Genomic DNA, 72,089 nt, shown 5'->3' with positions numbered 1-72,089 from the left:
AGATGACATTGACCTTGATACTGGCGCAGGATAACTTCACCACTGACATGTGATCACAATATGTATGGGAGATAATATTGCTTCGGCAGAAGGGCAAACGCTTAACCAAGAATGGAAAAGGAATCATCAGCAATGCACCCCTCAGGAAGGTGACAAGTCCAGCTTTGGCAAAGATAGGGTTAGTGAGTATGGTAGCATAGCGCAGTGGGTAGCAAATGGCCACATAGCGGTCCAGAGCCATGAGCATGAGCACTCCAGACTCCACACCTGTGAACCCATGGACAAAGAACATCTGGACTAAACAAGCATTGAAGTTAATTTCCTTGAGATTGAACCAGAAGATGCAGAGTGCATTGGGTAGAGTAGTGGTACAGGTAAAGAGATCAACGAGGGAGAGCATTGCCAGGAAAAAATACATTGGATGATGTAAGGACTCCTCATGATGAATGAGATACACAAGGCCAAGGTTTCCCACAAGGGAGATGATATACATTGTGCAGAATGGGAGGGAGATCCATACATGTACTCTTTCCAGACCAGGAATTCCATTAAGAATAAAATATTTGGGGGGCACACATGAATTGTTGGAAACCACCATAACTAATTCAATAAAGAGACTCTATTTTTTCCATCTGTAAGTTTGTACCCTAGAAGAAGAAACAAAATATATATATATAAATTTAGTTTAGATCATCCTTGAGAATGTAGACTTCAGTTTGGCATAAAATTATGTTTATAACAGTACCAACAATTTTGAATAATAGTGATTATGAAAATGCACAGTTTATTGAATAAATAAATATTACAGAATATTTTTAAAGTTTTATAAACAATATAAATGTAATTTTAGAGCCACAATTGCAAAATTGTAGTTTTTGTTTTGTCAGCAAATAAAAGAAGATACTGAGGTAGAGAAAGATTGAATAATGTTGCTGCTGCTGCTGCTGCTAAGTTGCTTCAGTAGTGTCCAACTTTGTGCTACCCCATAGACAGCAGCCCACCAGGCTCCCCCGTCCCTGGGATTCTCCAGGCAAGAATACTGGAGTGGGTTGTTATTTCCTTTTCCAATGCATGAAAGTGAAAAGCGAAAGTGAAGTCACTCAGTCACTTCCGACTCTCACTGACTCCATGGGCTGCAGCCTACCAGGCTCCTCCATCCATGGGATTGTCCAGGCAAGAGTACTCGAGTGTGTTGACATTGCCTTCTCCAGAATAATGTTGAATATCAAGCAAAACTAGATTCATAACCTCAAGTGTAACTAACATAGTTTTCAGACAAGTAATATATAAGCAATCTATGTCACAATTCATGAGTATCCCTTCTAAATGCATACTAGATATTTCCATCTTAAATTCCCACAGACACTTAAAGTTCTTCATGTCCAAGACTAAATCATTTCAGCCTCTAACCCATGGCAAAATAAGCTCCATTACTGAGTTCTGATTTTTAGATAATGATGTCTAACACACGATCTACCAACGTCTTTATGACCTCCTCAGATGTGCCTCTAGCTTATCTTGGATATATATATTTCCTTATAACTCAAAGTATCTTACTTCTTACTTTGTCCAGGTCATCTCAGCACATATATTATTTGTATTCTATCCTTAGACAGGTGAAAAGTTGTATTTTTAATCCAGAAATAATTTTAATATCAGTCCTTCCTATTACCACTCTTAGCTGTCTTTTAAAGACCACCGGCTATATCCACTCATTTATTTGCATAACCTTTTGTATTTTTCAAAGCAAATACATTCTATAGATACTTTTGAAGACATTTTAATCCTACTTGGTAATCTTCAAAGTCTCCTTTTCAATTTGAATATAGAGCTATATGATTAAATAAAGTTAACTTTACTTTTTATCTTCTCTTTCCCATGTTATTTCTTTCCATTCCTTAAGCACCCAAGAGTATCCTCTTTTGGATGATGTATTATATGATCACAGTATCCCATAACTTAGCATTTCATGCTTAAACTTTAGTGATCACTTGAAAATTTAAACTACAGCATATACCTCTAGCCTACGTTGACTTTGTTCAATTTACTTCCCTTACTTGAAAACCTATCCACCATATAGCTTTCCTGATATATCTTCTTTGAATACTGAGACAGAATGTCACTTGCTTCAAAAAGAACCAGCCATCACAGAGTCCAGGGTAAGTTACTCTCATTAAATTCCCTGACCCAAGGACAGGATCAGGATGTTTAATTTGCTTGCCTCATGAGAAACGCTGGTCTGGATGAAGCATAAACTGGAATTAAGATTGCTGGGATAAATATCAATAACCTTAGATATGCAGATATCCTTATGACACAAAGCGAAGAAGAACTAAAGGGCCTGTTAATGAAAGCGAAAGAGGACAGTGAAAAGTTGGCTTAAAGCTCAACATTCAGAAAACTAAGATCATGACATCTGGTCCCATCACTTAATGGCAAATAGATGGGGAAATAGTGGAAACAGTGGCTGACTATATTTTGGGGGGCTCCAAAATCACTGCAGATGGTGATTGCAGCCATGAAATTAAAAGACTCTTGCTCCTTGGAAGGAAAGTTATGACCAACCTAGAGAGCATATTAAAAAGCAGAGACATTACTTTGCTGACAAAGGTCCGTCTAGTCAAGGCTATGGTTTTTCCAATAGTCAGTGAGAGCTGGACTGTGAAGAAGGCTGAGCGCCGAAGAATTGATGCTTTTGAACTGTGATGTTGGAGAAGACTCTTGAGAGTCCCTTGGACTGCAAGGAGATCCAACTAGTCCATCCTAAAGGAGATCGGTCCTGAGCGTTCATTGGAAAGACTGATGCTGAAGCTGAAACTCCAATACTTTGGCCACCTGATGCAAAGAACTGACTCATTTGAAAAGACCCTGATACTGGGAAAGATTGAAGGCAGGAGAAGAGGGGACAACAGAGGATGAGATGATTGGATGGCATCACTGACTCAATGGGCATGAGTTTGGGTGAACTCTGCGAGTTGGTGATAGACAGGGAGACCTGGCATGCTGCAGTCCATGGGGTCACAAAGAGTCAGACACGACTGAGCAACTGAACTGAACTGAAACATAAGTGATTAATTCAAAGTGAAATCTAGGTTTTTCTATCTCAGACTTCATGTCTGTTTCACTAAAACAAATCCTTTACAAAAGCTAACAAGTTGTGGATCAATGATTTATTTTCTCATTTATTTGTTTTTGTGTTTGTTTATTGGCTTGTTTTCTCTGGAGGAATATGAGCCTCTGTGTTTCAAACTAGGAAGCTCTACATATCCTGCTTCTTAAAATTTCTCCTTGCCCAGCATCCCAGTCATCTTCTATGCAAAGAACAAGAGGACTGTGTTGTGGGATGATTGTGGGATGATCCATACTTTCTCTTTCAAAGGTGAAGGTAAATTGGTTACAAATACTATTCAGACTTACCCGGAATCTCTCCCACTTCCTTATTTTTGCCTGTAATTCTAGGGAAGCATTAAGGAGACAGAATAGAGAAAAGTATTGGAAGTACAGTGACTAAATCACAGGAAGAGAGATCCACCTCAAAGTGTATTTTTGATCTTGCACTGAGCTTTTTTTCAGTGAAAGAGGCAATGCAGCACACGGCACTACAAAAAGCATTCCACATCGTGTTGTGCTATACAATACCACCTCACTTTCCCTTCTTGATGATAATACATGCCATTACATGATCCAGAAGTCTAAGCCTGCAGGACCTGATGGAAAGTACAGGGACTAATGTTATTGCTGCTTCTCCTGTTGCCTCATCCTGCACTAGGCAGCCATTTGTTGAAAATAGTATGCAGTACCCATTGCTGCCTCTGGCTGTTTATATGGAAAACAGGCATATTCAGATTATTGTTTGACCTCAGTGCCCATCCCCTGAAAATCAGAATGAATCATGTACTGCTTAGGACCTAAGAAGGCATGCTTTTCAATTTTTAAAAAACCTTTATGCTGTTTCTTTAGAGATGGCCCAGGACAGCGATTTTTAGGAATTTAGATTCTGAGACACAGACTAAAATTCTGGCAGGCATATGAAGAATCCTTTCCATGATCCTTTGCAGAGGAATGTCAAAAAAAAAAAAAAAGCTGAATCCAGAAAAGAAAGTTCTAGGTTCTCTGAGATAATTTCATTTTTTGTTATTCTTATTCTAAATGTTTTTCTTGAAGTATCAAATTTACTTTTTTAGTGATACACAATGCTATCATTGACAATGAATATTCAATATGGAATTTAAATTAAACACTTCCATTTGTTAAATTTTTTAGAAATTTCATTAAGCATCCACCAAGTGCTAGGCAATGCACCCTTCAGCATTTAGCATAAGGGTCTTCTGTGCCTCCTCTGGCTATTTTAGGTTTACCTTGTGCATAAGCAGCCAATTTGCATACCAACTCATATTCATCTATGTCTACAGAAACAAGAAGCAGCAGTACTATTTACCTATTTAAATATATTTGCTTATTTATTATTTAAATTCATCTTTGAATTTAATTAGATTCCTTAGGACTGGGAAAGGTCAGTTTTCATTCCAATCCCAAAGAAAGGCAACGCCAAAAAATGCTCAAACTACCACTCAATTGCACTCATCTCACACGCTAATAAAGTAATGCTCAAAATTCTCCAAGCCAGGCTTCAGCAATACGTGATCCGTGAAATTCCAGATGTTCAAACTGGTTTTAGGTGGGAGGGGGGTTCATGTTTGGGAACGCATGTACACCCGTGGTGGATTCATGTCAATGTATGGCAAAACCAATACAGTACTGTAAAGTAAAATAAAGTAAAAATAAAATTTTTTTTAAAAAAAGGCAGAGGAACCAGAGATCAAATTGCCAACATCTGCTGGATCATGGAAAAAGCAAGAGAGTTCCAGAAACACATCTATTTCTGCTTTATTGACTATGCCAAAGCTTTTGACACTGTGGATCACAATAAACTGTGGAAAATTCTGAAAGAGATGGGAATACCAGACCACCTGACCTGCCTCTTGAGAAATCTGTATGCAGGTCAGGAAGCAACAGTTAGAACTGGACATGGAACAACAGACTGGTTCCATATAGGAAAAGGAGTACGTCAAGGCTGTATACTGTCACCCTGTTTTTTTAACTTATATGCAGAGTATATCACAAGAAATGCTGCGCTGGAAGAAGCACAGCTGGAATCAAGATTGCCGGGAGAAATATCAAGAACCTCAGATATGCAGATGACACCACCCTTATGGCAGTGAGTGAAGAGGAACTAAAAAGCCTCTTGATGAAAGTGAAAGAGGAGAGTGAAAAAGTTGGCTTAAAGCTCAACATTCAGAAAACAAAGATCAATGCATCCGGTCCCATCACTTCATGGGAAATAGATGGGGAAACAGTGGAAGCAGTGTCAGACTTTATTTTTTGGGCTCCACAATCACTGCAGATGGTGCTTGCAGCCATGAAATTAAAAGACGCTTACTCCTTGGAAGAAAAGTTGTGACCAACTTAGATAGCAATTGAAAAGCAGAGACATTACTTTGCCAACAAAGGTCCATCTAGTTAAGGCTACGGTTTTTTCAGTGGTCATGTATGAATGTGAGAGTTGGACTGTGAAGAAGGCTGAGCGCCAAAGAATTGATACTTTTGAACTGTAATGTTGGAGAAGACTCTTGAGAGTCCCTTGGACTGCAAGGAGATCCAAGCAGTCCATTCTGAAGGAGATGAGCCCTGGGATTTCTTTGGAGGGAATGATGCTGAAGCTGAAACTCCAGTACCTTGGCCACCTCATGCGAAGAGTTGACTCATTGGAAAAGACTCTGATGCTGGGAGGGATTGGGGGCCGGAGGAAAAGGGGACGACAGAGGATGAGATGGTTGGATGGCATCACCGACTCAATGGACGTGAGTCTGAGTGAACTCCGGGAGTTGGTGATGGACAGGGAGGCCTGGGTACTGCAATTCATGGGGTCGCAAAGAGTCAGACACGACTGAGCAACTGAACTGAACTGAACTGAACTGAATGCAATGATAACCGCTCTATCTAGCCAAGCTCCAATATGTTTAAAATTTGCCAAAAGATACAGAATTTTGTGCTCTCTATACTAAATGCTGATGAAATACAACCCCTTTCTTTATTCAAAACAGATTCTTTACTTGAAAGTCACAGTGTACGCCTGTGACGGATTCATGCTGATGTATGGCAAAACCAATACAGTATTGTAAAGTAAAATAAAGTAAAAAGAAATAAATAAAGAAAGAAAGTCACCGTCTGCTACCCTCACATTTTACCCCCTTTTTCAAGATGATGATAACCTGCAGACCTGTACCAGAAGTTCTTTTATGTTTATCATATACCTTTACTGACCTGTGTGCTGTTTTAATACATGGGCCAAATCTACTCCCTCTTTTACCCGTGAATGAAGATAGCATCTGGATTTTAAAAAATAAGCAAATTGAAATCAGATTGGATGACTGCAAGTTGTATGACTGAACTAAAGAAAGGAAAGGTGATGGGGAAGCTTGAGCTAGTGACTTCAAGGGAAAGGTATGTACCTGTTTATCTTCCCTGATATAAGTCATCTTAGAGTTATTAGTGTCTAATTCTCTGTCTCTGCCATTATGCCATAGTTTATAGATGTGAATTTTTTTAAAAAGGATTCTCTCCACTCTAAAGGTTTTGAGAGAGTCAGTCTTTCTCCTACCCACAAAAGAGCACACATTCCTTGTAGTACTATCTCTCCTTTGAAGGTGGATTATGTTCTTCCTAAGTTTTCCCTGACCAAGGAATAACCAAATAACCTACTCTGTAGGGCAAAGCCCTCTATGCCTGTGATGACACAGTAGAATGAAACAAGACAATGTTTTGTCATAAGCCTAGAATCTGAAAGGCATTACCTTACCCACACGGTAGATCCAGACGAAAAGGAATGTGAAAGGTGCTCATGCCAAGGAGAGGGCTCAGGAGTGTACATGATGGTAGCACCCTGGTTTCACCTTATAGACCACAGATCTGAAATGCTTAGTCTAGCAGACTTCCCACGGGAAACAGGTGTAATCTCACATCCTTAGGACTCCCAAGTCTCAAAGTGAAACAGGGCTTAAATCCCCAAAGACCATAGAACCTAAGGGAGGGCATGATACAAAGTTTCAAATATTTGGAAAAAATAAACCCCAATGAGCTGGTTCCAGAATGAGAGAAGTCCAGAAAGTAATTCCTATGGTACAAATATCCAGCGTTTAGGATGACAAGTTGGAAATTCTTACCTAAGGCGATTAAACATAAATCAAAATATATATGTGTGTGATTTTATAATGTGCTTAGTTGTTTTTATTCTGAATTCTAAAACATTATTCTCAATTTAAAAAGAGAAAAATGCAGCAATAAAAACATTTTTAAATAGTACATACTATCAACAGCAAGAAAATGCATGCTATTAGGATTTTGTGTCTCTTTACTTTCATGTATATGTAATTTTAAAAATATATCAGGATCACAGGTATTTTTTATTGATCACTTCAATTTATATATACTCACAACAGAAGAAAGAAAGAAATCTGGTCACTTGCGACAAGATGGATGAATCTTGAAGGAATTATGCTAGATGAGATTAGTTAGATACAGAAAGATAATTACTGTTTTGTATCACTTGCATGTGACATCGGAAAAAGCCAGATTCATGAAAACTGATAGTAGAATGGTGGTTACCAGAGTTTGGGGTATGGGGGATTTGGGTTAATGTTGCTTAAGAGTATGAACGTGGAAAAAATAGATAAATAAATCCTGGAGTTTTAGTAATACATGTCATATATTTTCAACTTATACAATGCCTTATGCCACTTAGAGCTCAGAAAAACAATTTTTTAAAGGACAAGTAAATTCTCAGTGAATTACACACTAATTTAAATAAGTTAACTCAAGTCAATTTCTTTAATTATTTATATGAGATTATCCCAGTCAGTTCAGTTCAGTCTCTCAGTCATGTCCAACTTTTTGCGACCCCATGGACTGCATCATGCCAGACTTCCCTGTCCATCACCAGCTCCCCAAGCTTGCTCAAATTCATGTCCACCGAATCGGTAATGCCATCCAACTATCTTAACCTCTATTGTCCCCTTCTCCTCCTTCTTCTATCCCAGTCAAGAAAATGGAAATGAAGATGTGGTTATGAGTTAAAATAAAGGGTGTTCAAGACAAAAGTTTTAACTTTTGTTTCTTATGATTATCTTGATTATGTTGTTTGATATAATTTGTATAAAAGTACATATATTTGCACTAAATTTAACACACTTCTGAGAGAAAAAATAAGTAAGCCATAGACAGCATAGGAGGTAAGGAAGAAAACGTTTCACAGTTTAGGGAGATGGGTGAATACAATCAAGACATATTGTTTTAAAGATGTGTTTTATTAAAACATAAAAAGTGTGCAAAAAAAGAGCATACATCATAAGTGTACAGCTTCATGAAAATTCACCAAGTCCTTGTAATTACCATTTAGGTCAAGAGCTAAAGCCTTGACGGCACCTCAGAATCACCCTCTCATTTCCTATCCAATCATTACCTATACCCTTGTTCTCTAAGTTACATATCATCTTGATTTCTAACACCACAAATGAATTTTTCCTGCTGGTGAATTTTATATAAATAAAATCATAAATATGTATGATTTTGTTTCTTTCACTTGATATTTTGTTTGAACAGACCACAGTTATTTATTTATTCAGCTGGATGTTAATGGACATAGCTTCTAGGTATTGAATATGCACCTTATACCTTTTATAAGTTTTCTAGTGAATATACATATGCATTGCTGGATACACAGCTGACAAACTTAGTCAAGAAAACATCAGATAAGGATTGGAAAATAAGAATAAACTCCAAATGGTGTTGGAAGGAGAATGATGAGGTAAATAAAAGCATAGGCATTGATGAATACACCTTACATTTGCCAGGGACTTAAATTTTTTTAATGTTTAGGTCCAATTCTTATGATCCAACACAGTAACTCAAAGTTTTGTGGATTGTCATTCAGGAGCAAAATGTCAGTCTATGAAATTAGATAAATTGAACTTTGAAGTCTCCTGTGAATAAAAGAGGCTTTAGAGAACATGAAATTTTAGAATAAAGGGCCTTTGCTTACATGCACATAGTGGTATCCTTTTAAGAGAAGTTTAAAGATAAAAATCACAACAAATATTTCCCATGACCAGATATTTGCTTTCATTTTGAGAACTCCCCATTGATTAAAAAATGGCATCCCCATTGACCTCGGGCTGACTATGAGAACTTCTCAGAAGACTCTAATTAAATGTTATGAGAAGGATTGTCCTCTCCTTTAAGCAAGAACCTAGTGATACATGTTCGTATCTGCTTGGTTTTTATCCCATACACAATAGGATTCATTGTAGGAGGCATGAGTAGATAGAGATTAGCCATAATAATATGTATGTGTGGAGGAATGGAGCATCCCCCAAAACGATGTGTAAAGAAGGTGAAGAAGGCTGGGACATAGGTAATGACGATGGCAAAGATGTGTGCAGTGCAGGTGCTGAAGGCTTTCTGCCGAGCCTCTGCTGAGGACAGGCTGACCACTGCCCGGAGGATCATGGTGTAGGAGACTGTGATGCACAGGATGTCAAAGCCCCCAATCAGGAGGGCAACCATCAAACCATAGATGGCATTGACCTTAACATTGCCACAGGATATCTTGGCCACAGACATGTGGTCACAGTAGGTATGTAGTATGACATTGCCCCTGCAGTATGGCAGGCGTTTGGTGAGGAAAGTGAAAGGGATAACAAGCATTACACCTCTAAGAAAAGTAAGGAGCCCAGCCTTGGCAATGACCGAATTAGTGAGAATAGTAGCATAGCGCAGGGGTAGCAGATGGCCACGTAGCGGTCCAGGACCATGAGCATGAGCACCCCAGACTCCATCCCTGTGAAGGTGTGCACAAAGAACATCTGGGCCAGGCAGGCCTTAAAATCAATCTCCTTGAGATTGAACCACAATATGCAGAGTGTTGGGAAGAGTGCTGGTGCACATGAGAACATCTGTGAAGGAAAGAAGGGCTAGGAAGATGTACATTGGTCTGTGTAAGGCTTCTTCAGAGTAGATGAGATACATAAGGCCAAAGTTCCCTGTGATTGCAATGCTATACATGGTACACAGAGGGAAGGAGACCCACAGATGCACTTCTTCCAAGCCAGGGATGCCATTTAGGATGAATGAGATTGGAGTGAGGCTAGTGCCATTCAGAAAAAACATACTAGCTGTTGGAAGTTCATGGTACACCAGTTATATAATTGCTCTGTAGGCAGAAAAAGTAAGATCAGAAATGAGTGGACAAGTAAGATTTCCTTTATCATAGTTGATAATTTGTGTTTTTTTGTAGATCAATCACATGTACATTCTCTTATGTTGAATATGTGATGTTACATTCTCATTATGTGACATTACACTCTGATCCTTCCTCAGTGATCAATGCAAAGAAATAGAGGAAAACAATAGAATGGAAAAGACTAGAGATCTCTTTAAGAAAAGTAGAGACACCAAGGGACTATTTCATGCAAAGATGGGCACAATAAAGGGCAGAAATGGTAGGGACCTAACAGAAGCAGAAGATATTAAGAACAGGTGGCAATACACTGAAGAGCTATACAGAAAACATCTTCATGACCCAGATAATCGTGATGGTGTGATTCACCATCTGATTCACCATTCATGTCTGACCTAGAGTCAGACATTCTGGAATGTGAAGCCAAGTGGGCCTTGGGAAGCATAACTATGAACAAAGCTAGTGGAGGTGATGGGATTCCAGTTAAGCTATTTCAAATCCTAAAAGATGATGCTGTAAAAGGGCCAGCAAATCTAGAATACTCAGCAGTGACCACAGGACTGGAAAAGGTCAGTTTTCATTTCAATGTCAAAGAAAGACAATGCTAAAGAATGCTCAGACTACTACTGAATTGCACTCATCTCACACACTAGTAAAGTAATGCTCAAAATTCTCCAAGCCAGGCTACAACAGTACATGAACCATTAACTTCCAGATGTTCAAGCTGGATTTAGAAAAGGCAGAGGCACCACAGATCAAATTACCAACATCCATTGGATCATTGAAAAAGCAAGAGAGTTCCAGAAAAACCTCTGCTTTATTGATGATGCCAGAGACTTTGACTGTGTGGATCACAACAAACTGTGGAAAATTCTTAAAGAGAGGGGAATACCAGACAACCTGACCTGCCTTCTGAGAAATCTGTATGCAGGTCAAGAAGTAACAGTTAGAACTGGGCATGGAATAACAGACTGGTTCCAAATCGGGAAAGGAGTACATCAAGGCTGCATATCGTCACCCTGCTTATTTAACTTATATGCAGAGTACATCATGCAAAATGCCAGGCTGGATGAAGTACACACTAGAATCAAGATTTTTGGGAGAAATATCAATAATCTCAGATATGCAGATGACACCACCATTATGGCAGAAGATGAAGAACTAAAGATTCTCTCAAAGAAAGTGAAAGAGGAGAGTGAAAAAGTTGGCTTAAAACTCAACATTCAGAAAACTAAGATCATGGCATCTTGACTGATGCTGAAGCTGAAACTCCAATACTTCGTCATGTGATGCAAAGAACTGACTCACTGGAAAAGACCCTGATGCTGGTAAAGATTGAAGGTGGGAGGAGAAGGGGATGACAGAGGATGAAATGGTTGGATGGCATCACTGACTCGATGGACATGAGTTTGAGTAAGCTCTGGGAGTTGGTAATGGACAGGAAGGCCTGGCATGCTGCAGTCCATGGGGTTGGAAAGAATTGGACACAACTTAGCAACTGAACTGAACTGAACTGAACACTCTCATTGGATCATGCCTGAAGCATTAGACATTGACCAGATGAACTGATTGAATCTAGTTGATGTGCTGGATCTGAATGCGCCTTTTAAAAAGATCATATAGTTCATTCTCTAGGCTGAAGTTGACCTCTAACTAAACAATAGGATGATCAAGGATTGATTAAATATTTTGTTTTTCAGTTGGTCACCATCTTAATCAAAGATGTCTATTCCATTCTGAAATCTTATCATTCTTCAATGGCTCTTGTGGGCTTCATTTTCAGAGTTAACCAGTCTAATCTAGGGGGGTATACTGACAATGCTATTAACCCAGTTTTAGCTCAAATCTCCTGCTTTGGGTTCTCAGGAAATTGAAATACAGAAAACTGTAAATCATCCCCTGTGCCAAAAGCTTTCTTTAAGCAAAATTATATAATGATCTTAAAGGTAAAAAATAATGACAGTACTCTTTCTAACCATCAAGTGAAGTGAAGTCGCTCAGTCGTGTCTGACTCTTTGCGACCCCGTGGACTGTAGCGCACCAGTCTCCTCCATCCATGGGATTCTCCAGGCAAGAATATTGGAGTGGGTTGCCATTTCCTTCTCCAGGGGAATCTTCCCAACCCAGGGATCGAACCCGGGTCTCCTGCATTGGAGCAGACGCTTTAACCTCTGAGCTACCAGGGAAGCCCTAACCATCAAAGGGCCATCCATTAATTTCTTGAGTCTATACCAAAAGAAGTAGATAGTAAAGAGTCATAGGAAGCATAATAATTTATGAGAAATTAACATTATTTTTCTAGGATTATAATCTCTTCTAATGGACTGCATAGCCTAATCCAATAAGAACTGAGGATCCATTACTGTAAACTAGCACAATTGACATTTCTTTTAGAACATATTTGGAGAAGGAAATAGCTATCCACTCCAGTACCCTTGCCTGGAGAATCCCCATGGACAGAGGAGCCTGGTGGACTGCAGTCCACAGGGTTGTGAAGAGTCAGACATGACTGAATGACTTTCACTTTCGCTTTACAGCATCGTACTGTATTTCCTATCCAGATCACCACCTCAGAGAATTATAGAACCAATATCTCTCAGTCTGTGCTATCTCTAAAACTAAATTTTCATAGTACAAAGGAGATTCTCAATACATTTTTCAAATCCATAGGGGAAAAAAAAGCAGTGGGAAAAATAAAGACTGACAAAATAGTTCTGAGTAGTAAGAAGGAAATATTTGTTGTGATAGTGTATTGTGAACAAGGACACATTGATGATCATAGAATGTATACAAATTGGATGTACAAGTCTGAAGAAGCAGGAGGGAGTGTGCTGACTTAGGGGGAAAAAATGTACAAGTAATTTGATAAGGGAGGAAGTCCAAAAGAGAGAACTATTGGAGAAAAAATAATAATCTCTTTGAATAACAATTATCAATATTCAGATTTATAGTATTTCCTGTGTATATAAGAGGTAACTCGCCTGCCACTTCAGCGACATCTCTGTTGAAAATTTAAGGTTGGGAAAAATTGGTTCTTCTTTCCTTATATGTGTCTTTTACAAAAATTGTATATCCTTAGTTTTTAAAAGATACATTCTGAGTAGATGAAATCTAGGGTCCCTTCGAATTGAGAAACAATTCAAATATCATAAGTGTGGTGTGAAATCGAGGCAATTCTCTAAAATGAAAAAAATAGATAAGAAACAGAGAACATATGAAATCAGGCCGTCATTTCTCTTTTCCTTCCCCCACAACTGTATAAATTATTTTTTTCACAGAAATGCTGTTTTTAGTTTTCACAGCCAGTGGGATGTATCACTTCTTTAGAATACTCTTCACAAGGATTATTCAGTATGAACCACAAGATTTAAGTATAAAAGCATTAACAAACAGAGCATACAAGCCAGTATGTAGAAGTGGACTTAAAATACGGTCCATCGTGCCCTTTCAAAACTTAGGAGAATAATCCTATTTGACAACTGTCTTTTTTTTCTTCTCCTCTCATTATCATAATCAGTACCCACACCTTTAGAAAGCAAACTGCACCCTCAATTCAGAAATCTGCTTTCCCTGAAAGCTGCTGGAATTCTTCAAGAAATTGAAGACATATCTACAAATGAAGTCATATTCATGTCTACATGATGGACTGGGCTTGCAGGACAAATGGAAGACCTGTATCGAGACCATGAGGGGGTAGATGGAGAAGGGAATATTTCTATTTTCTATTTGGTGCATGTGGTATGTGTATATGATATTATCTGAAGTTGAAGAACTAGAAAAACTGTTACTATCTCGTTCTACTATCGTCTCAGAGGAAAAGTTATTTTCCATGTACATGTATTTAAGTTATCTATTAAAAAAAGCTTAGGAATCAGATATACCTGGGTCCTAAGGACCCTGGCTCAGCAATTGGGAATTGCTTTAGGAATTATCTTGTCTCAAATCATAGTCTAGGACTCCCGGTATAATTTCTTATAAGTACAACAGAGAATATGTAGCTCTGAGACCTTTTAAACTTTCAGAATTAAATCCTCTGGGGAAACTGACCTGTTCACATTTTTCAAATCTTAGCACAAAGTCATGCACAAAATCATACTGAAAAAATATTTTTGAAGAATAATTAAATAATGTTGGTATATAAGCAACTGAGTTTTGTATGTGAACTTGCATATGTTAGTGTCCCTAATAAACGTGTTTATTAAATAATTTTGAATAGATTATTTTGTATTATCTAGATATACACCATCTCACTGTGCATGAAGAATATTTTACTTCTCCCTTTTTTGGTTTGTTTGTTTTTGTTTTCCCTTTTTGGCCTTTCTTTACTGGCTAGGATATCCCTCGTGCACAATGTTGAATGATATGGATATTTTTGTTTCTTTATCATGACTGAATATAGCAAAACCCACTGCTGCTGCTGCTGCTAAGTCACGTCAGTCGTGTCCAACTCTATGTGGCCCCATAGACGGCAGCCCACCAGGCCACCCCGTCCCTGGGATTCTCCAGGCAGTAAAACCCACTACAGGTAGAGAAACCTCATTCTACAGTCAAGTGAAAGACATGGACTTATATTCCAGTGCAGAAGCACATCTGTGCAATAATAAAAGTTAATCATATGCTGTTGAGTTTGCTAGCTTTTTGTTGAGACTTTTTAAATATTCTTTAGGAATATTTGCCTGCAATTTACCTTATTGTAGTCTTTATCTGGCTTTGGTATCTATATGATATTGGCCTCATAAAATGAGTTTGGGAGTATTCAAGTGATGGTGTAATAAGTTTAAATTTTTTTTTTCTGTTGCAGGATTGCTCAGGCAGTTTTTCTTATAGTAAATATTCAAAGTTATACTATTATGAACTTACATCTATTGGAGTGATCATATGATTATTCTCCATCTTATTGAACACTTTGATGTATAATGATTAGCTTTTTCTTTTTGTATTAAAATATGATTGATTTATAGTATATTAGTTTTGTAGGAAAAATAGAAGCATGCTCAGTGTGTCTGACTCAGTGACCCGATGTAGCACGCCAGGCTTCTCTGTCCATGGTATTTGCCAGGCCAGAATGCTGGAGGGGGTTGCCATTTCTTTCTCTAGGCTATTGTCCCAACCCAGAAATTGGACCCACATCTCCTGTGTCTCCTGCATTGGCAGGCTGATTCTTTACCACTGAGCCAACTGGGAAGCCCATATTAGCTTCAGGTGTACAGCATATTGATTAAATATTTTTATAGAATACACTTAAGGTTATTAAAATTTTGACTCTATTTCCTGGGCTACATAATACATCTTTGTGTATCATTTTTTAATACATACCAGTTTGGACCTCTTAATCCCTACCCCTATCTTGCCCTCCCTCCCCTCACTTCTTTTGTCATGATAGCCAGTAGTTTGTTCTCTATATCTGTGAGTCTGTTTCTCTTATGCTGTATTTATTCTTTTATTTCTTAGATTCCACATAAAGGTGATAACATACATGTTTCATCTTTCTTTGTCTGAGTTATTAAGTACAATATCCTCCAGATCCATCCATGTTATGGCAAAAAGCAAAAAAGCAAAGTCTCATTTTTGATGGCTGCATATATTTATCTGTTGATGGACACTGGATATTCCACATATTTAATGCATTTAATTATACCCCCACACACAGGTATACAAAATAAACTCTTTCAGAGTAACAATTTGCAACACTTCCAAACTTGTTTAATGAAGCCACAGAACCCCAATATTAAAACCTTAACAACTTATTGTTAAGTCCATAGGGTCTCAAGGAGTCGACACAACTGAAGCAACAAAGCACACACATCAATCTCCAAAGACTTATTCGCAGCTGCATTGTGCTGAGTTTTACACATCAGCTTTCTGCCTGCTATTGTGTCATAACTAATATGATCCTTACTATCATTCCTACAAAAATCACCTTGTATGTCCTTTATATCAGGGAACTTTTTCCTAACACGATCTTAGGAGAACCTCTTGAAAATTTTTCATGTTTTTTAGGTAGTAGTTTGGACTAAGCTTAACTCAGAGAGGCTTTCTCAAAGGAAGGAATAGAATATTAACATAAATTTTTGACATTTTAATATTTGTTTAATGTGAGTCTGAGTGAACTCTGGGAGTTGGTGATGGACAGGGAGGCCTGGCGTACTGCGATTCATGGGGTCACAAAGAGTCAGACACGACTGAGTGACTGAACTGAACTGAACTGACCTAATATTAAAAATATTTTCAGTTATATGATGAGAAAAACCAAAGAACTTTATAATTTCCTCGTATCAATTAGACCTCTTGTCCGTTTCTTCACTTCTATGTGCTGAGCCATGTCATGCTATGACCATGTCGCTTAGTCATGTCGACTCTGTGCGACCCCATGGGTTGTAGACTGTAGCCTGCTGGGCTCCTCTGACCATGGGACTCTCCAGGTAAGAATACTGGAGTGTGTTGCCATGCCCTCTTTCAGGGGATCTTCCTAACCCAGGAATCGAACTTCCATCACTTAAGTCTCCTGCACTGGCGGGTGGGTTCTTTACCACTAGCACCACCTGGGAAGCCCCCTTCACTTCCATATTCACTCATAAACATAGAAGAATTATCTTTACTAGACATCTTGGCACATACTATCATACCCTGCCAACTGTTCTACAAACTCTAAACCACATGTGGATAAACAGGCTTCATTTAAACTTTATGCCTATGTATTATTTATTTCATAAGTATATGATATGTTAAAACACATGCATAATATTTATAAGCACATACACTTGCTTAATATAGTTTTAACCAGAAAAAGCAAAACAGACTTTAAGCAGATATGTTTTCATTCAAGATTTTGTTCCTTTAAGAATTACTTTACAGAGCTTATGAACTGGGGAGTGTATGTGCCATCTGCTAGATTATTATTTATATTATTTAAATACTTTACCTAATGAAATCAATATTGTAACTCAGCATATATCACAGGAAGGTTTGCTTCTAGACTTTCCATGTATCATAGCTATCTGTTCTGGAATGAAGCCATGCTTCACGAATCTTTTATAATTGAGAACTTTCACTCTGGCCAGGAGATCTGTGGTGAGAGTTTTGTTTTCTTTTTAACGTGTTTTAAAAAGTGAACTTTTTCACTGCCAACCAAAAATCTCAATTTATGTGTGTCTGCCCCTTATCACTTCCTATTCTAGAAGAAATGTATACTGTTGTGCCAGATTACTTTCTGTTTTCCCTCTCCATTAGCCTGCACTTACTTCTACAAACCCCAGGTATGATATTAAATTGTGGTCATGATTTACTCTGCTACATGAACCCAGAAATTCCTTCACTGTTGGGAGAATTTCAGTCTTCTGTGATTCCTTAGATTTGATCAAGATCTACTAAATGAAATTGAAACTTTAAAGACTGTTGTAGTGAGGTAGAGAGGAGCAGGAATGAAAAAAAAAGCATGTAAAGAAGGCGGGAGGAGAAGGGGGTGATAGAGGATAGAATGGTTAAATGGCATGACCGACCCATTGGACATCAGTTTGAGGAAGCTCTGGGAGATGCTGAAAGACACGGAAGCCTGGAGTGGTGCATGCAGTCCATCGGGTCTCCAAGAGTTGAACACGACTTGACAACTGAACAAGACTGTAGTGTTTCAAATGAGCATAAAACCTTAGTACATAAAATAAATTTTCAGTTCAGTTCAGTTCAGTTCAGTCACTCAGTCGTGTCCGATTCATTGTGACCCCATGAATCACAGCACGCCAGGCCTCCCTGTCCATCACCATCTCCCGGAGTTCACTCAGACTCACATCCACCGAGTCTGTGATGCCATCCAGCCATCTCATCTCGGTCATCGCCTTCTCCTCCTGCCCCCAATCCCTCCCAGCATCAGAGTCTTTTCCAATGAGTCAACTCTTCGCATGAGGTGGCCAAAGTACTGGAGTTTCAGCATTAGCATCATTCCTTCCAAGGAAGTCCCAGGGTTGATCTCCTTCAGAATGGACTGGGTGGATCTCCTTGCAGTCCAAGGGACTCTCAAGAGTCTTCTCTAACACCACAGTTCAAAAGCATCAATTCTTCGGCGCTCAGCCTTCTTCACAGTCCAACTCTCACATCCATACATGATCACAGGAAAAACCATAGCCTTGACTAGACGGACCTTAGTCGGGAAAGAATGTTGAGCTTTAAGCCAACTTTTTCACTCTCCTGTTTCATTTTCATCAAGAGGCTTTTTAGCTCCTCTTCATTTTCTGCCATAAGGGTGGTGTCATCTGTGTATATGAGGTTCTTAATATTTCTCCCGGCAATCTTGATTCCAGCTTGTGTTTCTTCCAGTCCAGCATGTCTCATGATGTTCTCTGCATAGAAGTTAAATAAGCAGGGTGACAATATACAGCCTTGACATACTCCTTTTCCTATTTGGAACCAGTCTGTTGTTCCATGTCCAGTTCTAACTGTTGCTTCCTGACCTGCATACAGATTTCTCAAGAGGCAGGTTAGGTGGTCTGGTATTCCTATCTCTTACAGTTGTCCACAGTTTATTGTGATCCACACAATCAAAGGCTTTCGCATAGTCAATAAAGCAGAAATTGATGTTTTTCTGGAACTCTCTTGCTTTTTCCATGATCCAGCAGATGTTGGCAATTTGATCTCTGGTTCCTCTGCCTTTTCTAAAACCAGCTTGAACATCAGGGAGTTCACGGTTCACGTATTGCTGAAGCCTGGTTTGGAGAATTTTGAGCATTACTTTACTAGCATGTGAGATGAGTGCAATTGTGCAGCAGTTTGAGCATTCTTTTGCATTTCCTTTCTTTGGGATTGGAATGAAAACTGACCTTCTCCAGTCCTGTGGCCACTGCTGAGTTTTCCACATTTGCTGGCATATTGAGTGCAGCACTTTCACAGTGTTATCTTTCAGGATTTGAAAGAGCTCAACTGGAATTCCATCACCTCCACTAGCTTTGTTTGTAGTGATGCTTTCTAAGGCCCACTTGACTTCACTTTCCAAGATATCTGGCTCTAGATTAGTGATCACATCATCATGATTATCTGGGTCATGAAGATCTTTTTTTAACAAGTCTTTATCCCATAAAATTCTGAAATTGTTCACTCAATATTTTCTAGAAAGCTTTGAACCCCATAAGTACCGTGTAGATAAAGCTATAACCAAAGTTATGAAGCTGGAATTGAATCACTCTAGGAAGTCAGATATATTAATAAATCCAGGTTTATACTTCAATGAATATCAGGTACAGTCCATACGCCCCACCAGAGAAAAGTTGTTAAAATTTAAAGGTAGTTATTGAGATTTTTCTCTCTGCTCAAATATTTTCTAAATGTATGTCTAGTTTCAACAAAGCTAAATTTACCTCCTTTCTCATTAGAGACCCGTGGGAACATTTCTCTGGGAACCTACAAACAAATTTTCTCCTTTTTCTTGGAAAATCCCCAGGGAAGTGTTTTAGAGAGGCTTTCTAAACTAATGCAGCACAATATTACTGAGCAATTTTTACATAGAGATTTAGAAACATCTGGCAAGCCATAGAAACATCTGGCAAACCACCCAAACTCGGGGTGAGATTGGGTGACTCAAGAAAAAATACATAAGAAGCATAGATATTGCTAAATATGGGGGATTTGAATTAGAGAGTAGACAAACAAGGAAGACTAAATTATCTCTTTATATTTGAAGCCAAAGGGATTTGCAAATAATCATGAAGAGAAAGCAAAATGTGGGGAGAATTAAAAATAATTTAGGTACTGGAGGAAGAAGACTGTATGATGCTAATATAACAAGGACCAAAGAGATAATATTACAGGTAAGTACATTTCTGTACAATAATAGGAAAACTCCTCTGTTCTCCATAATGTAATGTTCTCCATAAATGCAAGAGTGTTACTGAGAAAGTGGGAAGTCTTTGCCAAAAAATTTAGTGCAAGAGTTGGAAGGAATTCCAGTGACCATCTATCCCAACTTCCTGACAATGACATTAATGAATCCTCTCATTCTCCTTTTGATTGAATACATCTGATGACAGTTATCCTGTTATCTAACTAAAATTTATATCAGCATGAATGACCAATATCATCAAACTCAAGTCTACTTTCTTTTAACTTTTCCTATTCAACATATTCATATTCAACATACGTCTTTCTGCTGTGTGCTCAGTAGCTCAGTTATGTCCGACTCTTTGTGATCTCATGGACTATAGCCCCCCAGGCTCCTCTGTCCATGGAATTTTCCAGGCAAGAATACTGGAGTGAATTGCCATTTCCTACTCCAGAGGATCTTCCAACCCAGGGATCAAACCCGGGTCTCTAGCATCTCCTGCAGGCAGATTCTTTACCACTGCACTTCCTGGAAAGCCCATGTATGTCCTTAGGGTGTATAATACACAAGGCATTTATTATCAAGGGTCTGGGGATTGCAACTTTAAACTGCGAAGTAAGGAAAAGCTTTAGATTTGCATTGACAGTAACCAAAGCTCTGAAATTATGAAGGGTATATGCTGATATTGCCTGAGAAAGAACTTAGCAAACAATGAAAATGAAAACTGGAAATGCCCCAGATTGTGCACATTTGTTGAACTTGAGAAACCTCTAGTAAGTATGGATGGATTGAAGGAATACAAGTAATGAGAGAGATATTCAGAGATTTAAAGAGGTCCTAATTGTGTAGGATTTTGTAAATAAAATAAGGATGTTGGCTTTTGATCTGAGATGTAAAGATACTGAAGGTTTAAGGGAAGACTAGAGATGACTTTCGGAGAAGGCAATGGCACCCCACTCCAGTACTCTTGTCTGGAAAATCTCATGGATGGAGGAGCCCGGATGGCTGCAGTCCATGGGGTCACTGGGAGTCGGACATGACTGAGCGACTTCCGTTTCACTTTTCACTTTCATGCATTGGAGAAGGAAATGGCAACCCACTCCAGTTTTCTTGCCTGGAGAATCCCAGGGATGGGGGAGCCTGGTGGGTTGCCGTCTATGGGGTCACACAGAGTCGGACACAACTGAAGTGACTTAGCAGCAGCAGCAGAGGTGACTTTACTTACATGCATTTTACAAAACAAAATAATGGTAATGACACTAATAATAATTGTAGTGGTACTATATATTTTGCTAATAACGTTCCAGGTTGTGGTAAAAATCTCCATGATTTTACTCTTCTGAACAGTAAAAAATTTACAGTTGAGAAAATTGCTTTTAAAAGTTTTCGGTTTTAAGTTGCTCCTATTTTCTGAAAAGCTTTGCTTTTATCTTTTTTATGTATTGATATAATTTATCCAACATTATTTAAAAATTTTCCACTGATTAAAGATTAAAAAAGACACATACTTACATAGAAACCCCTAGACAGAATCTCAAAGAGACAGAAAGAGAAAAAGAGAGAATGGTAGCCATCAAAATTAGAACTTTTAACATCTATTATATGGGGAGATTAGAAAACATATAATAGATATCTGATTTAATGAATGAATCAATTTTATAATCTAATACAAACTTAAGCAAGAGCTTTTAAAAACAGAGCAAAAAAAATTTTGCAAAAAAATTTTAAAAGATCCTGAAGTCTTATGATTTTAATCAAAAGCTATCCATGTCTCAGAACACAGAGAGAGATGGAAAGCTAACTAAATTGACTAATAAATATTTTACCCTATTAAACATCATTCTTCATATTTATTAAGGGCTGAAAATAATAAATACAAAAATTTAAGTATGATTATTTATACATATATATTTTTTCTTTACCTACTCAGAGATTTAAGAATCCACAAGAACTATTAATAATTATAGCTTAAAATGTCACTGATTAAATGTCAAAAGAAAAGCTTTCACGTTTATCAAGAAGAAACAATTAGATGTTTAAGGGAAAATGCATGTGGCTGGGCATTGTACATTGCAACTTATTATGTAATTTTAAGCCTGCCAAATATTTGTCCCTGATTATTCTAACTTGGAATATTCAGACTTGTAGAGAGATTATGTTCACCTCATAACATATGTGTATAATAAGTAAAGTCTCAGTGGACATACCTGGAAGGACTTTTTGGAAGAAGGGAAATTATATGAGAAGTTGATAGAACTGGTGTTATTACAACAGGGTCCGTTATCCAGAAACTGATCAATGGGACAGAAGCAAGTACTAGTGAATGGTCTGGCAATATGGCTGGGAACATACAGAAAGAGCTTACAGTATGAAAATAAGAAAGACCAGGTCTTTGCTATGCTTGCAGTATGCATTCTTTTGATTCAGTAACAGACTTAAGACCCCTTGACAAGATAAAGCAACACAGCCTGGGTGTAAAAAGCAAATTTTCACCGAAATGTATTATTTATGTTGTGAAAAATTTTCATTTGTCTTTTGTCTCTGACTGAAAATAACCTACTACTGTCTCTTGTACAGGACATATTCATTAGAACCAAAAGTAACATGCTTTGCCACTGACCATCATGCATAAAGTCAACAGCTCCAGCGTGACACCTAAATCCTTCATCCTCAACATGATTCCTGGGCTGGAAGCTGCACACATCTGGATCTCCTTGCCATTCTGCTTCGTGTACATCATTGCTGTCTTGGGGAACTGTAGGCTCATATATACCATCAGCCGTGAGGAAGCCCTGCATCTGCCCATGTACTACTTCCTAGCCTTACTGCCCCTTACAGATATTAGTGGGTGCACTTCATTTGTTCCCAGTATGTTGTGTATCTTTCAGCTCAGCCTCAAAGAGATTGACTTTAATGCCTGACTTGTGCAGATGTTTTTCATCCACATGCTGACAGGCATGGAGTCTGGTGTGCTCATGCTTATCACTCTGGATCACTATGTGGCCATTTGCTACCCTCTAAGCTATTCTACAGCCTCACCAACACCACAGTTACCAAGGCTGGCCTTGTCACCTTGACTTGAAGTGTGTTGATGGTGATACCGTTCACTTTCCTGATCAAGCATCTTCCCTATTGCAGGGACAAACCTTGTTCAACACACCTTTGTGACCATATGTCTCTGGCCAAATTATCCTGTGGCAATATCAAGATTAATGCCATCTATGGTCTCATAACTGCTGTATTGAATGGAGGGTCTGATATCATCCGTGTTTCCCTCTTTTACACCATGATTGTCCCTGTTGTAGTAAATCTGTCCTCTGCAGATGCTCCTCACAGAGCCTTCAGCACCTGTACATCACACATATGTGCTATTGTCATCACCTAAGTCCCAGCCTTCTTCAATTTCTTTACTCACCACTTTGGGGGATGCAACATACCTCACCATGTCCACATTTTAATAGCCAGTCTCTACCAATTGCTGCCTCCCACCTTGAATCCAATTGTCTGTGGAGTGAAGACCAAGCAGATCCATGAGAGGGTGATCAAATTGCTTTTTGGAGAGAAAGACATTTTGAGTGTGAGATAAGTCTGGGATATAGAATTCTGTATTTAGTACAAAAATTAATAAAAGTATGTAAAAGAAAAAAATAAATGTAAAATTCATCAGCTATGAGGTCAGAAAAATTACCTGTCAGTATTCTGCTCAAAGATTTATGATAAAATCACAAAATTTCTACTCTGAGACCTAAATTTTATAGAAAAAATTGACAGGAAATAATTATATTCCCACAGACTTTTACTTTATTTAGACTTTCTGGAATGGGCACAGAATGAAGCATATAAAGAAATAGAGAAATTAGTGATATTGATTAAGAGTATATTCTTCTACGTGTGTGTTTGCGTGTGCTCAGTCATGTCCAACTCTGTGATCCCATGGACTGCAGCCTGCCAGTCTCCTTCATCCATGGAATTTTCCAGGCAAGAGTACTTGAGTGGGTTGCCATTCCCTCCTCCAGCGGATCTTCCTGAATCAAGAATTGAACCCAAGATGCTTGAGTCTTCTGCATTGGCATAAGGACTCCTGTGTTGATTGGCAGATTCTTCACCACTGGGCCACCTGGGGAGCCCCATATTCTCTTATAGGCTGCTAATATGAAGAACATAGTTTAATATCGTGTTGGTGGTTTAGTCACTAAGTTGTGTCTGACTCTTGCGACCCCATGGACTATAGCCTTCCAGGCTCCTCTGTTCATGGGATTCTCTAGGCAAGAATACTGGAATGGGTTGCCATTTCCTTCTACAAGGGATCTTCCTGACCCTGGAACTGAACCCAGATCTTGTGCAGTTCAGGCAGATTCTTTACTGACTGAGCTATGAGGGAAGCCCTATATCATATTATACATAGTCAAATGATTATGAAATATGCTTACCACTCAACATATTTTTGCAAGATAATTTTCCTGCTTCGAAGCAAAACCTGAATTTTAAAAATATATTATTAATACAAAAGTGCTTCTCTGTAATGCTACTTGTAGGCTTATAATCAGTAAAGTTGTTCTCTCTTGAAATTGTGTTTTTGGATTTGGCAAACTTTACTCATAAAGTATTCTCTTTTAAACCATACCAAAACATAGTACTTTTCCCTACTGTCAGTTTTAAACACATATGTTTTATCATGCATTATAATGATGTTTTATACAAAATATGCAAACATTTATTTCAAAACTATAGCATAGTTTTCAAGGCAAGAATACTGGAGTGAGGTGCCATTTTGTACTCATGGGGATCTTTCTGACCCGGGGATCAAACCCACATCTCCTGTGTCTCCTACATTGGCAGGTGGATTCTTTACCACTAGCACCCTGTGGGAAGTCCCTCTCATTTGATAGTTGAGGAATAGGAGAAATACAAACAGCCAGCTGGGTGAATCTAGGAATACTTAAATTTAAATACCATAATGTGAATAGGCATACACTGTGGAAAGAGTGTGTGAGAGGCAACAACCACAATAAAGGCAGAGCATAACACAAAAACCTGGAAAAATAAAACGTAGTAAATGAAAACTTTGACACACTCAAGTAACAATCTCCAATTAATTTTATATCATCTTCCCCATTTCAAAACCAAAGATGAGTTTCACAGAAAGAAATGAACAACAACATAATTGGGAAAACTAAGACTCACCACTGAATTAGAGCCAGGAGGCCAGAATCATTGACAAATTCTTAGACAGTTATGAAGCAGATAATGATGGAAGAAAATTCTACTCAGTGTTCATGGGAGGGGGTAGTTAGAGATAGAGGGGGAAGAACAGGAGAAGAGAGGTGAGGACAAGATAAAAATGTGGATAGAATTTCAAATTCCATCTCCTGTCTGGAGACCAAGTTGTGAGGCAGACCTCAGTGCAATGGTCCAATCGTTCCACATCAACTTCACATAATTTGATTAGATCTAGAACCAAGGTATTGTGTATAAGCAACTCCCAGTCATATTTCAATTTATTTAAGTCACATTTCCTGTATAGAATATTATTACCAAGGGAAAGTTAGGGGAATGAAATTGCAGGATGATACCAAATGTAGTGAAAGTTATCTTGCTCTTACATAATCTTGAGAACACTTTAACCAATCACGTGTAACCTGTCACATGTGTAGATGTACAGAGATAAAGAAAATAGAACACTCTCCAGTGGATTCAACATTATATTGAACAAAACAGTTCAGAAGGTGGTACAAAAATGCATGATCTATGCAAACAAGCAACTTCAACATATGTATATTATCATATGTGAAATAGATGACCAGTCCAAGTTCAATGTATGAAACAGGGCACTCAAAGCTGATGCATGGGGCAACCCAGAGGAATAGGATAGGAAGAGAGGTGGAAGGTGGATTCAGGATGGGAGACACATGTATATACCTGTGGCTGATTCATGTCAATGTATGGCAAAAACCACCACAATATTGTAAAGTAATTAGCCTCCAATTAAATTAATTTTAAAAATTAATTAAAAGAAAAAAAAAGAACGCAACTTCAAGGGCTGGTTGCCTCACCTCGCATGAGGATCCAGGCTAAGGAGAATGACCAGGAGAGGGCTGGCAAATAGAGTCTACAGTTTGGACTAAAGACAAGGGAAATTTCCATTTCTGCTGTTTACTGGTGATGGTGAATACTTTCACAACCTGGATAGAGGCATTTCCCCATTGGAGTGAAAGAGTAAAGGCTCTGCTCAAAGAAACAATACTCAGATTTGGGTAAACTTCCCTGGTTCAATCCAGAATGATAGCAGGAGTAAGCCTCTGTTGCCAATGTGATACCAGAGTTATCCAAATAACTGGAAATAAAGTGTACTTTACATGAATCATAGAGGCCTCAATCAGCTAGAAAGACAGAGATGATGAACAATACTTTAAAGAAGACCATAGCAAAAATCTGTCCAGAGACTAATTTAGCTTAGTATAAAGTGCTGCTAGTTGCGCTACTTAGAATTAGAGTGGCTCCTAGAAACAAGTTCCCACTGAGTTCTTATGACATTTCACATAAGAAACCCTTTTCCTATTCTGAGCATTTAAGGGTTCAAGCATCTGATCAGGGGGTAGGAAACTAGACCCTGTGAGGAACATTCAAACCTGGCTGTGGTTCTGAATGCACTTCGTACATTTGCTAATAAGGAAAGCTCCCTGAATGTCCCTCTGCACTGCATTATACTAGGGACTGGATACCCCTAAAACTTGGAAAGAGGCACATGTGGAAAGTCATTTCCAGACCTGATGAGTGGAACCTTGTCAGATTGTGCTAAAAACTCATTTTTCTTCCGTATTAGCAGGAATTCGTCTGTGGGTCCACCACACATAAGTAAAGTCAGCTTCTGACCTGACTGCAGCTCCACAGCCTTCAACAAGTACTGGAGAAATGGCCATCATACTGGCTCAAAATTGATAGTCTTGTGAACCTGGACTAGGACTCAGATTGAAAATTTGTTAAGTATCTTAAATAAGTAGTGTATTGATTACGGCTTATCATAGTAACATCTGTGATTGACTGGAGCATTTTTCTGACCTATCAGTATTCCCTTGCTTGACTATGGGCCTATCTAATTTTCTTAGAAATGTTTGGTACCTGGCCAGATCTGTTAGTAATAGATAACTTTGAAAGTTGCTATTAAAATGACGATAGCCTTTTCTCTCCATTTTCTGTCTTAACTCACTTGGTCCGCCAATTCCTAGAGGCAAAATATTGATATTTTAAATCAAACTGTCACAAAGTGCAGCCAGAGGGAAAGTTGACGTGATTGTTGGATTTACCATAGAATTCCCCAGACCTTCCATAGGCAGTATCTCCCTTCAGTGGTCCCCGTAGTCAGTTTTGATTCAGTGTTAGAGCTCAAGACTTTTTATAATCTTCTTCCTTGAAAATTCTCTTTCCAGGTTTAATTAACCAGGGAACTTCAGAATGTCTGGTCCCCTCTCAACTTATCTGAAATAATCTCCCTTGAAGAAAAGGTGATTATTGGTCCCTTGCAATCCCTTGCATTTCACATTTGAAAAAATGTGCCACCTATCCCTAATGTACAACTGATCCATATACAAAAAGTAGAAATGTCGACAGATTATACAGGAAAGTCACACAGATTGGATATCATGTAAATGGAATGTGGAAAATTTGGCTTCACAAGGCAATCTCTGTACTTTCTAAAAATGAAGACAGTAATGACACCACAATGGTAAGGATAACTTGTGTCCCCTGGCCAGTTATATTTTTTTCTGTGGTATAGGAAGTGACCCATTGACACAAGGGTAGTTATACTACTGCCTGGAGAGCTGGCAACATGAAGGGTCCTGCTTATACCGAATATTTTCTAACTCTTTGTGTGTGTGTGTGTGCATGGCTCAGAAAGCCTTCCATCTCTTCCTATAAATAGCATACACCTTAAGAAGATGTTGGTAGGATAGTAGGACAAAGTATTCTTGGTATCCTCATCACAACTGCTAGAGTGCATGTCAATATACCAATAGATATGATAAGCAACCTGTCTACCACAATTGGACAGATTGCCCAAAAACATCATTCCCCAACAGGTATTTCTAGATTCTTTGGTTCTGGTGGTCCTTGATAACAGAATTTCCTTGGATTTCATTTTGACCAAACACAGAGGGGTATGTGTACTTGCCACAGGCTGTACATATACAAATACCTCAGGTGAACTGGAAAGCCTAATGAATAGATTATTTCAAAAGGCCACTTGGTTATAAGATGAATGAAAAGAGGACCCACTCCAAGATTTATTTTCCTGGTTGCTGTCTGGGATGGGAGGGTTTTCTCAGGAATTCTACAAAGATGCGTCTTGATCATCATCTTCATTGTAATACATCTACTAATTTTCAAATGATTGTCTAGGTGCCTTGACAAGGCAGTCAAAAAGGAGTAATGTCTTCCTAATGCGAAATGTTGATGCCAATCCTAGAACTTGAGAATTCTTTGAAATGAAAGTCTATGATTATCACTCCTCTAATCCTGAAAAATTGATGTTGCCCCCATCCATCAGAAAGTAGCCAGAGCCGTCATCACCCCTGTTCCCCTCAGGATGGAGGAGCACCAAAGAAAAGAGGGAATTGAAACTGGGCAGGACCCCAAGGGACCTTCTTGGTGGCAAGACCCCTCTGTGTTCCCCTGCTTATTGTTTATAGAAAAAGCTTTAGTCTCCTAATCCTTCTCCAAATTCCAAAGGGAAGCACAGGAATTAATATTAGAGAAGGAAGGGAATGTAGAGGCAAAGTACAAAGTAAAAGCAGTCAGACAAGAAAAGTAATAATAACTTAAACAATGTCAGCCATAAAGAACTCCCAGTTCCTTTTGGAAGATATAGGTAAAGGTCTCATGTGTATTCCTCAGTTGTTTTGCAAAAACCAGAGCCCCACCAATGGACACTGCTCACCACAATCACACAGACACCAGACTGGTTGTAGTCAGAAGACTGTTGATGTTGATTCTTGAAACTTCACCTTGATATATCCTCACCGACAATCAGAGATTTGTGCAAAACTGATCACACATCTTATGATTCTATTCTCACTGTCTTTGAAAACCCTTCCTTAAAAGACACAAGAGGTTTGGATCTTTTGAGCATGCATTCATATGTGTGTGCTAAGTTGTTACAGTAGTATCTGACTCTTTGTGACCCTGTGGACTACAATACTAGAGTGGATTGCCATGCCCTCCTCCAGGGGATCTTCCAGACCTAGGGATTGAATCTGTGTCTCTTACATCTCCAACACTGACAGGCGGGTTCTTTACCATCTTCCTCTTTTCCTTGCTTGGTTCCCTGCAATAAATGCTATGTTTCCCCTCACCACAAGTTGATGTCAGTAGATTGATTTGCTGTGAATCTGGCAAGTGGATTCCAGTTCAGTTTAGTGACAATACTACCTTTGAAAATGGTTGCAAACTATGACAGAAGATGTGTTCATATTTTAGTACTGAAAGTGCCCAGCAAGCAATATAATCAAAGCTAACACCTCTACTGAGATGGATAAGAAGAAACATGAATAATCCAAATATTAGAAAAACAACTGACCAAAAAACACTTGAAAAGAATGTTCATAGTCACTACTAACAAAGTTGATTTTAAGTCAAGCTAAAATATCAGAGTATTCTCACAAATTCAGCTGGGGAAAAGAGAGCAAACATATAATAGTACTTTAGAGGGATAGCATACTAATTGTGTATGGGAGTGAAAGTCCCATATGAAGATGATTTTTTTATGAAGATGATTTTTTCCAACTTTTATCAACATAATTAAATTGTCTAGGCCTTTTTATTCAACAAATTTTTAATCTATTTCTAATAATTCTAAGAGGGGAAAATCAACAGTACAAACAGATTAGGATATCCATAAAATAATTCTCTTTGACAGCAAAAATTAGAAACAGTTTAAACATTCAAGAGTAATAAAATGTTTAATTTTGCTTCAACTATTGAATGGAAAGTTTAGCTCTAAAATTTTAGTTGCAAGTCACATAGAATGACATGAGAAATGTACACTATAGCAAATAGGGGGAAAAGTGTAAAACTTCATACAGTATGAAGTCTATGTGAAAGAGAATATTATACACAGTAATTCCAAAATTATTGGACAAATAGAGAAGGCATTTTAAAATGGTCATTGCTTCATTAGAATTACAAGTGATTTTCCAAATTTTTATCATGTTTTTCTATAGTTTCTTTTTAGATTTTTTCCACATTAAAAAATGTATTTATAAATAAATGACCCAATCAAAAAATGGGCCAAAGAACTACATAGACATTTCTCCAAAGAAGACATACGGATGGCTAACAAACACATGAAAAGATGATCAACATCACTCATTATCAGAGAAATGCAAATCAAGACCACAATGAGGTACCACTTCACACCAGTTAGAATGGCTACTATCCAAAAGTCTACAAGCAATAAATGCTGGAGAGGGTGTGGAGAAAAGGGAACTCTCTTACACTGTTGGTGGGAATGCAAACTAGTACAGCCACTATGGAGAACAGTGTGGCGATTCCTTAAAAAATTGCAAATAGAACTGCCTTATGACCCAGCAATCCCACTGGTGGGCATACACACCAAGGAAACCAGAATTGAAAGAGACACGTGTACCCCAATGTTCATCGCAGCACTGTTGATAATAACCAGGGCATGGAAACAACCTAGATGTCCATCAGCAGATGAATGGATAAGAAAGCTGTGGTACATATACACAATGGAGTATTACTCAGCCGTTAAAAAGAATACATTTGAATCAGTTCTAACGAGGTGGATGAAACTGGAGCCTATTATACAGAGTGAAGTAAGCCAGAAAGAAAAACACCAATACAGTATACTAACACATCTATATGGAATTTAAAAAGACGGTAATGATAACCCTGTATGCGAGACAGCAAAAGAGACACAGATGTATAGAACAGACTTTTGGACTCTGTGGGAGAGGGAGAGGGTGGGATGATTTGGGAGAATGGCATTGAAACATGTATACTATCATGTAAGAAACGAATCACCAGTCTATGTTTGATACAGGATATAGGATGCTTGGGGCTGGTGCATGAAGATGATCCAGAGAGATGATATGGGGTGGGAGGTGTAAGGGAGGTTCAGGATTGGGAACTCATGTACACCCATGGTGGATTCATGTCAATGTATGGCAAAACCAATACAGTATTGTAAAGCAAAATAAAATAAAAGTTAAAAAAAATAAAATAAAGGTTATAATTATAAAATTTAAAAAAAAAGAATTACAAGTGATTTTCCAAGTTTTTATTATGTTTTTCTATAGTTTCTTTTTAATTTTTTCTACATTAAAAAAGTATTTATTTTTCAATAAGAGAAGAAAATTTAAAATGATATTTGTCTCCACCAGTCTTGGTGGTCGTATTTCTCACTTGGGAATAAAGCATTAAACTTTAATATGTTTTTGCTTTTGTTGTTCCTTTTTCTATTCAAAAGTTTCTAAATGCCTATCTAGTACAATAAGCCCAAAGTTCTTTCTCTTTCAAATAGATTCTTCTGAGACACCTAATTGTGGAGAGTCAGTCACTTGGGATACCTTGCTGAAGATTCTCCAGGGAAACTAAAATTCCTATGTAAGAAGATGCCAGCCCAGATTTTGAAAAAACTCCTAAGGATTCTCAGCCATGAATAAGAACTTGTTTGTGCCTAACACTGAGGTAAGTTTGGGTAATTTTTAAAAATAGCCATTTGAAAAAGATAGAGATATTACTGGATAATAATACAATGGCTAAGAATATGGGCACAATTACCAAAAGACAACATTAGCAAGAAGCAATGTATTTCTCTTTCCCTTTCACTTCTTAAGAGACAATGGTTTTTGTCTTTATGGGTGGCTAGACCTAACCTCATTTCCACTTTATTCATTTCCTCATGGTGTATACATAAAAGATGGTGGACACTGGAGATTTTTATCTTTAAGTGTTTCTAATCCAGGTCCATGAAATGATAGTTTCTCTAGGTAGTGACATTTCAGGAGAGGTCTGGGAGAGCCTTTTTTATTAGAAGAGATGGTTCACATAAGATGAAGTCAGCTTAGGAAGCAGCATGAGCCTCTGAAACTTGTATCTTTGTATTTCTTCTTTTCATTGTGGTTTCTATGTAGTCTGGCCAGTAGAAGTAGACATAATGGTGATTTATTGAATATTTAGGTGAAAAGAATCTGTACCTTGTGGCTTCACTGCTGTGTAATAATGCCATCACACTACACGTATCTACTTAAGTCTGCTGAATGATGGGTGTGTTTGACACTGACTTTGCTTCATGAGAACTCAGGTTTATGCCACAGCTTAAACATTATTTTATTTTTTCAAATAAAAGAACAATTTTAACCATTTGGAACCTTCAATTTTACTCAAATATCCCTGAATCTATAAATTTCTTCAAATATCTTTCAGTCATTTCTACTGCCCTACAAGAAATAGCAATCCAAAGATATGGTATTGTCTGTGGTACTGATTACCTGTACAGTTATAATAAACTATTGTTTAAGTGACAGCAGTATAGGCAATCAATAATCTTCAGAAATTCAAAGGTTTCTTGAGTGTTAGTTTGTATTAAAAATGAAGAAATTGTTTTAGGTATAAAAACAGAGAAGCCAAAAGAAAAGAATTCTTTATCTGAATGAATTCAAAATTTTTTTTTAAATTTTACCAAAATGTGATAAAACTTATTAATGATTTTAAAATGTAATTACTTTTTTTTCCCTTCTCAAGAACACCTGAATTTATACAACATGGAAAAGCATGATATTGACATCAGAGTTTGAATGCCAATCATATTAAATCCTTACTACTTCAAAAATTTTATTGAGTTTCTACAGTATGTTATCATTAGCAAGATATCCAGAAAAATTTTGCATATATAACTTGCTTTCCTCATAATCTTCAAGGCAAGAGCTGTAAGACAGAGACAGTAAGGATAGTAGAAAGTATCCTTTCTAACTTTCTAAGCAGAAAGTTTGCTGCTGGACATTAAACAAAGTAAGACTCTACTGTTTATTTTTAGATAACATAGTTCAAAGATTCTTTTGCTAGAGCTCGGGAAATAAAAAATCATCCTGATTATCCTAACAAGATGAATGTTCATGGCTTTCATTGTTATAGTTCTACAAACCTATCTCATATTTGGTCTCTAACCCCACCTCTGTCTCCTGTACAGAGAGCAATTGCTGACAAAGAATATAAAATGCCCCCCACATGTCAGGCTTTATGTCTGGAGCCAATATCTCCAGCCTGACACTAGGATTCTTTATCTTGAATGGTGTTCCTGGGCTGGAAACCGCACACATCTGGATCTCCCTGCCATTCTGCTTCATGTACATCATTGCTCTTGGGGGCAACTGTGGACTCATCTACCTCATCGGCCATGAGGAGGCCCTGCATCGCCCCATGTACTACTTTCTGGCCCTGCTCTCCTTCACAGATGTCACCCTGTGCACCACCACGGTACCCAGCATGCTGTGCATATTCTGGTTCAACCTTAAGGAGATTGACTTCAATGGCTGCCTGGCTCAGATGTTTTTTGTCCACATGTTGACTGGGATGGAGTCTGGGGTGCTCATGCTCATGGCGCTGGACCGCTATGTGGCCATCTGCCACCCCTTACGCTACGCCAGCATCCTCACCAGTGCTGTCATTGCCAAGGCTGGTCTTGCCACTCTGCTGAGGGGTGTGATGCTCATCTTTCCATTCACTTTCCTTACCAAGCGCCTGCCCTATTGTCGAGGCAACTTCATTCCCCACACGTACTGTGACCACATGTCTGTGGCCAAGGTGTCCTGTGGCAAAGTCAAGGTCAACGCCATCTATGGTCTCTTGGCAGCCCTCCTGATTGGGGGCTTTGATATTTTCTGTATTTCTATGTCTTACACTATGATCTTGCGAGCAGTGGTGAGTCTGTCTTCTGCAGATGCTCGTCAGAAAGCCTTCAGCACCTGTACGTCTCACATATGTGCTATTGTCATTACATATGTTCCAGCCTTATTCACCATTTTTACTCACCGCTTTGGGGAAAAAATCATTCCTCCTCATGTCCATATCATAATTGCTAATCTCTATTTGATGTTGCCTCCTACCCTGAACCCAGTTGTATATGGAGTCAAGACCAGGCAGATCCGGGAAGGAGTCATCAAGTTACTTTTTAAGGAGAAAGATATCTTAGCTGTGAAATAGATTAAAGTATTAATATTTAAAAGCAGGGAAGGGCAAATATTTTAGATGAGATTCTTGAGTGTAAATTTTAAACCAATTAATCTCATTGTTTCATTGAATATCTGCTATAATATTAACTGACCTTTTTGTAGAACTCATCAATGGTTAAAATTAAATAAATAAGAAATATGCCTCTGAATTTGAGGACTTTTTCCTAAAAGGACTTCCACAGTAATTTTAAAACTATTTTAAATAATGCATTGCATAGAGTCCTAACGATTTGTATGTTGAACAAACCTCTAACAGGGTGCGCATCATAAAAGAATAAAAGATTTACTGATCCTGTGTTGGAGATTCATCCGTTCTTGGGGGAAATTCATAGAAAAAGAAATCTGAGTCTGTTTCATAAGGCCCTTCACTTATTCTAGGGACTTCATTTACTTCACTATTCCTCTTATCACATCATTTTGTATTACTGGGTTTAGTTTTTTAAACTATCCCATGTCTACGTAAGCTGCATTGAATTTCCCCTATTAAGGAGAATAATATTCAAATATTTGAATCGATGAGATCTAAATTAAAACTATGAAGATAAGCAAGCAAATAGAGTCATAGAAACTTAGAACAAATAATTTCTTAAGGATAACTCTGGAAGGTTTTTGAAGCAGAAATGGAATAAGTCTTTGAAATAATTGTGAAGTGGTAGTAGGAAATAGATGAAATTCACCAGCAAAATCTATAATCTTTTGGGTTTGGCTGACTGTATAGTTTTGTTTTCTTTAAGTTCAGCTACCAGAAAGCTGAAAATCTAAATTTTTGACTCCAAGGTGAGGTTGATCACTCAAAGCAAGCTTGCATAATGGCTAAGTGTTCACAAACACTGATTGCCCTTGTTTCTTGTAACAGGCCTTGTTACAAACTGCAAAATTTGGAAAGCTAGGAAACTGCACTTGGATCATTGCTGGCCACTTAAGCATGAAGATACACTGTATACTGATTTCCATTACCTATATCTGTCTGTACACTGAGGAAATGCAGTTCTAGATGAAAGCTTTCTGAGTTTTATGAATTTTATTGTCAATTCAAACCGTATCATAACAGGTAGTTGTGAAATGCATATTTTAAATATACATTTATTAATATTGAAGGGTATCATTGAAAGTAACTAGAAAAGTATGCTATATGTCTGCTAAAAATTTTGAACACTATGATATGTAACATAGATATTTCTGAAGATATATTACACCAAAAATGCTAGTATACTTGCTACTAGATCATCTTGAGTTGATGTTTTGATGATTTCCAGCAAGGATGGTAGTGTCAATGTCAACAAGAACACAATTTCCCCTGACATTCTAAATATATATAAAAATACTAGATTAAATATGTTTCTGAAATTATAGAGAGGAAAAACTAAAAGCAAAAAAATTAGAAATGAAAAGAGAAATCACAAAAACAATGGAAGAGATAAAAATTTAGTACCTATATAAATCTTTTACTCAAATAACTTCAGAATTGATCATCTATTGCTCATGTGTAAAAGTTAGATAAGCATTAATCCTAGAATCTTAAACCATCATACTGTTCTGGGGAACTAAAATCTATGCCCATTAGCCCAAAGATAGAGATAAAAATGTTATAACTGTCATAATTTTTGGAAACAGTAATGCAACACATTTTATTATAGATGGATCAAAAAGACAAAGATTATTGCAGTAAAGACATTTTCTGGCAATAATCTTTCTCTCTACATTCAATTATTTTCTCTATACAGTGAAGTAATCAGAGTATATCCTGACATTTTATGCAACTCTCTTAATTCCCTACACCACACAGATAATTCACCAAACCACACTACCTTCAACAGACTGGGGAAAGCTGCAAGTATAGAAAACAATTAAACAACAAGTAAGAATTAAAATGTAGCATGAAATATGCACTAGTAATTTAGCCCATAAGTCTTTACTAATAATTACTATAGGTGGGGGTATTGATAGGATAAATCTTGATTTCAGAAGCTTCTCAGATTTATACACTGTACACTAAGAGCCATGGTAGAAGAAGAACAATTCCTCAAGAAGAGAGAAGCTGATCAAACTTTGCCAAAAACTGACAGTGCTATACGAAACTATATACTGTAGTTCCATCCATGTCTAAGTACAACAAGGATAAGAGTGAAAGGAACATACATATGAATGTTCCGTATTTGCTGAAAAATACTCAAAATACACAAATCTAACTCTGGTTAAAGATGAATAAAAACGGAAAACAATACCACCACAGACAATCATTATATTGAGCCTACGATAATGTCTTGATAAAGGAGAGACAAGATATAGCATGTAGGACAATGAAAAGATTATTGTGGGTATATGAAATATTTACTATTAGATAAAAAAGACTATAGTTTTTAAAAATGGGAATGATTTTATATAACCTATTAAAGGGGAAGGAAAAAAATCATAGAACAGAGATACAATGAATGGCCAGATTAGACAGAGAGATAATAAAATAATGGGATAGTAACAAAAATGATAAATGAGAGTAAGAAAGTTTAATTAGGAAAATAAAAAATTGCAAACATTAAAATCTATGCTTTTAAATTAGTGATTATTAAGAATTAGTATTTAGAAAACACTATAAGCTGTAATAGAAGACAGTAGGTAAATATAATGAGGCGGTAATGCTGAGGAAGATAAAGGACAGAAAATGAAGAATAAAATAAATATTCCTGGGGATAATGAAGCAGTGATCAGAATTACTGAATTTTGAATATTACAGACAGTATTCAAAGCCATAAAGAAAATAACAGATTAAAGTTAATATTGGATGCACACATGAGCAATGGCACACATGAGCAACGGCACCCCACTCCAGTACTCTTGCCTGGAAAATCCCATGGACGGAGGAGCCTGGTAGGCTGCAGTCCATGGGGTCGCTAAGAGTTGGACACGACTGAGTGAATTCACTTTCACTTTTCACTTTCATGCATTGGAGAAGGAAATGGCAACCCACTCCAGTGCTCTTGCCTGGAGAACCCCAGGGACGGGGAAACCTGGTGAGCTCCCATCTATGGGGTCGCACAGAGTCGGACACTACTGAAGCGACTTAGCAGCAGCAGCAGCAGCAGCACACATGAAAGTTCAAAGAGTGTGCCACATACAAAGAAAAAGTACTTCAAGGGATTACAATAGACAGGTTAAAAATATTAGCACTACAATAATGATTAAAAACAAAACTCAGTTCAGATTTAGGCAGGTTACATGTAAAGAAAACAAAAGAGAAAATAGGTATGGTAAAAGAGAAACAAGAGAAGAGGGGAGAAAGAGAGAGAAGAGGGAAGGGAAATAAATGGGAGGAGACAGAATGAAAAAGAAATATAGATGTATTCTTGCAATTATTATGAAATTATTGTTATGCAAGAATAATAATTATTATTATGTAATTATTATGTACTCTCTTGCAACTCCAAGTTTCAGAACCTCAGTTCTTTTTTATTTAAATGATTAATTTTAATTGGAAGCTAATTACAATATTGCATTGGTTTTACCATACATCAACATTAATCCACCACGGGTGTACACGTGTTCCCCATCCTGAACCCCCCTCCCACCTCCCTCCCCATACCATTCCTCTGGGTCATCCCAGTGCACGAGCCCCAAGCATCCTGTATCCTGCATCAAACCTAGACTGGTGATTCGTTTCTTATATGATATTATACATGTTTCAATGCCATTCTCCCAAATCATCCCACCCTCTCCCTCTCCCACAGAGTCCAAAAGACTGTTCTATACATCTGTCTCTTTTGCTGTCTCACATACAGAGTTATCATTACCGTCTTTCTAAATTCCATATATATGTGTTAGTATACTGTTATTAGTGTATTTCTTTTTGGCTTACTTCACTTTTGAGCCTTAAAAATTACAGTAATTGTATTTAAAATTATCCATGGTATTTTGTGAAGCATTATTTGGATCACTTTCGTTCCTAAGTAATATTGTGACTTGTGAATATACAATTACTCATTGTATTCTTGAAGACTTTTTTGATGTACTTCTGTTAATAATACTCCTATGAACAATATTGTATATATCTTCTGTATACATCTTTTGCAACAAATATCTGTGCATTTCTTTGCTTTACAACTGCAGAGTGGGATTTCTGTATCATATGGTATTTTTAGCTTAGTTATTGTTACATCAGCTCAGTTCAGTTCAGTTCAGTCGCTCATCTGTGTCCAACTCTTTGCGACCCCATGAATCACAGCACGCCAGGCCTCCCTGTCCATCACCAACTTCCGGAGTTCACTCAGATTCACGTCCATCGAGTCTATGACGCCATCCAGCCATCTCATCCTCTGTCGTCCCCTTCTCCTCCTGCCCCCAATCCCTCCCAGCATCAGAGTCTTTTCCAGTGAGTCAACTCTTCACATGAGGTGGCCAAAGTACTGGAGTTTCAGCTTTAGCATCATTCCTTCCAAAGAAATCCCAGGGTTGATCTCCTTCAGAATGGACTGGGTGGATCTCCTTGCAGTCCAGGGGACTCTCAAGAGTCTTCTCCAACACCACAGCTCAAAAGCATCAATTCTTCGGTGCTCAGCCTTCTTCACAGTCCAACTCTCACATCCATACATGACCACTGGAAAAACCATAGCCTTGACTAGACGGACCTTAGTCAGCAAAGTAATGTCTCTGCTTTTGAATATGCTATCTAGGTTGGTCATAACTTTTCTTTCAAGGAGTAAGCATCTTTTAATTTCATGGCTGCAGTCACCATATGGCATCAACTATATTCCAAGATGGTTGCACTAGTTTAAACTCTTATCCACAGTATGAGAATTCTAGTCACTTTCTATTCTTCCCAGCACTTGATATTGTCAGAACTGTGGTATTTCACTAGCAGAGACAACATTTTGCTGACAAAGGTTCATATAGTCAAAGCAATGGTTCTTCCAGAAGTCATGTACAAAGGTGAGAGTTGGACCATAAAGAAGGTTGAGAGCTGAAGAATTGACCCTTTCTAACTGTGATGCTTCTCTTCTTTTCACAGCTATTTGTAAGGCCTCCTCAGACAGTCATTTTGCTTTTTTGCGTTTCTTTTCCATGGGGATGGTCTTGATCCCTGTCTCCTGTACAATGTCACGAACCTCATTCCATAGTTCATCAGGCACTCTATCTATCAGATCTAGTCCCTTAAATCTATTTCTCACTTCCACTGTATAATCATAAGGGATTTGATTTAGGTCATACCTGAATGGTCTAGTGGATTTCCCTACTTTCTTCAATTTAAGTCTGAATTTGGTAATAAGGAGTTCATGATCTGAGCCACAGTCAGCTTCTGGTCTTGTTTTTATTGACTGTATAGAGCTGCTCCATCTTGGCAGAAAGTCAAGAGGAACTAAAAAGCCTCTTGATGAAAGTGAAAGTGGAGAGTGAAAAAGTTGGCTTAAAGCTCAACATTTAGAAAACAAAGATTATGGCAGCTGGTCCCATCACTTCATGGGAAATAGATGGGGAAACAGTGGAAACCGTGTCAGATTTTATTTTGGGGGGGCTCCAAAATCACTGCAGATGGTGACTGTAGCCATGAAATTGAAAGATGCTTACTCCTTGGAAGGAAAGTTATGACCAACCTAGATAGCATATTCAAAACCAGAGACATTACTTTGCCGACCTGCTGACTAAGGTCTGTCTAGTCAAGGCTATGGTTTTTCCAGTGGTCATGTATGGATGTGAGTTGGACTGTGAAGAAAGCTGAGCGCTGAAGAATTGATGCGTTTGAACTGTGATGTTGGAGAAAACTCTTGAGAGTCCCTTGGACTGCAAGGAGATGCAACCAGTCCACTCTGAAGGAGATCAGCCCTGGGATTTCTTTGGAAGGAATGATGCTGAAGCTGAAACTCCGGTACTTTGGCCACCTCATGCGAAGAGTTGACTCATTGGAAAAGACTCTGATGCTGGGAGGGATTGGGGACAGGAGGAAAAGGGGACGACAGAGGATGAGATGGTTGGATGGCATCACTGACTCGATGGAAATGAGTTTGGGTAAACTCTGGGAGTTGGTGATGGACAGGGAGGCCTGGCATGCTGCGATTCATGGGGTCGCAAAGAGTCGGACATGACTGAGTGACTGAACTGAACTGAACTGAATTGTGATGCTGGAGAAGACTCTTGAGAGTTCCTTGGACAGCAAGGAGATCAAACCAGTCAATCCTAAAGGAAATCAAACCAGAATAGTCATTGGAAGGACTGATATTGAAGCTGAAGCTCCAATACTTTGGTCCCCTGTTGCAAAGAGCTGACTCACTGGAAAAGACCCTGATGCTGGGGAAGATTGAGGGCAGGGGGAGAAGTGGGTGACAGTGGACGAAATGGCTGGATGGCATCCCCGATCGAATGGACATGAGTTTGAGAATACTCAAGGAGATAGTGAAGGACAGGGAAGCCTGGCATGCTTCAGTCCATGGGGCCACAAAGAGACAGACACAACTAGCTGAGCAACAACAATAGGATCTTAATTTGCACTTTCCTGGTGATGATGAGGATGGAATACACTTTCATAAATCCTAGGTTATTGAACACTTTTTTTTCAAGGAGGCAGGTGGAAGCTAAAACTTTTGCCCATTTCGCTTTAGAATATTGTTTTCATATGGTATATAGGATTTCTTTATGTATTTTGGAAACCTCTCTGTTACATATGTTGCCATATATTTTCTACTAACTGGTGACTTCCATCTTTAATGACTTGAAAATATTATTATTATTGTTTACTCAATATTTTTGAGAAAGCTTTGAGCCCCATACATACTATACAGATAAAGTTATAACAAAAATCATAAGGCTGGAATTGAAGCACTCTGGGAACTCATATATAATTATAGTTTATACTTCACTGAATACTAGACACAGTTCATATGTCCTACCAAAGAAAAATTGTTAAAATTAGATGGTAATTATTGAGGTCCCCCCATTTTCAAATATATTCTAAATATAGACTTAGTTTCAACAAAGCTAAAATTACCTCCTCTCTCATTAGAGACCTAAAGACTATCTACCTGTGAAGTTCTAAACAAATGTTTTCCCTTTGCTGGGAAAACCCCCAGAGAAGCCACTAACCAATGCAGTACAGTCATTCTAAGCAAGATCAGTCATGAATAGGGATTTTAAAACATTTGGCATCAAGTGAAAGAAAAAGTTTGAGTTTGAGTGATTCAGAAGAAAAACCAAGTGGTACACAGACACTACTAAAGAGGAAGGATTTGAATCATAGGATGGTTGAATAAGGAAGACTAAATTATCTTACTTTTGGTCTTCTGAAACCCATGGGATTTGCCAACTGCCATGAAGAGAAAGTAGAAATGCAGGAAAAATTAAATGTAGGTTAAGCATTAGAGAAAGAAGATTGTGCGATGTTGATATGACAAGGACCAAAGATAGTATTGCAAACAAGCATATTTCTGTTCAATAATAGAAAAAGTTCTCTGCTCTCCAAAGGCAGAGGAATCTTTCTTAGGAAATGGTAAGATTTTCACCAAAGTATATCTTATATAGCACAGGGAATTCTAGTCATCATCTTGCAATAAAGTTTAATGCTGTACAACCTGTAAATATACTGAGTCACTATGCTATATACCTGAAACCAATATAGAGGTTTAAATGATGGCTAGGCATGGCTTTACTTACATTTATTTTATAGAGCCAAATAACGGTAGTAATACTAAATGTAATTGTGATAGTTTTATACATTTTGTTGAAAATGTCCTGGCCTGTGGTCAAAAACTCCATGGTTATCTTAATGCTAAAAGAATTCACAGTGGAGAAGATTGCTTTAAAAGTTTACAGTTCTAATCCTTTTTTCTTGCTAGAAAATTTTGTTTTTATCCTGTTTTATATATTGATATTATTTATATAGCATTATTTCAAAAATTTTCCACCAGTTAAAGTAATGGTTAAAAAAAAGCACCAACAGACAGTTCAGTTAAGTTCAGTTCAGTCTCTCAGTCGTGTCTGACTCTTTGCAACCACATGAATCGCAGCACGCCAGGCCTCCCTGTCCATCACTAACTTCTGAAGTTCACTCAGACTCATGTACAGTGAGTTGGTGATGCCATCAAACCATCTCATCCTCTGTTGTCCCCTTCTCCTCCTGCCCTCAATCTTTCCCAGCATTAGGGTCTTTTCAAATGAGTCAATTCTTCACATCAGGCGGCCAAAGTATTGGAATTTCAGCTTCAACATCAGTCCTTCCAATGAACACTCAGGACTGATCTCTTTTAGGATGGACTGGTTGGATCTCCTTGCAGTCCAAGGAATTCTCAAAAGTCTTCTCCAGCACCACATTTCAAAACCATCAATTCTTTCGCACTCAGCTTTCTTTATAGTCCAAATCTCACATCCAAACATTACCAATAGAAAAACCATAGCCTTGACTAGATGGACCTTTGTTGGCAATGTGATGTCTCTGCTTTTTAATATGCTGTCTAGGTTGGTCATAACTGTCTTTCCAGAGTAAACGTCTTTTAATTTCATGGCTGCAGTCACAATCTGCAGTGATTTTGAACCTCCCCCCAGATAAAGTCTGCCACTGTTTCCACTGTTTCCCCATCTATTTGCCATGAAGTAATGGGACCAGATGCCATGATCTTAGTTTTCTGAATGTTGACATTTAGGCCAACTTTTCACTCTCCTCTTTCCCTTTCATCAAAACGCTCTTTAGTTCTTCTTCACTTTCTGCCATAAGGGTGGTGTCATCTGCATATCTGATGTTACTGATATTTATCCCAGCAATCTTGATTCCAGCTTGTGTTTCTTCCAGTCCAGCATTTCTCATGATGTACTCTGCATATAAGTTAAACAAGCACAGTGACAATATACAGCGCTGATGTACTCCTTTTCCTATTTGGAACCAATCTGCTGTTCCATATCCAGTTCTAACTGTTGCTTCCTGACCTGCATACCGATTCCTCAAGAGGCAGGTCAGGTGGTCTGGTATTACCATCTCTTTCAGAATTTTCCACAGTTTGTTGTGATCCACACAGTCAAAGGCTTTGGCATAGTCAATAAAACAGAAATCGATGCTTTTCTTGAATTCTCTTGCTTTTTTGATGATCCAGCAGATGTTGGCAATTTGATCTCTGGTTTCTCTCCCTTTTCTAAAATCAGCTTGAACATCTGGAAGTTCACGGTTCACATATTGCTGAAGTCTGGCTTGGAGAATTTTGAGCATTACTTTATTCGTGTGTGAGATGAGTGAAATTATGCAGTAGTTTGAGCATTCTTTGACATTGCCTTTCTTAGGGATTGAAATGAAAACTGACTTTTCCAGGCCTGGGACCACTGCTGAGTTTTCCAAACTTGCTGGCATATTGATTGCAGCACTTTCACAGCATTATCTTTTAGGATTTGAAGCAGCTCAACTAGAATTCCATCACCTCCACTAGCCTTGACATAGTGCTGCTTCCTAAGGCCCACTTGATTTTACATTTCAGGATGTCTCTCTCTAGGTGAGTGATCACACTATCATGATTATCTGGGTCGTGAAGATCTTTTTTGTATACTTCTGTGTATTCTTTCCACCTCTTCTTGTTCGGTCCATAGCATTTATGTCCTTCATTGAGCCCATCTTTGCAAGAAATGTTCCCTTGATATCTCCAATTTTCTTGAAGAGATCTCTAGGCTTTCCCATTCTATTATCTTCCTCTATTTCTTTGCACTGACCACTGAGGCAGGCTTTCTTATCTGTCCTCACTATTCTTTGGAACTCTGCATTCAGATGGGTATATCTTCCTTTTTCTCCTTTGCTTTTCACTTCTCTTCTTTTCACAGCTATTTGCAAGGCCTCCTCAGACAGCCATTTTGCATTTTTGCATTTTTCATTTCTTTCTCTTAGGGATTGTCTTGATCCCTGTCTCCTGTACAATCTCATGAACCTCTATCCATAGTTCATCAGGCACTGCCTGTCAGATCTAGCCCCATAAATCTATTTCTCACTTTGACTGTATAATCATAAGGGATTTGATTTAGGTCATACCTGAATGGTCTAATGGTTTTCCCTACTTTCTTCAATTTAAGTCTGAATTTGGAATTAAGGCTCAGTGGGTAAAGCGTCTGCCTACAATGCGGGAGACCCAGGTTTGATCCCTGAGTTGGGAAGATCCCCTGGAGAAGGAAATAGCAACCCTCTCCAGTACTCTTGCCTGGAAAATCCCATGGACTGAGAAGCCTGGTAGGCTACAGTCCATGGGGTCACAAAGAGTCGGACACGACTGAGCGACTTCCCCCCCTCCCCCACCCCTTGGCAATAAGGAGTTCATGACCTGAGCCACAGTCAGCTCCCCGTCTTGTTTTTGCTGACTGTATAGAACTTCTCCATATTTGGCAAAAAGAATATTATCAATCTGATTTTAGTGTTGACCATCTGGTGATGTCCATGTGTAGAGTCTTCTCTTGTGTTGTTGGAAGAGGGTGTTTGCTATGACCAGTGTGTATCTTGGCAAAACTCTATTAGCCTTTGCCCTGCTTCATTCTGTACTCTAAGGCCAAATTTGCCTGTTACGCCAGGTGTTTGTTGACTTCCTACTTTTGCATTCCAGTCCCCTATATCGAAAAGGACATCCTTTTTGGGTGTTAGTTCTAAAAGGTCTTGTAGGTCTTCATAGAACCATTCAACTTCAGCTTTTTCAGCATTACTGGTTGGGGCATAGACTTGGATTACCATGATATTGAATGGTTTGCCTTGGAAACGAACAGAGATCATTCTGTCATTTTTGAGATTGCATCCAAGTACTGTATTTTGGACTCTTTTGTTGACTATGATGGCTACTCCATTTCTTCTAAGGGATTCCTGCCCGCAGTAGTAGATATAATGGTCATCTGAGTTAAATTCACCCATTCCAGTCCATTTTAGTTCGCTGATTCCTAGAATGTCAACATTCTTTCTTACCATCTCCTGTTTGACCACTTCCAATTTGCCTTGATTCATGGACCTAACATTCCAGGTTTCTATGCAATATTGCTCTTTACAGCATCAGACCTTGCTTCTATCACCAGTCACATCCACAACTGGGTGTTGTTTTTTGCTCCATCCCTTCATTCTTTCTGGAGTTATTTCTCCACTGATCTCCAGTAGCAAATTTGGCACCTACCCACCTGGAGAGTTCATCTTTCAGTGCAATTATTAGGTGCTCACAAAATTTGACTATAATCCAGTGGACACAACAGAAAAGACTTCTTGGAAGAAGGGAAATTATATGACTTAAGAGAATAAGTTTTATTAAAATTGAGTTCAACATTTGGAAATTTGTAGATGAAACAAAAGCAAGGGCTAGTGAATGGCCTAGGAATAGGAACAGATACTTATAGAAAGAGTTAACAGTATAAAGCCAAGCAAGACCAGGCCTTTGCTACTATATTTGCACTGTTTGAATTCTTTTGATTTGGTAGCAGACTCGAGACTGTTCAGTAGGATCAAATAGCACAGTCAGGGCGCAAAAAGATGATTTTCCCTCTAAATATACTTTATATTGTGTGAATACTTGTCTATCTTTTGACTCTGACTGAAAAACTACTCCCTTCTTTTATAGGACACATTTATTGATACCAAAAGTAAAATATTTTGCAATTGGCCATCATGCATGGAGTCAAAACCTCCAGTGTGACACCAAAATACTTCATCCTCAATGGGATTCCTGGACTGGAACCTCCACACATGTGGATCTCAATGCCATTCTGACTCATGTACATCATTGCTGTCATGGGGAACTGTGAGCTTATCTATCTTATCTTCCATGAGGAGGCCCTTCACTAGCCCATGTATTACTTCCTAGCCTTACTGTCCCTTACAGATGCTAGTGGGTGCCCTTCATTTGTTCCCAATATGTTGTGTATCTTTTGGCTCAGTCTCGGAGAGATTGACTTTAATGCCTGCCTTGTGCAGATGTTTTCATCCACATGCTGACAGGCATGGGGTCTGGTGTGCTCATGTTTATAACTCTGGATTGCTATGTGACCATTTGCTACCCTGTGTGCTATTCTTACCTGGTAGCCAAGATGGTAGAGAATCTGGCTGCAATGCAGGAGACTGGGTTTCAATCTCTGGGTTGGGAAGATCCCCTGGAAAAGAAAATGGCAACCCACTCCAGGATTCTTGCCTGGAAAACCCCATGGACAGAGGAGCCTGGCAGGCTACAGTCCACGTGGTCACAAAGAGTTGGACACAACTGAGCAACTAACACACACCATGATATTCTTCCACCCTCACCAACACCATAATTACCGAAGTTGACCTTGTCACCTTGAAGTGTGTTGCTTATGATGCCATTCACTCTCCTGATCAAGTGTCTTCCCTACTGCAAAGGCAAACTTATTCAACACACTTATTGTGAACATATGTCTCTGCCAAACTATCCTGTGGCAACATCAAGAATAATGCCATCGATGGTCTCATAGCTGCCACGTTGATTTGAGGGTTTGATATTCTCTGCATTTTAATGTCATACCATATTTATCCATGCTGTAGAAATCTATCTTCTGCAGATGCCCATCACAAAGACTTTAGCACCTGTACATCACATATATGTACTATTGTCATCATCTATGTCCCAGCCTTCTTCACTCATTGCTTTGGGGAACACAGCATACTTCACCATATCAACATTTTAATAGCCAACCTCTATCTACTGTTCCCTCCCCCAACCTTGAATCCAATTGTCTATGGTGTGAAGACCAACCAGATCTGTAAAGGAGTGATCAAGCTGTTTTTTAGAGAGAAAGACACTTTGAATGTAAGACAAATCTAATACATAGAATCTGGATTTAGCATAATTATAAAGAAATATATAGAAAGGAAGAGAACAAGCATAAAACTCAATAACCATGAGGTCAAAAGAAAATACCTGTCAATATACTCTTATGAGATTTATGAAACAATCACAAAATTTATAATCTGAGAACTCTAATTTGATAGAAAAAATAAAATGAACAAGAAACTGTTGTATTCCCCTGCAGTTTAACTTTAGTTAGATCTTGTGGAATGGACACACAGAATGAAATAATAGAATATACAACTTGAAGCAAATGCTTGATGATGAATGCACTTTGATCCAAACACTGTGAGGGAGTATATAGTAAAGAATAAAGAAGATCTGGTAGCCTGGAGAAACTCTGGAGGTTTGAGGAAGGCACCTAAGTGAACTGTCATGTGTGTTACAGGGAAGCAAGAAACACTTTCCTGAATGTGCTGATTTCCAAGGGTCTTTGTCAACCTTTTTGTTCAATATTTATGTGACACTTGCATAACTTAAGAGGAATAAAAAACCTTGGCTGTTAATTTATTTCTGATTTTTTTGTTCCTAGGAAATTATTGGATGCCTTTGACTGTGTCAGTGTAAATACAAATGAAGTGGGAGTAGATATGATTACTAGAGCTGCTCATAATCTGGAGTGTACTCCTTTGAGTGTATTTCAAACAGAATCTTGAAAAGTACACAGGATAATATTTGATGGCTATGTGAGGAAAGGATTTATAAGTACAGGAAAGCAGACTTGAAGAAAATCTATGTACTCAGCCAATTAAAGATGTCTGAGCTAACTACTTTCCTTAATTTTAACATTGAAAGAGCAACAATTAATCATCAGGGACAATAAAGAAAAGAGCACCTTATTTAGACATCTGGAAATATGAATAATAAAAGAGATGAAAGAGGAATCATAAATGTGGTATTCAGAAACAGTGACAGTGAATGAAAAGTGAAGAAAATAGGGGCATAATTCAAGAGAAAACTGAAGAAATAGAATGGGATCAGGATATGGTTACAAACAGAGGAAGAGTTAGAAATATTAGATTAAGATTATGCTCATCATTTGCTAATATGGATAATATATTTTAATATAATGTTATAGGGACAGGAGAGCTGAAGTCTATGAGGTCATAAAGAGTTGGACACAACTTGGCAACTGAACAACAACAAATATATGATAAAATAATTGTGAACTATAATGAAAATTCCATGTATTTTTGTGAGATTAATTCTGATGCTTGGAAGAAAAACCTGAATTTCTAAAAAATTTAAAATGAATTTTTTAAAAAATAAAATAATCTAAGTGTTTGCATGTAATAAAAATTATAAACTGATAATCAGAAAATATTCTCTCTTCTGGACTTCTGTTTTTGGATTTGGTAAATTTTGCCCATCATGTATTCTCACTTAAATCATATCCACACACTAGGAAACAGATCAAGAAATTTACCTAAACTGCCATTTGAAACACATATATATATATATATATTTCATTGAATTTTTACTTCAATATTATGACATAGCTATTACTAGTCTCATTTTATATATAAAGGAATATATATGTTCCTAGACTTTTTATATCTCAGAATATTAAAATTAAAGTTTAAATACAATAATGTAAATAAGCTGCATTGTGGGGAGAGTGTATGGGAGGCAACAACAATAAAAAGTGAAGCAAGAACATAAATTTTTTAAAAATCTGAAAAAATAAAATGCAATAAATGACGTATATCTGAGGCACTGAGTAAGAATTCCCAATTAATTTTATGCTATCTTCCCCATTGTTAACACAAAATTGGTCTCACAGAAAATAAATACAACAACAACAATATAATTCTGAATTATGAATTACAACTAAAAAATTAGAGCAAGCAGGCTGAATCACTGAGGAATTTTTAAATAATTATAAAATAAATGATGATGAAAGAATATTCTACTCAGTATTTATGAGAAGGAAGAGAGAAAAAAGCATAGAAAGAGGAAAATGAGAGAGAAGGAGAGAAGTAAAGAAATGGAAAAAAAGGTGGATGAAATTTCAAATTCCATTTTGTGCCCTAGTAACAAAGTTGTGAGGCTAGGCTCAGTGGCTTTGTGAAAAAGACTCAGTCTTCCCACATTCAACCTCACATAGTTTGATTAGATCTAGAACCAATGTATTAAGTACAAAGAACTCCCACACATATTTCAGTTTAATTAAATAATTCCTTTAAAATGTGATATATTTCCAAAAGAAAGGAAATATAAAGAAATTACAAGGGGATGCCAGGGCAGTGAAACTTATCTTCCTTTTGCAGAATCTCCAGAATCATTTGGCCACTTCTATATGGACACATGTGTAGATATACAGACATAAAGAAAATAGAACAACAAAACAGTACAACTAGGAGAACACAAAGCTCGGGGAGCATTCCACATGACCTTTTCACAAGACTCTGCCAACAATATGGTTGTATGTTTTAATGAGCTGGAAACGTTAAGCCAAAATTATAACTAGAATCTTATCTCCCTCTTTCCCTGAGTTCTGTCTCTCAGAATCCATGAATAGCAAATTTATTTTTTCCCTTTGAAATGAAAAACACCATACACCTACCTTGTCTTTCAAAGTAACTTTAAGCTATTTCCAAAGCAATTTTATAGAATGCTAAAAATTGAACACGATGGCATAGAGATGGCTCAATTATTTTGCAGGATGATTAGAGATTTTGAGTTTACCATTTCTATGTTTGAGCTCAGAAGTCAAAGGCATCTCAGTCAACAGAAAAGAAGTTTAATATTAGTCTGGTATTTTCCCCCAGTTCCTTTGGGACAATAAATATCTATAGAGATACTAGACAATTGTGCTTATCTATTTACCTTTGGATATTTTATGTTAAAAGATCAAAGGCACAGATTTTTTTATACAATCAATACTATCTTCATGCACCCAAACACACCCTAAGCCCCCAGGTAACAACAGCACACACAGAGTTTGTAGGCTACTGTGTATGGGATTGTGCGCAAGCGGTGCTGAATGTTCTGTGGAGAGAGTTGTGTGTATCAAGTGGAACATTTTGCTAAGCACAGTTCTCGAGAGTAAAATATTGCACCCAAGAGTAGTGATACGGAGAAGGCAATGGCACCCCACTCCAGTACTCTTGCCTGGAAAATCCCATGGACGGAGGAACCTGGTGGGCTGCAGTCCATGGGATGGCCAAGAGTTGGACACAGCTGAGCGACTTCACCTTCACTTTCATGCACTGGGGAAGGAAATGGCAACCCACTCCAGTGTTCTTGCCTGGAGAATCCCAGAGAAAGAGGAGCCTGGTGGGCTGCCGTCCGTGGGGTCGCACAGAGTTGGACACGACTGAAGCAACTTAGCAGCAGCAGCAGCAGAGTAGTGATAAGCACTTAGGTTGCACTTAAATCTGGAATTCTGAGGCCATAAAAGAACAAAATAAAGCAAAACGGAAAGAAAGAGAAATGAAAGCATTACAGAAGAAAAGGAAAAGGAGGAGAGAGAAAAATAAATTTTAAGGGAGGCTATTACAATCTGAATACTGTACAAGACATGGTACAATGGAAAGAACAAATAGTAATGTTTGTAAGCAAAGGGAAAAAAAAAGGAGACTTGGGGTGGGGGACAATTATTCTTCTCAATCATTACTTAAAGTATAGGGGCTTTATTTAGACTAAAATTCTTAACTTTTTGTTCTAACTCATTCATCTGAATAAGAAGCTTTGGTTGGGCATCTGATATTAGTGAGTTATGACTTGAGCCCTGTTCCCTCACACTAGTCAACCTCTCTCTAAATAGACCATACATTCTGATCTATCCACATTGCTGTGGTTAGTGGCCAGGCCCTCCCATCGAGATTTTCGTTTGTCTATGCTGCCTGAGTGAGCAAATTCACCTAAATTGGGGGCAAAATATAAACAGGCCTTTTTGACTGAAGATCTAAAGCTTTATTTTCCCCGATGTGTGTCATAAAATTGTTGATATTTTGATGCTAACTTCCTTGCCTCTGATAGAACTGGCTGAACAGGGGTGGAAAAGGCAGAGGTTGTTATTGAGTTTACTGTTTTATATGGTGTTAGAGAATGTTCTAAATTTTGTTCTCTTACATGTAGCTGTCCAGTTATTTTATTCTCTTACTTGTAAACTGTCCATGTATTAAGATACTGTCTTTTCTCCATTGTAAGTTTTTGCCTCCTCTGTTGTAGATTGCTGCTGCTGCTAAGTCGCTTCAGTCGTGTCTGACTCTATGCGACCCCATAGACCGCAGCCCATCAGGCTCCCCCATCCCTGGGATTCTCCAGGCAAGAACACTGGAGTGGGTTGCCATTTCCTTCTCCAATGCATGAAAGTGAAAATTAAAAGTGAAGTCGTTCAGTCGTGTCCAACTCTTAGCGACCCCATGGACCGCAGCCTACCAGGGTCCTCTGCCCATGGGATTTTCCAGGCAAGAGTACTGGAGTAGGGGGCCGTTGCCTTCTCCGCTGTTGTAGATTAATTGACCATAATTGTATGGGTGGATTTCCGGGTTCTCTATTCTGTTTTGATGACAATAGTCTTATAGTATAGCCTGAAGTTGTAGTGCATGCTGTCTCCAGCTCTTGCTCTTTCTCAGGATTTCGGTGGCTATTCAAAGTCTTTTGTGTTCCCACACACATTTTATAATGATTTGTTCTAGTTCTCTGAAAAAATACTATTGGTAATTTGAGAGGTATTGCATTGAATTTGTAGGTTGCCTTGGATAGTTTTGTCATTTAACAATATTGATTTTTCAACTCAAGAGCAAGGCATATCTTTCCATATCTCCGAATCATCTATAGTTTTCTGTATCAATATTTTATAGTTCCCAGTATATAAGTATTTCAGCTTTTCTGCAAAATAGCCATACAACTTTAAACTTTTCCCAATATTGTGTTAGAGTATCACAGTATCAGGAGAGTTCTGCGATACACTTTCAATGGTTAATTGAGACAATTCCAACATTTGCTCTGTTTAACAGGAATCTTTACATATTCACCACTGAGAATGACAAAAATCATTTCAATTTGCTTTTCAATCATTCCAGAATTAGTCTTCTTCATAATAAAACAGTACAGGGTAAACTCAGGTAATAAAATGTAAGATAAATGTAAAACTATTTTGCCACAATATATACACATATATATAATATGCTCACATGTGCAGGCTTGTGTATTTATTAGCATATCTAATAAACTCAGGACAAACCACAAAGTAGGCACAAAATATTTCTATTATTCTTATATGATATATTTTATTCTCTGTATCTGTCACTTTCAATTTCTGCCTCTCTCTCTAAATATAAAATATAAAATAAATAGTATATGTATATTTCCAAGGAAATATATAATGAACATATATGCAACATAGGTTATATGCATTGAATATGTTTCAGTATATTTTTGAAATTTTATGATTACATAGTTAGATCATTATTTTATAAAGCAAGATAAGTGAAAATCAAATAATTCTTATGATTATTAGAACTCTTGGTTAGAAACCACACCTGGGGAAGATATTTAACTTTAATACTCTTATCAATATCCCTCCTGCTGATAATTATGAATATAAAAGCTGATAAATATAGAAATAATTTTGAAAGTCCCAAAGGAATTTTATTCTAACCTGAGCCCTCTGACATATTAATGTGGAGATCCAATCAGCTGTAAACACTCAAGGATGTGGAATCCTCAAAAGACACAGAAATTCTATGTAGAGGTGGAAACTGGTTGTTGAAGTCTGACACTCAGAAGTCTCAGTCATGCCCATAAGTCTGGTCTTTGCCCACACTGAGGTGAGTTTCAGAGATTCCCAAAGACTTGCATTTTCCCCAGATGTAAAGTTTTTCATACAAGAAATGCAATTTCTTTGAGATGTTGTTGATTAGAAACTCAGTATTTCTTTTTGACTCTAAGCATAATAGATGACTATTTCTCTGGGGATTAAGGAAAGAAACAGCATTCCCCTAATTGTGAAATATGTTTAAAACTACCTCATGGTTCACCAACGATGAACTACAGGCAACAGTGGACTTGAAAGGGAGGAAAGCAAAAGGTTTTGCCTTCATTAATAGATATCTATACTCAAAACTGCTTCCAGGAGAATGGGTTTTGTGGAAAGTAGTTGATGAGTATACTTGAATCTTGGAAGGTAGTGAGAGGAATTCCTGAGTGGCTTCCCTGTAGATATTTTCTTCTTATTGTTCAGTCGCCGAGTGACGCCTGACTCTTTTTGGAATCCCACAGAAGTAGCCTGCCAGGCTCCTCTGTCCATGGTATTCTCCAGACAAGAATATTAGAGTGGGTTGCCATTTCCATCTCCAGAGGATCTTTCCAACCCAGGGATCAAACCCTTGTCTCCTGCATTGCAGGTGGATTCTTTACCACTGAGCCACCAGGGAAGCAGAAATCTCATGCAACCCCCCTACCAGGTTTTATACAGTGTCTATGTCAATAAGTCCAGGAATAGGAATCTGGCTATTTCACAGATAAGTAAATTCTCTCTCTGTAGATAGGTCCTTTACATAAAGACTGACTTTCTATATAACTTTACACATTTATTCTATCTCTTCTCTAAGATAGTAATAAGAGCAAGCTTTTTCTTTCTTTTTCTGTCATCACAAATTAAGCTAGTTATGTCCAGTTAATGCAGTTCTTCAGTTTAGGCAACAGATATAGAATGATTAAACACACAGCTTCAAGGTCAAACAAACCTGGATTTGAATCCTGGCTTTACCAATTTCTAAATTTTTGCTGACATACTTCTCATCAAGTTACCTTGAACTTACATTTCCTCATATATAAAATGAGGATGGTAAAATACACCCTAGCCATTGATACAAATTTGAAGGTAGAAGTCAACCTCCATTGGAATATTAGCTCCACGATTGGAGAGGTTTTTTCCTATTTCAGTCATGAATATATCTCTAGAAACTAGAATGATATCAATAAGCCTCTGTTAAATATATATATTAGCATATAGCCAGAGAGTTATTTTTATTATTATAATTTGTAATGTGCATTAATGACTTATTAGACACCAGTTGGGGAGGATTAACTTCCATTTACGCATTCTAACACCTCTAATTATGTACTTTTATCACCTTCCTCCTTCTTTAAAAGTCACAAAAATTTTAAAAAGGAAGATATGAGACTTGTCCAAGTCCATCATGGAGTCTGGGTATCTATGTCTTTATAAATAAGCATACAATAAAACTTTGCTCTCATATTTTCAGAGATCCATCTACTTTTCCTTTTACAAATATATTTTAAGTTTTAAAATAGCTCATGTTATAGCAGAATCATCTGGCAGGGAAGATATAAAGATAAATCTTACTTAAGGTAAGAGGAAAAGAACTGGCACCGAACAGATCTGTTCATCTGTTTATGATTTAATAAGCGTGGATAGATTAGTTATATGGTGTTGATGTTCGGAAGAGTCTGAGAATTTGCCATAATCAGTTTTAGTTTACAAGCCAGATGAGCAGAGCCAAAAGTTTTTCCTTCTCTGATATCTTAATATCTTGGTCTTTTCTTTTCCGTCTTGTGGCTTTAGTGCCTTCAAGCCATCTTAGAAGGAGGCAGACATCAGAGGTGGAATCTCATGTATGCCAGTTCTCTTTGCAGAAGTTCCAATTGCTACATGCTTACCTGCTACCTGGAATCAGCAAAAACTTGCAGGGATTTAGCTGGATGAGATATCCCTAGATTTCTTTTGAGTTGAGACACTTATAATTATTTTTCTAAGATATGAGAATATATTTTAATCATGGAGTTCCTAGTTACTAGCACTTGCTATCTAAAATTCACCTCTCAATCATCTCAATATAATTGAGGTTTTTCCAAATCTTATATTACCTGTCCTATCCTAAAGGGCACAATGGCACTTGAATTACAGCAGAGCTGAGCAGTTCTGATTGAATTTACTATATTAATCAGGGCAATTTTGATCACATGTGATGTTTATCCTGAGGTAAGGGGCACTCTTACCTCACCTTACCTTACCTGAGGTGTAGGAGACATAAGAGATGCAGGTTTAATCCCTGGGTCAGAAAGATCCCAGCAAAAAAGACACAGATGTGTATAACGGACTTTTGGACTCAGAGGGAGAGGGAGAGGGTGGGATGATTTGGGAGAATGACATTGTAACATGTATACTATCATGTAAGAATCGAATCCAGTCTATGTCTGATGCAGGATACAGCATGCTTGGGGCTGGTGCATGGGGATGACCCAGAGAGATGTTATGGGGAGGGAGGTGGGAGGGGGGTTCATGTTTGGGAACGCATGTAAGAATTAAAGATTTTAAAATTTAAAAAAAAAAAAACGTTTTGGGCTACAGAAAAGAAAAAAAAAAAAAAAAAAGGAAGATTCCCCTGGAGGAGGGCATTGCAACACACTCTAGTACTCTTGCCTGGAAAATCCCAGGGAAGAGGAGCCTAGTGGGCTGAAGTCCATAGGGTCACAAAGAATCAGACATGACAAGCAACTTAGCACACATGCAAGAAATTATAATAATAGTGATAACAACAGCAATACTACTGCTAATATTTTTTGTATAACACTATGTGTTATACACAGGTTTAGCACAGCACATAGATTATCTTACTGAGCAATATTGACAACTTTCTGAGCCAGGCGCAATTATTGTTTTCATTTTGTATTGAGAAAACAGATATAAAATGGCTAAATAACTCATCAATATCATATCCTAGGTAAGAACCAGAGATGGAATATGAATTTAGATAAGGTGACCCCAAGGAATTTAATCAATACTTCTCATTTGAATAGTCATTTTGGTCATTGTTGTTTTACATTTTGTTTTCAAGTCCTCTGCTCACCTCTGAGTTATTTTCTTGTCCAGGAAAGGACCACTTTTAAAGAATGTAATATGCCCTCCTCCTGTCAGCCATTATGTTTGGAGCCAACAGCTCCAGTCTAACCCCAAAATTCTTTATCTTGAATGGCATTCCTGGGCTGGAAACCGCACACATCTGGATCTCCCTGCCATTCTGCTTCATGTACATCATTGCTCTTGGGGGCAACTGTGGACTCATCTACCTCATCGGCCATGAGGAGGCCCTGCATCGCCCCATGTACTACTTTCTGGCCCTGCTCTCCTTCACAGATGTCACCCTGTGCACCACCACGGTACCCAGCATGCTGTGCATATTCTGGTTCAACCTTAAGGAGATTGACTTCAATGGCTGCCTGGCTCAGATGTTTTTTGTCCACATGTTGACTGGGATGGAGTCTGGGGTGCTCATGCTCATGGCGCTGGACCGCTATGTGGCCATCTGCCACCCCTTACGCTACGCCAGCATCCTCACCAGTGCTGTCATTGCCAAGGCTGGTCTTGCCACTCTGCTGAGGGGTGTGATGCTCATCTTTCCATTCACTTTCCTTACCAAGCGCCTGCCCTATTGTCGAGGCAACTTCATTCCCCACACGTACTGTGACCACATGTCTGTGGCCAAGGTGTCCTGTGGCAAAGTCAAGGTCAATGCTATTTATGGTCTAATGGTTGCTCTCCTCATTGGTGTGTTTGACATGAGCTGTATTTCTATGTCTTACACTATGATCTTGCGAGCTGTGGTGAGCCTGTCATCCACAGATGCTCGTCACAAAGCCTTCAGCACCTGTACATCACATATCTGTGCTATTGTGATCACCTATATCCCAGCTTTTTTCACTTTTTTCACCCACCGTTTTGGAGGACACAGTATTCCTCACCACATACACATCATTGTGGCCAACCTTTATCTGCTACTGCCTCCTACAATGAACCCAATTGTTTATGGTATCAAAACCAAACAGATTCGTGAGGGTGTGATCAAATTTTTACTTGGAGAGAAGTTTGTTTTTACCCAAGACACATAAATCTTCAAATAGACACATTGATTGGGGTGGGTGATGAGGGGGGTAAAATAGAATGAAGAAGAAATTTGTAAAAGATGTGAGTAAATTTGTAAAAGAAGCAAGAAATTTGTAAAAGCTGTGATATATTTGTAAAAAAAATAGTATTAAAGATTAAGTCCTCCAGTAGATAGATTCTTTGAAACCTTTTCAAGTATACAATATGGAATTTTTTTCTGTGTAGAGTTCTACCAAAAAAGAAAATGCAGAATAGAGAAGTAACATAATCATTTCTTATAGATTTTATATTTTACATAAGGGTTAATAGACTCATGACATGTGAACAGATAGGTAAGAAAATGAAAAACACAGGCCTAATGTCAATACAAGCATTGTGTGTAAGAACAAGAAGTTGTGGTAATGTGTAGCAAGCATATCCTCTCCATAAAGGACAGATTCTACTCAAATCAAGCACATTATTGCTATGGGGTTATGCGGGCCAAGTATTAAGTACTTTCCAGTATTTTTTTAAGCAAGCTAAATTCAAATGTTTTGTGAAATCTCCCAATTTTAACTATCAACTAAATATTTTAAAGTATTTTTCATTTTATACATATCTAAGTTTTCTATTTTTTTCATTTCATCAGTTTGGAACCCTCCATTTAAAATACACCTAAAAATATAATTGTGATATTATCAGTCAAGCAAGCAAAGGCACTTGTTTAATTTCTAGTATATGTAATAATTCATTCACTCACTCATTTTTTTTCAAGATGCTTATTAAGGTCATATTGTGGGTCACACCTTGGGTTTAATGAAAGAAAGGCAGAACTGAGTATGATGTAATCCCTGGCCTCAAGGTACTTGGAAGCTAGATTTTAGCCAGGGATCGTGAGAAAACAAATGTGAAAGAGAAGACATGATAGAAAGTGGATTCAATATGGAGAGAGAAAAAAATCAGTGCAGAAGAGTTGGGAAACACATTAATTTTGGATTTGAAGAGTTCCAAAGTATAAATTTTGTGTCTTAATGTCTAATTATAAGACTTTGACAGACTTTAATCTCTCTAAATCTCAGCTTCCATGCTTTTTATCAAATGATGGTAGTGGCTTAAATGACAGAGAAAATTTTATGTAGAATTTTTCTTTTTATGCCATAAAAATAATTTTATTTCATTAATTTAAGAATTAGGTGATTAATTATTTCATCCATTGATGCCAGCATGGTTGCTTTCCTGTTCTGAATCCACCATGTCCCTCAATGCCAGGTCTTAATAGTCTAGTTATTTCTTTACTCTTATATAGGCTATATTGACAAGATGTCTAGAAGGGCTGACAGTCAATTTCAAGTTGTCCAGTAAGACTTATGCCAATTCTACCTTGTAAGTACATTGTTCATGCTCATTAATTTATAAACAACTGCAGATGTGACCAGTAGTTCAACTTTTTTAGATATTATCTTACACAAGTAATCCAAGTTGCCAATAAGAGTAACAATGTCATTAGTAAAGATTTAAGCCAGATTCTCCTAAACCAAACTATTTTACTAGTATTTTGCCTAAACTGAGAAAAGGATCATTCAGAATAGAAATCTGACTCTTCTCATGTATCATTAAGATTGGTTATATTAGAAGACTCATCAGCTTTAAAGACACAACATTCAGTACATATTATAGCATAAGGCCCACCCTTGGGAAGCTGAGTGACATGAGATTCTGTAGGACCACTTTTGTCATCATGGAGACTTCAAATTTACCAAGTTAATGGCTTGATTATTATCATTCAAAGCTTGCTGAGTAAATTTTGTTAAAGCCTCTATGTGATTAATGACATCCTTCATTCTAAGTTAAGCAGCCCCGTGACCTTACCACTAGAAAACTTATTGGACCCAGTGTGATACATTAAAAGTAGATTGGCAGGGTCACTTTCAAGGCTACCCTTAGGCAAACCTGAGTGAGTGAGTGAAAGTTGCTCAGTCATGTCCAACTCCTTGTGACTCCATGGACTAGTCTTTGGAATTCTCCAGGCCAGAATACTGGAGTGGGTAGCCTTTCCCTTCTCCAGGGGATCTTCCCAACCCAAGGATTGAACCCAGGTTTCCTGAATTGCAGGCAGGTTCTTTATCAGCTGAGCCACAAGGGAAGCCCAAGAATACTGGAGTGGGTAGCCTATCCTTTCTCCAGTGGAGATGGGAATCAAACCAGGGTCTCCTGCATTGCAGGCAGATTCTTTACCAACTGAGCCATCAGGGAAGCTCTATCAGGCAAACCTGAGTCCAAAGGAAACCAATTGTGCATCTTCCTACCAACCTGGGGTGAGCCAAGACCATAAGTTTGTTCCACAAATCCACTGGGTCCTGTTAAAAGCTACCGAATATTTTCCTGGTCATCTCAATCAGTTACAAAACAATTATTGAATCTAAGAAAGGTAATGATATATCCCGTGTTCATAAGGCACACAGCTCAATTTCCTAGTGTTATTAGGCTGATTATCCTTAAAATGATTTAACTATTCCCAACATGAGGACCTTTAAACTTAAATGACCATTGCTTGTTGTTAGCCATGTAAATTCATCTCATAATTGAGGAAGTGGCCCTTCTAATAATAGGGAAGTTATATTCTTTGACTGTGATTTAGCTCTTTGCTCTAACGGAGTCTGTGTAACTTTAAAGAAAGCTCCCATTTATGGCAACTATGATTAATCAACAACACAAAAGGGTCTTACCTAGTAATATCAATAGTGATCAGAACAAAACTATAACTTCCTTCTGTTAAACTTCCTAAAGGGCCATCCAACTAGAACAGTGAAAAGGACAGATCAACCTAGGTAACCTAGGAGTACTAGAAATTGGCCACTAAACTAAAGTTGAACTGGTTTTTCATAGTTGAATATGATTGATCCCAAGAGAGAAGTACATTTATTTATGAGCAAAAGTGTGAACAATCATCAAGATAATCATATACAGACCCGGTCCAGCATTTTGGGTCAGCTGTCTACTTCAGATGTTCTATTCTTCTTGTCTATGAATTGCAACCCATTCAGGAGAGTGCTGGGAGCCACCACGGGAGATCCCACCCATGACAAGGTCATGTGGAAGAGAACTGTTAAGCAAGGCTTCAGGACTCAATGGGCTCCCTAGGCTTTCTCGAGCATCTACCCCAAAACCAGAATCTGTCTGTTTTACTATTTCATGACTTTCACCAACTCCTCTGACATTAACAGGGGGCTATTCCTGACCACCTTTCTCTGGAGAAAATTAACTTAGGGCTATAGCTAATAAGTCTCCTGGACATGAGAGGAATATTTCCAATCAAAACCCCTCTGTTAGCATTATAGCTTGCTTGGCAGGTATATCCAGACTCTTGCAGCTACGCATATGATTATTTACATCCTCCCAACTGTGAGAGGCATGGAAAGCCTAAAACATAGAGCTTTTTAAAGAGTTAAAAGTTATTAAAGTAGCGCTAGGCATAGGATTTCATTATTGGGTCAATGCTTGTTGCTAAGCTCCCATATCTCTTATCCACTGTGCACCTGGGAGTGCATCAGTTAACATAGTTGGAAAGTAAGAAAAACAAGTGTAGCCTTGAAATTAACCACATCAGACTTTTGAGCTAATTGGTTCTTTCTTGTAACTCACTGCCCCTTTGCTTTGTGAGAATGTAACTCTGTTTAATACTTTTTTGAGGCTGACATAGATTAGAAATATAAGAAAAAACATTTCAAGGGAAAATAAGTTTTCTGGTTGACAGCCTTTATCAAAAGAGGGTCATAAAATGTTCACAGGCCTCCAAGGCCAGAAGATAATGTACACACATTGTTTATGGGAAAGGTTTGCAGAAAAAATCCTGGTTTCGGTAAAGACAAAACAGATGTAATGTTTGGGCTAACTCTGTATGACTTTGCATCTTTCATTTTCCTCTATGTATAAGACAAGGTATAAAAGTACCTTTTAAAAATAAAGCTATGGGGCTTCGCTCAAAGAAGCTTGGTCACCCCGCGTTTTTCTTTTTTCTCTTTTTTTCTCTCTTACTTTCTTTTTCAGGCTGATCCCTTGGAGCATAGAGGCTCCCTGCGTTCACTTTTCTGCCTGGGTTTCTAAGACCTGAACGGGAAGATGTTCTGCATCTTCACTCCCTCCGGAGACCGGGAAGGCACCTGTGGCCTCCGTGAACAGGGCAAACTTCTTGTCTCAAAGTTTTATTGGCTTTCTATGTAAACCAAGGAATATCAGCCTCTTTCTCTCCTCTATTTTCTTATCTACAATATTCTTTCCTTATCGCTCTCTAAATCATCCGCCGACGCCGTTTTTCCTTCAGGTTCCCCTGGATCCTGCGGGGGCTGGACCCCGGCAGGAGAGGAGTCCTAATATGATTCCTTTCAATGTGGCTGTAAAATGTCTTTTATCTGATATCTTTTCCAATGTGCATAATCTCCAAGTTTCAGATCATGGGGCATCTAATCTTCATCTAAAGGTAGATTACTGTGGTAAACTGGTAAGGCTGCTGGGAAACCCTGTAAGCAAGATACCAAGTCATTTTTCCAAGCGTTTTCACAGGTCCATAAATTTACTTTAGTTTTTTAAAGCAGTTTGATCATATCTGATTTTATGGATATTCACAAATATAATATTCCAGTCAACATCATAGTAATATAACCAATGTTTCCAGTTATGTCTGTTACAAGGAGACACCCTTATTGTACTTATGCATGTAACTATATTACTAAAAATAAAAATGCTCACTAAGAGTTTCCAAATTCTGGCTGAATTAGGTAGATAGGAAAAATATTTCAATTCTACTTATAAAAGTACAATTTACTAAATTTCTGTAAGTTGTAATTAGTTTAAGGGGAAAGATCTCCTAATATACAGAAAGCAAAAATTAATTCAGCAATACTTTAGGCAGAAGACATAAAACTTATGACCTTCTTCATTAGTTCACACAGTCCTATGTAATTAATTCTTGATCTTAATCTTTTGTCAATAGTGTTTTATGAAATCATCAGAGTTTCCATTAGAATTCTTTAATTTCTTGCCCAATTCACTGTTATGATCTAAAATTTATCAGAAATGTGTCATTGTCTAAAAGCCCTTTGTATGAATTTTTTGAAAATGAAGCATTTTGCAAAAACATCGGCGACAACAATAATTGTCAGTAAATGACAAAGACTTTGCAGGTCATGGTTAAAGATCTCATTACAATGCAAGTGAGAAAGAAATGTGGTTATTTTTGTGACATATAATACTTTATGATAATAACTAGAATTATGAGAGATAATATGCTAGGACATACACAAATTTTAGAAATTGTATATTATATAATTTCTAGGACATTTAAATTATGACATTTACTCATATAATATAACCTAATGAAGTTTAGCACCACTCATTTAACAGTGTTTCCATGCAATTTAATGTACCAAGTAACCCTAATTAATTTAATATCTCTTTACACATTTGAGAACCCCTCCAAAGCATTCCAAAGCTATTTAGATATCAGAATAAATTTAATTAAAATCTGACTTTGGAAAGTTTGTGAGAAGTATACAAAACCGTCTTCAAGACATTTTAAAACACTTGGTCAAGAAGGATCATAAGCTATTGTGAAACAGCACTTATTCACTTAATCAAAATGACAATAAAAATTTTAAAGGAAAATGCAGAAATTTACAACAGAGTACTTAAAGCTAAAGAAATTTATAATCCATTATCTAAAGCAGATCAGCCCTGGGTGTTCTTTGGAAGGAATGATGCTAAAGCTGAAACTCCAGTACTGTGGCCACCTCATGGGAAGACTTGACTCATTGGAAAAGACTCTGATGCTGAGAGGGATTGGGGGCAGGAGGATAAGGGGACAACAGAGGTTGAGATGGCTGAATGGCATCACTGACTCGATGGATGTGAGTCTGAGTGAACTCCTGGAGTCCGTGATGGACAGGGAGGCCTGGCGTGCTGCGATTCATGGGGTCACAAAGAGTCGGACATGACTGAGCGACTGAACTGAACTGAACTGAACTGAAAGCAGATCAGCATTCCAAGAAAACTTTGTTCTCTTAACAGAGACAGAAAATCAAATTTGGATTTTGCTCCAAATTATTTTTAATAATAAAAGTCATTTACTCATAAATTCAACCTAATTTTAGCCAGTCCTTGTTCTTAGTTGTTCGGTCGTGTCTCTTTGCGACCCCATGGACTATAGCCCACCAGGCTCCTCTGTCTATGGGGATTCTCCAGGCAAGAATACTGGAGTGTGTTACCAAGCTAGTTCTTATCATACGCTAAATTTCTTTCTCAGGGTTCTTTTTCCAAAAACTTCCAAAACTTCCTGTATTCATTTTAATTCATTTCAATCAGTTCTGATGAGATGGATGAAACTGGAGCCTATTATACAGAGTGAAGTAAGCCAGAAAGAAAAACACCAATACAGTATACTAACACATATATATGGAATTTAGAAAGATGGCAATGACGACCCTGTATGCAAGACAGGGAAAGAGACACAGATGTGTATAACGGACTTTTGGACTCAGAGGGAGAGGGAGAGGGTGGGATGATTTGGGAGAATGACATTCTAACATGTATACTATCATGTGAATTGAATCGCCAGTCTATGTCTGACGCAGGATGCAGCATGCTTGGGGCTGGTGCATGGGGATGACCCAGAAAGATGTTATGGGGAGGGAAGTGGGAGGGGGGTTCATGTTTGGGAATGCATGTAAGAATTAAAAAAAAAAAAAACAAAAAAACAACCAAATTTGGAATAAAATTACTTTTTCTTCCCTTAAGATACATTTCCACTCTCATACCTTATTCTCATACCTTATTTTACTGAAAACATACATCCTACTTTATTTGCATACTGAAATATTTTTATTATTTCTTTATAACTTTAGTGACATATATCTATATATATTTCAATCTTTAACCTTAAAACCTTAAACTTTAGCAAAAACCAAGAAGCAGGTAACTGTGAAATGTTTGTCATATCAGTATTTCCCAATTGACAAGCTTATGAATATATTCTGTAAACTCTAGAAACATTCATTTTCTCATAGTATAACTTTTTCCTCAATTTAGTACAAGATGTGTGTCCAGCCAACTTAAACATCTTTAGTTTTTCTCTAATAAGAAGACAAAGGTAGGTAAACTTAAGACTTGTTTAGAGATTAATATTTCAGTGCTTTATCTTTTTGGAAATGATAACTGTTATTCAATGATTTAACATTTTTAACTTAACTTACAAAAACTCTAAAGTTGCAAGTTACCAAAAGTCTGTAGAAACTATTTTTAGATAGACAAACCTAAAACATAATTATTCTTAAAACATTTGCCTAAAAACTCATATTTCATTTACATTTAATTTACTTAAAAGTTTCATCAGACCAAGTTATTTTTCTTGCTGACAAACTTTTATAATAGAAATAATAAGATCTCACCAGCTTACAGTAAGTCTAGGGATAATAAAATTATTACACTTAATATTGATGACTATACAGATAGGTCTGTATTAATCAAACCAACCAACTTAAACTAAATCTAATACAAGTTTTCATACAATATTGAATTTTTCTCTGATCACACGAACCTGAAATTCATTTGGGTTAGCTTATTTTTTTTTGAACATTTATGTGGGAATTAAAATTAAATTTTCTTTAAGCCAACTCAACAGAGCTCATTTACAAGTTTTCATAGTGACTGAACCAATTTACATCTCCACACACAATGTACAAGGGTTGCCTTTTCTTCATATCCTCACCAATATCTGCTATTTGTGTCTTTTTGATGACAGACATTCTGATAGTTTATGGTGATATCTCATTGTGATTTTGATTTGCATTTCCCTAATGATTCACAATGTTGAGCATTGTTTCATGAGTCTGTTGACCATCTTCATTTCCTCTTTGAAAAAAATGTCTATTCAGGTCTTCTGATCTTTTTTAAATGATTTTTTTGGAGAGGGGACATTGAGTTGTATGACATGTTTATATATTTTGGATGTTAATCCCTTATAGGTCATATCAAATATTTTCCCCATTCAGTAGATTGTCTTTTAATTTGTCAATGGTTTCCTTTGCTTTGCAAAAACTTTTAAGTCTAGATAGGTCCCATTTTTTTTTTATTTGTAATGCTTTTATTTCTTTTGCTTTGGAGACAGATAGAAGAAAATATTGCTACAATTTATGTCAAAGGGGGTTCTGCCTACGTTTTCTTCTAGGAGTTTCATTATTTCTAGTCTTACATTTAGATCTTTAATGAGTTTTGAGTTTATTTTTGAATATGATGTTAGAAAATGTTCTAATTTAATTCTTATATATGTAGCTATCCAATTTTCCCATCACCACTTATTGAAGAGAATCTGTTGCATTTCTATATACTAATAACAGACTATAAGAAATAGAAATTCAGAAATAATCCCATTTACCATCACATTAAAAGGATAAAGTACCTAGGAATAAACCTATCTAAGGAAATAAAAGACCTATACTTGGAAAACTATAAGACATGAATGAAAGAAATTGAAAACAATACAAAGAGATGAAAAGATGTACCATACTCTTGGATTGAAAGAATCAGTATCATTAAAATAATCATGCCACTCAAGGCAAGCCACAGATTCAAGGCAATCCCTATCAAAATACCAAAAGCATTTTTCAAAGAACTAGAACAAATAACTTTAAAATTTGTGTGGAAACACATAAGGCCCTCAATAGCCAAAACGATCTTGAGAAAGAAGAACAGAGCTGGAGGAATCATGCTTCTTGACTTCAAAGAAAGTTAAAGAAAGAAAGTGAAGTCTCTCAGTCGTGTCTGACTCTTTGCGCCCCCATGAACTGGGGCCCACCAGGCTCCTCCATCCTTGGGATTCTTCAGGCAAGAATATTAGAGTGGGTTGCCATTTCCTTCTCCAGGGGAACTTCCCGATCCGGGGATCGAACCCAGGTCTCCCGCATCGCAAGCAGAGGCTTTAACCTCTGAGCCACCAGGGAAGCCCAAGCTACACTACAAAGCTACAGTAATCAAAACACTATAATACCAGCACAAAAACAGAAATATAAATCAATGGAACAGAACAGAGAACCCAGTAATAAACCTACACACTTATGATCAATTAATCTATAACAAAAGGGGAAAGATATCCAGTGGAGAAAAGACTTTCTGTAGCCTATTCTTAATCTCAAGATAGTATATAAGCCTCAAGTGGTTAACTGCCTTTGAGTTTCATATTTTTGTGAGGCTCCTATACTTACAAAATTTGTTTCCATCCTATTCACCTGTCATAGGTCAATTTAATTGCTAGACCAGTCAAAGAATCTATTAGGGAAGAAGGAAAAAGTTTTCCATCCCTACAGTTCATTTGTTTGTCCACCCCACAAATAGATGTTGCATACCTATGAAATATCACATACTGTTACAAGCCAGCAAGATATTTTAGTGAACAAAACAGAGTCCTACCCATGTGAACTGCTTACTGCAGACTAATTAGCCTTCTGTATGATGAGATTTTACAGATCAATGAGTTTTCATTTTTCTCTTTAATAGCCAAGAATTCCCTTGAATTTAGATGCATTTTCATTCTAAATTATTCATTACCTAATTTTTGCATTAGCAACGGCTAGGCATAATTTAGACAACTATTAAATAAAGATTCTTTGAAATAAAATTTAAAAATCAAAAAATTAAAAATTGTAAAGCATAAAATGTGAGTAGGGTTTCCATGGTGGCTCAGATAGTAAAGAATCTGCCTGCGATGCAAGAGACCCAGGTTCGATCACTGGGTCAGGAAGGTCTCCTGGAGAAGGGAATGGCTGCCCACTCCAGTATTGTTGCCTGGAGAATTCGGCCTGGCGGGCTACAGTCCATGGGATCACAAATAGCTAGACATGACTGACTGACTAATACATGCAAATGTGAATAAAGAAATAAGTATAGATTACCTTTGAAAGCACAGAATAAATACTAATATTAGATTAACATCTGAAGAAAGGAAATAAAAAATTGGGATTCCAAAACTAAAGGAAATTTTTTCTACATAGTTTTCTAAACCAAAGGTTGGCAAAATTTTCTATAAATGGCAATATAGTACTTAATTTAAGTTCTTCAAGCAAGATGTAAGAATATAATGTAGTTATTTATACAAAATAGAAAACAAATGTCTACAATTTTTACTGACAAAATTCAAAACAGTAAAAATTATCTAGTACATTTTGTTGGTAATTTAGATCTGCTAGTGAAGAAAGAGAGTCCTGTTTCTGTGGTAACACTGCAGTTACATAGGGTTCAAGATTACTGCTTCCACTCAACAAAATTGATTGTAAATGATCATCTGTTAAAGATGATTTATGAGATTTGAAAAGTCCTTTTACAAAGATAGATACCATCAAATACTGATATAAGTTTCTTAGCATACAATTTTAATGGAGCATATTTATCACTTGGAAAGGCACTTGTAGAATCGAGTTAGATTTTAATGTTGATATTTACCTTTTAGCGTTTCACTATATTAGAAATCAATCACTTTCAACTGAAGGTTAGATGCCAATTTTCTTTAACTCCTTTCTCCATTTTCAGAAAGCCCTATTCTATTCTCAGAAATCATCAAGTTTCCTGTCCCCTATGTATCTTGTAATTTTTTTTTAATACTGGTGTTTTTAAAGTCCACCTAATCCTCATCCCACTTCTGCTTCTAGATAGAGGATAGTGATGAGTTTGGAGTTCTGTAATGGAAAAGATAATATATGCGGGAAAGGAAATTGTCTATTGTCAGCATTCTTTATACATCAACTCAATTATTAAGAATGCATATTTTTCACAATGAATAATTATAACCATATTTTTTAAGTGGTAAGATTGTTCGCTTCTCCCCGGTAATTTCACTCACAATCCATTATAAACATGGGTGAGTATGTTAATTCTGTCATACAATGATTAACATGCATGCATTTCCTAACCTTTATCCTATGTGCATTTATTTTCTTCAGGGTCACAAAATGTGATTTATCTGAGACAAGACTTGGGAATTTTAGTTTCTAATTATAATTCTCTTTTCTCCTGCTTAGATATATCCAGTCAGCTTTCTACACACTAGGCTAAATTTACATAATGATGCTAATATTCACATATTATGTCTTTTACACCAAGTCACAGCTCTGAAACCTAGAACTCATTGACTTGCATTAAGTTTGAGATGGTGTATTTTCCACGCAGTCATATAACTTAAGTGTCTATATGGTAAATGGTGTCATGAGAGGGGAGTTGGAGTCCCTGGAGTTATAAACTCTGAGTCTAAAACACTGAATGCTTTGGTACTGGCACAAAGACAGAAATGTAGATCAATGGAACAAAATAGAAAACTCAGAGATAAACCCACGCACCTACGGACACCTAATCTTTGACAAAGGAGGCAAAAAATATACAATGGATTAAAGACAATCTCTTTAACAAGTGGTGCTGGAAAACTGGTCAACCACTTGTAAAAGAATGAAACTAGAACACTTTCTAACACCATTCACAAAAATAAACTCAAAATGGATTAAAGATCTAAATGTAAGACCAGAAACTATAAAACTCCTAGAGGAGAACATAGGCAAAACACTCTCCGACATAAATCACAGCAGGATCCTCTATGACCCACCTCCCAGAATATTGGAAATAAAAGCAAAAATAAACAAATGAGACCTAATTAAACTTAAAAGATTCTGCACAACAAAGGAAACTATAAGAAAGGTGAAAAGACAGCCTTCTGAATGGGAGAAAATAATAGCAAATGAAGCAACTGACAAAGAACTAATCTCAAAAATATATAAGCAACTCCAGCAGCTCAATTCCAGAAAAATAAATGACCCAATCAAAAAATGGAGCAAAGAACTATACAGACATTTCTCCAAAGAAGACATACAGATGGCTAACAAACACATGAAAAGATGCTCAACATCACTCATTATCAGAGAAATGCAAATCAAAACCAGAATGAGGTACCATTTCACGCCAGTCAGAATGGCTACTATCCAAAAGTCTACAAGCAATAAATGCTGGAGAGGGTGTGGAGAAAAGGGAACCCTCCTACACTGTTGGTGGGAATGCAAACTAGTACAGCCACTATGGAGAACAGTGTGGAGATTCCTTAAAAAATTGCAAATAGAACTGCCTTATGACCCAGCAATCCCACTGCTGGGCATACACACCGAGGAAACCAGAATTGAAAGAGACACGTGTACCCCAATGTTCATTGTAGCACTGTTTATAATAGCCAGGACATGGAAGCAACCTAGATGTCCATCAACAGATGAACGGATAAGAAAGCTTTGGTATATATACACAATGGAGTATTACTCAGCCATTAAAAAGAATGCATTTGAATCAGTTCTAATGAGGTGGATGAAACTGGAGCCTATTATGCAGAGTGAAGTAAGCCAGAAAGAAAAACACCAATACAGTATACTAACACATATATATGGAATTTAGAAAGATGGTAACGATAACCCTGTATGCGAGACAGCAAAAGAGACACAGATGTATAGAACAGACTTTTGGACTCTGTGGGAGAGGGAGAGGGTGGGATGATTTGGGAGGATGGCATTGAAACATGTATAATATCATATATGAAATGAATTTTGAGTCCGGGTTTGATGCAGGATACAGGATGCTTGGGGCTGGTGCACTGGGATGACTCAGAGGGATGGTACAGGGAGGGAAGTGGGAGGGGCATTCAGGATAGGGAACTCTTGTACACCTGTGGCAGATTCATGTTGATTTATGGCAAAACCAATACAATATTGTAAAGTAATTAGCCTCCAATTAAAATAAATAAATTTATATTTAAGAAATAAAATACAGAATGCTATTCATCATACATATTTGTCTCTGAAGTACGAGAATAGAGACATTGGCCCGGAAGAGTGTAAAAACAGATGTATGTGGTGATCATATAACAGGTAGACAATTAAAGTTCTGTTTGAAGAGAAAAGCTGGAAACTGGTAAGTAATTTCTTGGTAAGAATGAGAAAACCATGGGAAAGGCTGTGGCAACATAGAAGAGCCCTAGAAGGGGAAACTGAGTTTCATTAACTTCTCCATGTATTGTTCCAAAAAATAATCCCTTGCTCTACTTCTTCTGTCTTGACTTTTAATGCTGTTTGTGACTGAAAGAAGAAATAGAACACATTTGAGGTTGTAACAGGTAAATAGGATGGTCAATATCCTTGATACTTTATCAAAAATTCTAGGAATCAGTGCACCCTGAGAGGCTAAAGTCAGTATGACTAACCTAGGTTATAGAAGAGGAAGAACATTGGTGAGTAATTTGTGGATAGCATATACATCACTGTCACTGGATTCCTAGGACATTGTCCTTTCTTTATACTTCTGGTACATATATAATTATGCCAGATCTACTAAAGCAGATTTAATATATACCTTGTTACAGTGCCCATGGGAGAAAAAAATATATAGACACAGAGAGGTACTTGAGACTGAAAATAGGAGTGGATGTTGAAATTTTCAATTAAGTCAAAGGTATTTAGTGAGCAACATGTTTTGCCTCACTCAGTAATAAGTCTTGGAGCCAGATCTAAAGGACTCAAATAAGGTTCTTTAATAATATTAGAAGCCTGACATAAAGCTGGAGACTAAGATTCTACCAAACTGAATTTGGATCTGCTTGTCTGACATGCAGCAAAGCCAATCTACTAACACTGAGTTGTGATGAAGAAAAGTACAGTGTTTATTGCAGGGGTGCCAAGCAAGGAAAATGAGCAGCTCATTGTCAAAAGCCTCAAATTCCCTACTGTCTTTTAAGCAAGCATTTTTTAAAGACAGTGTTAGGGAAGAGGCTCATGCGATGTGTGATCTGTTCATAGACTATTTTCTGATTAGGTGAGGTAGTAGGGCGGTGGTGGTGTTTCAGGAATTAACATCATCAATCTTTTGACTCCAGTCCAGGGTCCACATGTTTGAGGTTAGCAGTTTCCACCTGATTGGGGATGGGGGAAGAGGACAGGGCAGGGGTCTGGCTTTTGTTAAAACAACTGAAGAATTTGTGTCATACATTGGTATCTGCTTTCCTCAAGGAAAATTGTGTTCTTATGATGCTATCCCATAGTTTGACGTATTTCTTAAGTTATTCTTACCTCCTTCCTTGTTTGACTACACCTTCTTCATTCCCATTTTACCCCTTTTTGAATGATTAACTGTTTGAGCCTGTTCTTTGGAACTTGGGGAGACCTAGGAGACTAAATTTTATTCCACAAACAAGAGGTGGACACAAAAGCGCTTGTGCCTAGGATATCCCATAGGGTCCTGTTTGGTTTCAATTCACCCTTTTCTTTTTTTTTATACACCTCAATCTTGAGGGGAATGAGTTGGGGGGGGGACAAAAAAAGGGAATAAAGATTTGGATAGAGAGGTTAATCATAAATTTAGCAGGGGAACTCCGTTCTTGGGGGACTTAGTTTCAAAGATAAAGAAACGAACAGCAATCTGAAAGAGTAACCTGGATTCTGATGTGGTGCCAGTGTATTTGTGCTGAAGGTTTAGTATCACTTTTTAGCCACATAAAGACATTAGTGCTGTCCCTTATTAATGAGTCCATTTTCATTATCTACTGCTGATCAGCCTGTCTAGATTACGAAGAGGAGAATAACCAAGAAAATAACTGACAATGTTTTGAAATCTCCTATCTTATAACCTGAAGAATAGCTGATACTCATGCTGGTAAGAAGATCTCCTCATCCATGTCACAGTTAGAAAGTAGAAAAATTCTTACAACTCACTTCACAATTTCCTGGAAAAGAATTTGTTAATCACCTTAATGCTCACTAGTTGACACATTATCATTGGTCAAAATTACACTAATGATTAGGTAATAACATTGAATTTGAGATCTTAAAGGGATTAAGAGTAGAAAAATTATTTTATATATATATATAAATTATTATCTTAAAGGGATTAAGAGTAGAAAAATTATATATATATATATAAATTATTTCATATATATATATATATATATATATATATATACACACACACACACACACACATTCTTTGTGGTAAAAAAGCCAAGACTTACAGTCTTGTAAATAATAAAAATTATTTTATATATATATAAATTATTATCTTAAAGGGATTAAGAGTA

General features: G+C 37.5%; 4 protein-coding genes and 2 pseudogenes across 4 annotated transcripts in view; 4 read left to right on the top strand and 2 right to left on the bottom strand.

The window, feature by feature from the left end:
- The window catches only part of LOC138420991 (olfactory receptor 52N5-like), a 967-nt gene extending 369 nt beyond the window's left edge, over nucleotides 1-598 (bottom strand). The window contains 1 exon segment of the mRNA XM_069554726.1: nucleotides 1-598. This exon segment is cut by the window's left edge and continues 260 nt beyond it. Within this exon segment, the coding sequence (XP_069410827.1) occupies nucleotides 1-598 (598 nt within the window).
- An 8,663-nt stretch (nucleotides 599-9,261) lies between these two features.
- Nucleotides 9,262-10,224, bottom strand: LOC138420475 (olfactory receptor 52N1-like). Its single transcript, XM_069553707.1, is given in 3 exon segments — nucleotides 9,262-9,833; nucleotides 9,836-9,981; nucleotides 9,983-10,224. Coding segments are annotated over 3 exon segments (960 nt in total).
- A 12,499-nt stretch (nucleotides 10,225-22,723) lies between these two features.
- On the top strand, nucleotides 22,724-23,685 carry LOC138420491 (olfactory receptor 52N2-like; annotated as a pseudogene).
- A 9,671-nt stretch (nucleotides 23,686-33,356) lies between these two features.
- LOC138420497 (olfactory receptor 52N2-like) lies at nucleotides 33,357-34,319 on the top strand. Its single transcript, XM_069553736.1, has one exon. It carries the CDS (start codon nucleotides 33,357-33,359, stop codon nucleotides 34,317-34,319), a length of 963 nt encoding a protein of 320 aa, XP_069409837.1.
- An 11,607-nt stretch (nucleotides 34,320-45,926) lies between these two features.
- Nucleotides 45,927-47,094, top strand: LOC138420990 (olfactory receptor 52N2-like; annotated as a pseudogene).
- An 8,922-nt stretch (nucleotides 47,095-56,016) lies between these two features.
- LOC138420488 (olfactory receptor 52N2) lies at nucleotides 56,017-56,982 on the top strand. The gene has a single exon (XM_069553728.1). It carries the CDS (start codon nucleotides 56,017-56,019, stop codon nucleotides 56,980-56,982), a length of 966 nt encoding a protein of 321 aa, XP_069409829.1.
- The last annotated feature ends 15,107 nt before the right edge of the window (nucleotides 56,983-72,089 follow it).

Source organism: Ovis canadensis, chromosome 15 (genome assembly GCF_042477335.2).
Source record: "Ovis canadensis isolate MfBH-ARS-UI-01 breed Bighorn chromosome 15, ARS-UI_OviCan_v2, whole genome shotgun sequence".
NCBI lineage: Eukaryota > Metazoa > Chordata > Mammalia > Artiodactyla > Bovidae > Ovis > Ovis canadensis.
This window is presented reverse-complemented; position numbering and strand designations above follow the sequence as displayed.

Bases quoted from the DNA above. Each gene is read 5' to 3' on its own strand.
- LOC138420497 (XM_069553736.1), top strand. From the start codon at position 33,357: ATGTCTGGAGCCAATATCTCCAGCCTGACACTAGGATTCTTTATCTTG.
- LOC138420488 (XM_069553728.1), top strand. From the start codon at position 56,017: ATGTTTGGAGCCAACAGCTCCAGTCTAACCCCAAAATTCTTTATCTTG.